The sequence below is a fragment of the Ictalurus furcatus genome, chromosome 7 (genome assembly GCF_023375685.1).
Source record: "Ictalurus furcatus strain D&B chromosome 7, Billie_1.0, whole genome shotgun sequence".
NCBI lineage: Eukaryota > Metazoa > Chordata > Actinopteri > Siluriformes > Ictaluridae > Ictalurus > Ictalurus furcatus.
The window spans coordinates 18,197,743-18,269,831 of NC_071261.1; the positions used below are offsets into that span (position 1 = coordinate 18,197,743).

A 72,089-nucleotide genomic window follows, 5' to 3' on the forward strand; every position below is an offset into this window, starting at 1 on the left:
CGTGTTCTCTGGGCCAAAGAGGAAAAGGACCATCCAAGCTGTTATCAGCATCAGGTCCAAAAGCCGGCGTCTGTCATGGTATGGGGGTGTGTCAGTGCCCATGGCATGGGTAACTTGCACATCTGTGAGGGCACCATTAATGCAGAAAGATATGTACACATCTTGGAGCAACATATGCTGCCATCTAGAGCAGGACAACGCCAAACCACATTCTGCCCGGATTACAAGCGCATGGTTGCGTAAGCAGAGTGTGGGTGCTAGCATGACCAGCCTGCAGTCCTAACCTGTCTCCGATTGAGAATGTGTGGTGCATTATGAAGCACAAAATCAGGCAACGAAGGCCCCGTAAAGTTGCGCAGCTGAAGAAATGTATAATGGATGAATGGGGGAAAATTCTGCTTTCTAAACTTAACCAACTGATGTCTACAGTGCACAAACACTTAATAAGTGTTATTAAAAGAAAAGGTGATGCTACACAGCAGTAAACAGTTGACTGTCCCAACTTTTTTGGAGTGTGTTACAGTCATCAGATTTGAAATGAGTGTATATTTTCAAAAATAAATTCACAAAGTAAAACATCAAATAATGTGTTAATAATGTGTTTTCAATATAGTACAAAGTGAATTGTATTTTCAAACTCTTTTTGTTTGTTTTTTTCATTTTAAATACTGTCCGAACTTTTTCGAATATATGTATATATCCTCTAATCAGGTGATCCTAAGTCATGGTCAGAAGCCCCTGACTTGCCCCATGCCCCAAGGAGTGGAGCAGGCTCCTCCAGTAAGCAAAGTGTTGGAGGATGGCACTCTGGAATTTCAGGATGGGAAGCATGCAGAGGCAGAGGTGTTTATGCTCTGCACAGGCTACAACTTCGTCTTCTCTTTTCTTAATGAGCAAATCGGGGTGCGGGTGAAAGAGCACTTGGTCTATCCTCTCTACAAGTTTCTGATACCTCCTGCCTATCCATCACTGTTCATTGTAGGCATCTGCAGAGCCATATGCCCCTTCCCACACTTCCACATGCAGGTGAGTCACATATACTCTCATTGCCTTTTAACACCAGGAAACAGTCGTAATTTAGGTAGCAACACTTGTTTCACCTTTGAGTGTTCTGCTTGAAGGGTTTGTCAAAATAATAAAAATGGGTTTTAAATACTCTAGTCTCCAATGTCTATGTCATTACTAAGGCAGAGCAAAACCCACGTAGTTTTTGTCACATGAACCACAGATCAATGACCAAATGTGACTCTTCTACATCTTAAAGTCTAAATTAAGTGCTGTATGAGACATGGCTTAGAAGGTTAATAATTGTGTAAAGATGACTTATGATTTCAGTTTTAAATTTTGTATGCCCTAGACCCTGTCATTCTGACCCTTGCATAATTTGATCACATTTTACTTTCCGTTCTCTTCCTACTCTTTCCCCCTCTTCTCCTTTCCCTGCTCTTACTCTATCAGTCTCAGTTTGCCATCTCTGTGCTGGATGGCTCATTCTCCCTCCCCTCACGTGAAGAAATGGAAAAGGACATTGAGTTGGACATGGCTGCTCGTCGAGCTCGCGGTGTCGCCACCCGTCATATTCTGAAACTGGACTCTGAACAGTGGGCCTATAATGACCATTTAGCCCACCTGGGTGGCTTCCAGCCCCTTCCTCGCTACTGGAGCAATCTGTATGAGTCCAACAAAGTTTTCCGTGCACAGGATATGCTCAACTACAAAACCTACAACTACAATGTCCTCAGTGAGACAGAATGGATGGTGAAGAATCTGCAAGGACAACAGATGCAGAGACCACAACTTAAACATATATGATTAGATCAATGAATTTTGCCAGGCACCCTTCAATGAAAAAATTAATGTAGTAGCTTATTGCTATATTTGAGTTACTGTGTCAAACTAGTACACTAGTTACACAAACATATTGTTGTAACTTGCTGTGATAAACAATAAAGGCAGTATAGTGTTTCTTGCAGTCTTGTAGGAAAAAAATTAAAAACAATGTTCTTTTTTTTTTTAGCCTATTAGGCCTGGGATGTGATGCCATGACCGAGTGTATTATTAGTGATCCACCATTTTGGTAGGGTTAGTCAGTCATCTAGTCAGATAGCCAGTGGATATTAAGAGCAGGTAGCATTGCCACCTCACAGCTCCAGAATCCCTGGTTCAATCTTTTGCTCTGATATAATTTGAGTTTTGTATTTACTTTGTCTGCATGTGTTTCATCTAGGTTCTCGGAGTTCCACCCAACTTCCATGCACATTAGTGATAAATTAATAAATGAATTAATTAATGTATAATATCAGGTACAGGTCAAGTGTACATACCAGAAAACCTTGGCTTGAACAACCGTAATCACACTTCGGCTTCTTTTATCTGTGGCATAATTATTCATTGTTAGCTTTGCAAAATACTGTCCGTCCTCTAGTGGCAGCCGGTGGTTATTTAAATGGGGGAAGCACAACTTTATTTTAACTTCTATTATGGACACTGTGCGTGCGCGTTTTAATGCTGTGAATCTCCCATTCTACCACATCCCAAAGGTGTTCTATTGGATTCAGATCTGGTGACTGGGAAGGCCACTGAAGAACAATGAACCCAGTTTCAGACAACTGTTGTTTTGTGACATAGTTCATTATCATACTGGAAGTTGCCATTAGAAGGTGGGTAAATTTTGGCCATGAAGGAATGCACATTGTTAACAGCAATACTCAAATACGTTGTGGCATTCAAGCAATGATTAATTGGTATTAACGGGCCCAAAGTGTACCTAGAAAACATTCCATTGAAACAAGGCAGATGGGTCCATGGATTTATGCTGTTGGCACCATCTGCGTGCCTCAGCAGCAGCCAAGATTAATCAGACCAGCCTACGTTTTTCCAGTCTTCAACTGTCCAGTTTTGGTGAGCCTGTGTCCCATGACAGCCTCAGATACTTGTTCTTGGCTGACAGGAGTGGAATCTGATGTGGTCTTCTGCTGTTGTAGCCCATCTGCCTCAAGGTTTGATGTGTTTCGTGGGTTCTGAGATGCTTTTCTGCTCACCACTGTTATAAAGAGTGCTTATTTGAGTTACTATAGACTTCCGGTCAGCTCAAACCAGTCTGGTCATTCTCCTCTGATCCCTCTCATTTACAATGTGTTTCGGCCTGCAGACCCTCCGCACACAAGATATTTATTGTTTTTTGCAACATTCTCTGTAAACTCGTGAGACTGTTGTGTGTGAAAATCCCAGGAGATCAGCAGTTTCTGAAATACTCAAACCAGCCCATCTGGTACCAACATCCATGCCATGATCAAAGCCACAGAGATCACACTTTTTCTTCATTCTGATATTTGATGTGTACATTAACTGGAGCTTTTGACCTGTATCTGTATGATTTTTTTTGCATTGCACTGCTGCTTCATGATTGGTTGAATATAGAACTACATGAATGTGCAGGGGTCCTAATTAGGTGGTCCTAATGAAGTGGACAGAGAGCGCATATATGTTACATATGTAACATGAACGATAGGTTTATATTATTGCACTCGTTCTAATGCAATATCACTCTTTCACAGAGATTTGGACTAATAATGAACACAGCTAATCAATTTTACTGTACCAAGACAGCTAAAAGGGCCTTGTCTTTCTCTCTGACTTTGGAATTAAAATCTTAGGCGTTGATCTGCCCTCTTGTTTAATTTTCAGTTTCTGCTCATAGGTGTGAGTATCAAAACACTTTTCTAAAAATCAGGTCAACATTAGCAGTCTGTGCCATTTTGTACCAAAAAGCAGCTAAGCTGCTAGCTGAAGAAGGAAGGGACAGACTTGAACAACAAATTTAATAAATTAATGCAAATAATTTAACAGAAATGTATACTTACAGTTTATTTATGATATTTACAAATTGCACTTACAGCAAGCTCCAAGCGATTCGGACTGGCGTGGATATGTTTAGTGAGTTTGAGATGTCAGTCATGTCCATTCCCGATTTAATGACTGGCAGCTGGTTACGAGGTTCTGCCCCTTTGAGAGGTCTACCAATCATGATAAGGAGAACTCGTTTGTGGAGGCGTGACTCAAAATGATGTGTTAAAATCCTGTTGTCAAATGTTGTCCATCTTTCATTCCATTAAATCAGTGAGTACAAGAACATCTAACACAACCTATCTGCTCTTCACAAAAAAGGAGTTCTAGTTAAACGAATGAACATCATGATACTGAAGTGAATTTGATCAACTGATTCAATCATTTGATTTGATTAAATTCCATCAAGATTAATGAATAATATACACACTTTGGTAAACATTTCATTGCCACATTTTAATGAAATTTTAGCGGAAGCCGGACCTCCCACATAGTCTTAAAGAAATCACTTGAGCTATACACATAAGTTAGTTTGTAGGTGTGACGCTGTTGCTTTGGTTGTCTGCACAATGGAGAATGAATGGTGAGTATTGGGTATTGTGGTGCAGAAAATAAATGAGTTCCACAACATGTCCCATTAAATCTGCTGGCCATGTGATTGTATAAGGGGAAATTTTGAATGAATGGATTGGACAGAAAAGGCTTCCTGCATATTTGCTGTTATACAGTTGCTGGAATTAGACATCAGTTAGTGGGCTACTATAAAATATAACAGATCACTTGTGAAATAAAAGCTTACCTTACATTAAACATTGACAGTTCTTATCCTTTAAGATCAGTCGATACAGGCAAATTCAAATGTGGAAATATCCCCAACTAGTGGTGAAACTCGGTAATAGGCATCACATAGGCAATTAAACATGTAAATAGTAATTAAGCATAAAAACCACATGAAACACTACAAATTTACCTGCACCATAGAAAATGAATACTGAGTGTTGGGTATTGTGGTGCGAAAAATCAATCAATCCTTTACAAAACACAAAATAATACATGAAGACATCACAATTAATCCTCGTGAAAACACAGCTCAATTAATCCGATATGAAACAATGCATTCGACGCTAAACGCATGTCGACGAATTCTTTACATGTTCATTACAAAAATGCTTTACAATGGAACAATAACTTTTGTGTTTTAAACATTTTCTACGGATAAATCAAAGTGTGCAATTTACCCAGCATGTCTCATTAAATCTGCTGTTGGAAATTCCACATTTCCCTCCCCACATACCATCTTTCAACAGTTAGATGGCGCTGTACCCATTTGTGCAGTAGTTTAATATGAACTTATTTACACAGCCTTACACAGGCCTATAAATAATAATAATAATAATAAAAACCCCAACAACTTAAAGTTAGTTTGGCGTACTTAGAAAGCCTAAGAAAACTTTACAGAAACGTTCCCGAAATTAGTTCGTAGTTACAAAAAAAAAGGACCTGGAAGTTACCTTTGGCGAAAGTTCTTTGTCAGTTGTCATATAACAAGAGGAGAACTTTGTTTTAAAGTTCCCAGAACGTTTTAAGAATGGTTATGAAGTTGTTATCAAAACTTCAACGTTCCCAGAACGTTATGAAATGGTTCCAAAAAGAGCCAAAGTGGAACCAAAAGCTAACCTTAGGAAAGCATTCTGGGATGTGAGTAAACAACTAACGCTGTCTACTAATGTGACGGAAGAATCCAATAATGGTGTCGAAAGTGACTGCTAATTAATGTCATTTTCATTACAGGACATGGGACAAGTAAGTGACAAGAGCTGTGCTACTGAAAAGGTACCGCTGGGATTCGAACCCAGGATCTCCTGTTTACTAGACAGGCGCTTTAACCAACTAAGCCATGGCGCCACGTGGAGACGTTTAAAACGGAGTAATCATGAACACACGTCACGCGCCACGACTTTCTAGTAGATCAAAAGTTAATATAGAACTTTTAAACGATAAATATATATTGTAATGCACAGTCAGACTAAGTGTGCTACCAAGGGTGGGTCTATTATTCTGTTGTTCTCTTCTCAGCCACATGGTGACTGCAACATTGTAATTAAAAATGTTGTTCAGGCTTTGTCTGTTAGTGGATGCAGTCACTAGGTTGGAAAATATATTTTTAATGTTGCATTTAAAGCTGCAGTATGGAACTTTTTTTTTAATGAAAAATGAACAAAAATCAATTATTGTGCAAGTACATGAAAAAAATCAGTGTTCAAAACTATCTCCTTACCTTACCCTGATTCACAACGGCAAGCTTATAATAATGATTTATAAATTGAGCTGTTTTGCGGGAAATGTCAGTTTGTTGCCATTCGTCTCTGTGTGGTTACGTCACATCCGTAAACAGAAAGAAGAAGAGCCGGCTACTATATCGTGTGTGTGGGTGCTGAGGGTGATGGAGTGTTTGTAGCTTGTTCTTACAACAGTTTCTTGGAGTTTAAACTTGTCATCTAGATGGCTGCTTTTAATCTAGACAGTTCTAAACGGCAGTCATCGTCGACATCTGGGGAATCAGTTGTTGCCAAAACCAAGAAACCTCAAACTGCAGAGAGCCTGCAGTAAAAAAGGGAAAGTGACAGAGCTTGTGTTAAAATGAGAATAAATATCAGCATGGCTTTTGAGAGGTGGTGACAACTCTGAGATCTGGAGGGATTGAAGACTGATTCAGAGGTGGCTTTTTTTTTCTGCTGAACAGTGGCTCAATAGGTAGCTAGCTAACATTATCACACCTGTTCACTTGATTCAGCTAGGTATCCAGTTTCCTTTTTTTTTTTTGCTATGTTCAGTGTGGCACTTATTTTCTGCTAGCTATGAGAGAGAGCAACTCACCTCTACTCCAAGAAAACCGTGCCGCCACCTCCATTGACAAGTATTGGAGCTAATATAATAACCCATATGTATACCTCAGACCATCAGATTCATCCGTGCGGCGGAGCAGTGCTGAAACTCAACCCATGTAAAAAATAAAATAAAATAAATAAAATAACTCCGCAAGTAACTTTCAGTTTTATGTTTCAAACAGAGATGGTGATAGAGAGGCAAATGTTCAGTACTGTAGCTTTAATAAAATGTACTTTACATACACTTTTTTTTAACTGACACATACCTGGAGGACAGAGTCAGTATCTACTGTCTCTTCCAGCACATTCTCAAGCTCTGCAATAAATTAGTTTTATGTGTCTCAGAATTACAACTTCAGTAACAACTAATATTTTCTATCGTCCATTTAAAACCAATAGCCAAGTTTATTAGTTAGTAACATTAGGATCAATATTGCATTGTGTTGATCCCTTAAAATGTGTATAGCCATGTTTTCAAGTGCACCAGCATTCAGCTAACTATTAAATCGTATAATTTATGTCCAAGCATTAATAAGAAAGGAGAATATATTACCAGCTACTCATTTTAAGTTTAGCTCTGCTCAGTACAACATTTATCTAAATGTTAGCTACCAAGCTAAGTAGCCAGGTTTGTTAGCAGTGTAGTTATTGTTAGACCAGAGTTTCCCCAAACACAAATGATACTTTGGGGTTAGCAAGTAGAGTTTTTTTTCTAAATAAAAACAGGTACAGGTGTCATGATTAAACTCTCTAAAACCTCCTATCCCTATCACCCAAATCAATTATACTGTTATAGTTATTAAAGCCTTTAACAGCTGAAGCTGAAGCTCCTCCTACCGAGAGGAGGCTGAGTCCGGTCAGGAGGAGCGCTTCCTCACTGCAAGCAGCAGTAAACGCAGTAACTCACACTGGCAGAGAACACGACCAGCCCCGCAGCACAGGCAATCTCACCAAGAGTTCAGTTCTTCATATCTGGCAGAAATCTTTGGAAGTCCATCGTTTTCGTTGTCAGCAGTCCCTTTGTGTAAATCAAAGTGACTAAAATGAATAATTATGACACATTGTGTCCCACTTGACACTATTCAAAACAATGAAAAGTTGTGATAGTTTGATAGAAATCCTTGGATGTGTACACTTTACTGATGAACGCTAATCATGACTAGCTAACACAGTTAAGTCAGCCATTATCATTACAGCATGGTTTTTCACAATACTGTGTACTCCACATTTCTCTACCACTATCTAACTCTTAATGGTTACACCCTACAAAGTGTACACAAACACACACACACGCACACAGACACACAGACACACACCATTAAACTCTATATCTAAAGCCCACACAGATGTGCTAAAATAAAATCTGACTCATGGTTCCAAAGCTTTCCATATATGTAAGTAACTTTCAATTATAAGGAACCCACTGAAGTCCAGGCTTTTGGTAGGTTTGGGGGATTCATGATGATGTAAGCTTAAACTGCCTTGGGCCTTTTAGGAGTTTAATCATTTACAGCATGTCTGTACTGGATCAAAAGAAATCATATTTCAAGGATTCTGAAAGGTGTGGAGTGGTGAAGAGGTGACAATGGTATCTTGACATCATTAAATATTAGAGACCTACATTTTACAGTATAACTGCTCTGTATATTTATATTCTGAGTATTTTTCTTAGATTTCTGGCATTTTGATGAACAAGACCAACAAAGGAATGTAACATTATGAGATTCATTGCATCATTACAACTTTAAAGTAGCCGATTCAGATGTGTGGAATGATCCAGCACTAAATTAATGTGGCATGTGCCTGTATATTAGTATCTTACTATGGTGTTGGGCCACTACAAGCTGCCAGCTTCAGTGCGCCTTCGCATAAATTCTACAAGTATCTGAAACTAAACTGGAGGGATGAACTCCATTCTTCTAAAATATATTCCCTTTATGGGTGTTTTGATGATAGTGGTGGAGAGTGATGACTAACACTTCATCTTCTAAAACCTTCCACTGGTGTTCAATTGGGTTGAGATCTGGTGACTGTGAAGACCATGGCATATGATTTACATAATTTTCATCTTCATCAGACCATTCAGTCAGCCCTAATGTCCTGTGAATGGGGCATTGTCATCCTGAAAGAGACTACTCCTATCAGGACAGAAATGCTTCATGATGAGTCAGAATAACTTGTATGTAGGTATGTATGTATGTATGTATGTATGTATGTATTATTAAGTTCTTCCAAATACGTGAATCTTTGTATTTAAAGATTGCCTTCTACTCATATGTTGTGCACCTAATCAGAATGATTCAGATAACCCTTTTCCATTAATATCCAGGCTGTTTTTCTAGTCAAATAAAGGGAAATGTTTTCCAGTAAACATTTCTCAGTTCACTTATACTGTACATATTTCTTACTTATATTTTCTAATTCCATAGTCTTTAATTGCAACATATTTATTGAAGTTTAACTACAATGTTAATAGATGGTGATTGTTATTGATGTAGCCTCTATCAAGAGGGAGAGAAGCAGTCAAGAATGTGTGTGTGTGTGTGTTTGTGTGTGTAACTATATTTTTCCTCTTGAAAGCATTTTAATCTCGCAAATCTCCTTAATCTCAGACTGGAACAGGTCAAATCATCTCAAATCATATGTAGGAGAAGTAATAGCAAACCTTGAAATAAAATGTTGGCCCCATTATGTCAGCCACTATTCTTTGTCTAATGACGCATAATAAAATATATGTATGCCATAAACAACATTGGAGATGTAAATGTTCAAGATGTGATGGAGTCTGAAATTCAAGCATTACTAATCACATGGGAGCTTCCTGTAAAACCACTTTCAAACCACACCAATGATTGTGGTCTTAAATCAAAAAGAAATATGTTACTGTTTTTACTTTCTTTATTTCTTTCTGTCTTGCTTTTCTTCCTGGAATGGATGCAGTTGAGCAATAGATATTTCCACACCTCTAAATGATCTCATTGAGATTTACTGGAATAAGTTTCCTTGAATAAATTCTCTAATCATGTCAACACAGGAAATTAGGCTCATGGCACAGGAAATTAAAATTGTCTTTAGCCGTGGAGCTGTGGAAAATAGCATCATCACCTGTTTTTAAGCAGATATTATTTTGCTGAATGAATTAAAAGGGAAATAAACATCTGTCAGAGTTTCAACTCTTAATTGTCCTACTTAAATCTAATACAAGAGCTTGATTAGGCAAATTTAGAGTAATAAAGAATAATAACATTTCAAGGAAATGCGTTTTGTGTTGAAAACTTGAATGAGATTGTCTTCTATGCATGACTGCTCATATATATGACATAGTTTTCACAAATGGTGTCTTGTGAAACATGGTTTATTTTGAAATTGGATTGAAATTGGTGTTACTGTAGCTTTGTTTCTCTATTGCAATCACAGTATAATTTAGATCAAAACATTTGTAGGTAAATTTGACACACATAATGACTGACACAGTCATTGAAGGAATCCATCTTCAGACCCCAAAATGAGATAAGAAAATATGCAGGACTTTCAAATTTAAATAGTAGTTGACTCATACTGGTGAACGTGGTTTCCTTAAGTAAGACATTCTACTGGTCTGGTTCAACTTCCATTTGTTGTTCCTGGAACAATCCTGGAACATTCCTTTTATCTAACCACTACCACTAATGTCATCAGCCTGTGCCTCAGTTCCCTCCTACTTCTGAGCTGCTTAAATTTTCCCCACACACCAGTCAGATTCTAGACAGAAAAATTATTGTGTAGCTCTGCATTCAGTTAATAAAATTAAAAATAAAATGACATTACACTTACAATGAAATTATGTTAAATGCAGATAACAATTTACACCCAAACAAGTATTTATTTAGTATGTGTAATTACCTAAAGTTAGCTGCTGGACCCTTCAAAAAGTTCGCTCCAGAACATGCTGTTTTCCAGAGAGATAAAGCATAATGTAGTTGCACATTTTGTTTAAAATTACCCCCAAAACACAGAAGTATATAGAAAATGAACAAAGAAAGAATGGAATGCAAAGCTGAATAGGAATTTGATACATTCTGGAAGATGATACATTTTAAGAGAATTTAACCAGCTCAGGAATGTGAGCAATAGGAGACACACACAGATGACGTCATATACTAGTGGCTGGTTAAAAGGAATGCTGTTCCAGAAACATGCACTATTTGACAATAAATCACAAATTAATAAGTATTGGATTGATGCTACCATAAGTTAACATGAGCTCTGTTTCTTGAAAGCTTTTCTGTGCAATACTGTATCTGTCTTGTGGAACTGCTGCTATATAAGCTGGAATATATGGACTAATGACTCACAGGATAGAGAAAACACATGGAAAAGTATGAGAGAAAACTGTGTCATAAATGAAAATGAATAAGAGTAAATGTGTTCAGGTTTACAATGATGAAAATGGGCACCACAGTGACTTTACAACGAACAGGACTTCCATCCAAAATTGCCAAACGCACTAGACGAAAACATATCATTGAGGCTGCTGAATGATTAAAGGTGCTCCAGAAATATCCTGTAACTACTGGTCACTCCCTGCATTATATTCTTCATGTCTGGGCTATGGGGTAGGATGGATGGACAGAAGGGCTTTCTCATAAAAAATTTATAAATAAATAAAATAAATTCAAGCCTGCCTACATCACCCAAAACCATGTAGCAAAATGTGTTATGGTTTGATGAGAGCAAAGAAGAACTTTTTGGGCATAACTATAAAAGACATTATATGGTGTGATGGTCACCACACCCCCTTATATGATGTCACATGAATTAGTTATATCATGTTATTTCTATCAAGTAGTTCCACTGCAAAAGCTTAGTGATGTGAGTTTTGACTTTAACTTATCTGGCCAGAAAATAAATGCAACATTAAATCTATATTAAACATTAAATAAATGCTATATTAAAATGTCCGAATTGACCTGATGTCCCAATATACCCGAATTCATGCTATGTTTACATTTATTAGACATGATCTAATATGTTCTATAAATGGCCCTGGGACGCTTTGTTGTGTTGTATGAGGATATTCAAATTTTCCTTAACTCAGGAAGCCCTTAAGTTTGGAGCCGTTACATGGTGTCCTCTTTGTTTATAGTTTGTTTCACAGCAGGGCATGAAGCATCTGAAGGAATACCATTCGCATTAGACAGTCATAACACAGTGTGTTTGTAGAAGCATCACCCTTGGAAACTGGCAAATCTGAGCACGCATTTGAGTAGTGCACACATTTAGAATGCTTACAAATCACAGATTGGCTGATTATGAGTCAATAGTCATTGTTTACTGGGCAACATGCAAGGAAAAATACAACATGTTTTTTGGTACAAAGGTTCTGGATAAGCATGTCTGCTTATCCAGTAATACAATAAATGTAAGTGGCGATGAAGCGTTTAAATGAAATACTATTAAGGACAGTTCTCCCACTGTGTCTCCCACTCAATTCATGGCACATATTGATCTGAAGAGTACTTTCAGCTATAGGTTGATCCAAACATGGTGTAGAAGGGCTGATATCAGAAGTTCTTCCTGCAGACTGCTTTCACATTGGACATTGTCTTATGTGAATTAGTTGTTGGACAGTGTCAATGATTGCAATGTAAAAACAATTGCGCTTTTTTTTGGAGCTAAAGAGCAACAGTTTTTATCATGGTCCAGAATTTATTCATTACTCATATTTAATTTGTTATATGATATGTTCTACTTTGTACTTTGGACACTTAAACCTATTTTATTGCTACTTTACTTAATGGCTCTATTTTTCTCTGTCTACTTCATGCCACAACAGTTCATTTGGAATGAAGCATTTAGGTGATTTATTTTAGCAAACTTTAATTGTGTCTTATTTACTCATTGTGGTGGAAATTTTTTTTGTTGCTGTGGTAAAAGCTTATGAATATCTCTCTTAATCAGTTTTTATTCTGAGAAACATAACAAATATGTGAGATACTTGGCTGTGTGTGTGCTAGAAACAGATCAATTCCAAACCTTTTATCCCCACTTAAGTCTGAGGAAAGAAACTAAATTTATTTTTTCTCAGCCCGAGAGAAAATCAAAAGATTGAATATTTAGTTAAGCACCTCAAACCATGACAGGGTGATATTTATTATGCAAGGACATGGAGGTGGCATGGATGTGCTTTTGGCAATGCTAGCCCGTTGTCAGGAAACACACACACACACACACACACACACACACATACACACAAACCCCTCTGACCACGTTTACATGGACAGCAATAATCTAATTATTGACCTTATTCTGAATAAGACAATATTCTGATTAAGGTGTTTACATGAGTTGCTTTTAGAATATTCCTTTCATGTTATAGAACATAGATCGATAAACAGCACACGTCATTACATCCCCACGCCACGCTGCCCAACGTTCTCTCCAGAATTTCACGCATCAGCATACAGTTTGTCTTCGTTATGGTACCGTATACAGTTTTGGGTGTTTTATTTTTAATTTTACGAAAGCTTCAAGTGCAGTTAATTATTTGTCATGCTATACGTGCAAATAGATGACTGCGTACTTACCTACTATATAGTAGTATACTACTATTTAGTAGCTGTAATACGTGTATTTCACCTACATATATAGTAGGTAAATACGCAGTTTCGGACGCAGCCATGCCCTCTTGTTTGCCGTCAAACCGTAGAGCACTGCCGTGAGTGTATGTATCCTGTTGCAAAATGCGGTGAAAACTCCCACATGATGTTAATAGTGTGATTAAGGTGTGTACATGTCTGTAATGCAATTCGATAATGCGACTAAAATAGGAATACTCCACATGTCTTAATTCGATTTGTGTTTACTTCGAGTATGACTTTAGCTGGATTAAGATAATCCATAATCGCTGTTTACATGGTAGTTTCTTAATCAGAGTATTGTCTTAATCGGGTTAATATCGGATTATTGTTGTCCATGTAAATGTACTGACTGATCACCTAGCACTTCATTAAAAACTGTGTTAAAATTAATTATGAAACAATGCTCTAATGCTGTTAGATCTGGTTCATACAGGAAATGTCTCCACAGGTATTTTGTATTTGTGGACAGGGTGTGTATCTTGGCTCAGATGTGTCTTCAAGGTGCATGTCTAGACAACACAGAGCAAAGGATGTTATGTAACTGTCTGGAAGTTGTTCGGCCTGTGCACAGAGACCAACACATGTGCAAAAGGAAAGTACCACAAGGTTTTGTTAGTTTCTCAAGCCTTTAGGGCCTTTAGGGCTATGAGAGTTAAGTGAAGGAATTCAGCTTTCGTTTGAAGCTATTCTCTTTTAAACTATTGCCTCATTAACTAATTCTTTTCCATTTCATTCAATCTGCTGGAGTACTCTTCCAAAACAGTTCCATCAACAAAAACCTATTACTGACCAGGTATGTTTGTGTATATTGTCTATTGCATTTAACTGCTATGTAGTGGAAAGTAATGACACATGTGTGCAACTGACTTTGCTTTGATTAGAGGGAATGGTAGCAAGGTTGTTTTTTTTTTTTGTTGTTTTTTTTTTTTAAACCTAATCATTATGTTTAATGCTAGCCAATACTGGATGCTTATGTAGTCATATGTGTTGGAAAAATACTCAAAAGTGTTGCAATACCTTATAAAGAGGTGTCCAAACATATCCACAAAGGGCTGGTGTGGCTGCAGTTTTTCATTCCAGTCAAATAGGAGCCTAGATTTTGATTGAAGACAAAGACGGATAGATTATATTAGCGGAACTAGGTGTGGCTCCTGCTTGGTTCAACTCAAACAACAAAGTGTCCAATTCACATAAACATGCGAATCACAAGTAAAAGTAGGCATAATCAGGTTAATCAGAAACAACTTAAATTATTATATCATTATAATCCAGATGCAAACCTACAATATTGAGTTTACATTCACTTAATTATTTTCCTGTAACCTCTTTTTCCTGGTCAGTGCTGCAGAGATCCGGTGCCTATCCTGGGAACACACCCTTATTGGGATTACAGGGCAACACACGCACGCACGCACGCACGCACACACACACACACACACACACACACACACACACACACACACACACACACACACACACACACACACACACACACACACACACACACACACACACACACTCTCTCTCTCTCTCATAATGAGTTTACACACTCCAGTTCATTTCAAACTTTTGAGGTCTGGGAACCACAGTGCAGACAAAACATGTAAATATTTATGTTGGCACAGAATATATCTCTAATCGTAGTATTCTCAGAGTAGAGAAATGTTTTTTTTTCCTTATGCAATGTAACTTCATGTGCTGAATAAGTTCCACTGATAATGAACTGAAAGTTACCTGAATATCTTACATGAAAAAGAACTGTATATATAAATAACAGGTTCTCTAAAACTGCATTCAACACAGAACAAAAAAGTAGATGTAATGTGTTACTCACACCAACTGACTGTCTAAGGTCTGGTGTGTTCATGTACTACGTGTAGCTGAGGGAGAGATATGGACTTCAGTTTACAGTATGTGCAACCTCTTGCTTTAGTCACTGCAACCACAAAACATGTGCATACAATCTGTACCCTTTAGGACATCCAGCCACCCATATAAAAACCTTTATTACACTTTCTTGGTTGCTGAACTAATCTTTTTACACCACATTAGGAGATGGGTGAACACCAGTCATGTGCCATTAGATGAAAGTCAATGAAACAACAAGTAAATGAAAGTATATTAAACAAATGTAGCCTTGTTATACTTCAGTGAGTTCAAAATTGGTGTTGATATCTTGAAGAAATTACTTCCTAAACCAGAATTTGACTTTTTGATTTGTACTGTTTAGTTTATCTGATTTAAAACAATAGTTTGTTAAAGATGCACCATGTACAATAGTACCATCTCTGAAACATCTTGCCAGAGTTAACATCCAACCCACAGCTTCCAAAAGTTATATTTATAAGACTGAGGATTATAAATATACGGATCAATATGGTAGGAGCATTATATTCATATGAGACAACAGAAATATTTCTTTTGCATATGTATATTGCATAAAACTGCCATGATATGTTTACCTTGCTAAAATCTGTGAAAGTGACATGGTCTGCACATTTCATTCTCATAGTAACAGACACTGTTTAGTCTTAACAACTACTTCACACCTTCCTCTCACTGTTGTTTGGTTGAACACCTTTCAAAGAAAATGTGAAACATGCACTAATGTGTTCTATACAATTCTGATTTGTCTGTTTTCCTGAACTCTGTATATTTTTAATCACTCTCACTATCTTCAAGCTAAGATAATCATTTCCAAGAACATTCTTTGTTCCTGAGTGGAAGACTCATGAGATGTTTTTCCTCTTTTTCCATTCTTTTGCTCCACTGGTCACATCCTGTGCTGAATGTTTTGACAATAACTGCCTGCTTTAAATCTGATTAAGCATTAAGAAACTTTGGAATTACTGAGAAATTACAGAGCAATTCGGTCTTACTAGGTGCTGACTGTATTGGCCCAAGGTCCCATGTGAATAATTGCTGATTTTACTGTAGGTACATGTCCTAGCATTAGTCTATCTCTTGACACTAATCACACATTAGAAGCTTCAATTTTATGTTTGGGGAATGGTTATGGGAGATTTTGAGTCCTTTTGTGAGATTGAATATGCAGTAGATTTAATGAATATTTTTCAAAGTTTAATCAAGGACCCATTTATGCATTTTATAAATCTACAGATTTTTGCGTAAAACACATTTGTATTGGGTTCCAGATTTAAAAAATTTTTTTTAACTTTGTGGTGTGTTTTCACTAAAAATGGAAGTGTAGAGTCATCATCAGTTGACACAGCTCTTTTCTTCTGTCACATTCACTGTTGCGGTCAGAGGTCTGATGGAGTGCACATTGTCCCTTGCACACAGAAGGGAGTTCCTGCTCTCTTTCATAAGCTTGGACACACACCCACACTACTTCTGCTTTCTTTCACTTTAGTTTTTGCTTATTATTTCTTACCCAATATCAATTACATAAATGACTATTGCATTGTTGTGTATTATCACCGTTTAATTTGGTAATTCAGTAGAACTTAACTGTTCGCTGATGTCACTATGTCACATAGGATCAAAAGTTTTAAAAAAAAAAAAATTAAAGCAAATAAAAAATGGTAACTGTCTGAACTCCTCATGTCACTGGACTAGTGTATTTAAGAACAACTGTGAATAGGCCTTTTGAGAACTGGAAAGTTACAGCTACATTTAAACTACATTTAAACTGTGTGTGTTGTAACACAAGAGAATACACACCTCTGAGATACTTGCGCTGAGTGTTCCTTGAGGTCTGATCAAGCAAGGCATGTTGGGCTAATATTTTTTTTATTTGTCAAAGAGAGTTGTTGGAGCAATAAACATTGTTTGGGCAGTATTTTCAGTCATATTGATTGACTGCTAAAGTAATATGTGAAATGTAACAATTTTCATGAGATCATGTAGTCTAATTATGATTTTAACAAAAATATTCTGACTCAACCTTGATCTTGTGATTATTTTCAATCAGTCTATTTAAGTGCCTATAAGTGGACCTTGTGTGTAGACAGTTGTGCTTGCAGTACACACATTTCCAGAAACATATATTTCAGTTTAATTTTATTCACATTTTTAAAGATCCTCACATCTTTAAACTCATTAACATTATTTATTTTCTTTGAGTAGATACTTTCTGAAATTGTGTTCAAATTATAAAAGAAGTTCATATTGTATAGCAGCCAGGTTCTGTTGTAACATTCATCTGAGTGATGTTCATAGTTTCAATTCCTTATGGCTGACAGCATTTTGTGAACTTAGTGTTACAAGCAGGGTCAGCGCCAGGGCATTCGGAATGAGACGGCCTCGATGTGTCACTGGGGGGACCTACCTCGCCCACCTCACTAAAATAATAATAATAATTTTAAAGAATTAAATGTTAATAAAGTACCATATATTTTCTTTATAATTGTGGATGCCGTGTGTTTGATCAGACTCCTTTCCTGGACCTCCCTGGGTAATTAAGGTGGTGGCAGCTGGTGACGTCAAGTATTTTTTTAGTCAACTTTTACTCTTTATTCATAATCAGTATCCATGGTAAAACTAAATTAATTTACAAAATTGTTCAAAAAAAATATTTAGTTAATTATTTATATTTCAAGAAGAGGGCACAGTGGTGTGGTGCTGAGTCCCAGCAGTTGAAATCGCATTGAGGGGCTGGGGTGGAGGGCTTACCAGAAGTGAGGGGGCACAGTGACCTAGGTGGCCAGACCGGGCCCCCTTCGGCCCCCTCATGGTGCCGACACTGGTTACAAGGTTCTATTTGGGTTAAAAATCAACAGGAGATAAATCGTTGTAATATTAAAATCATGATTTTGTCTCTTCAGATACATTATTTTGTTGTCTGATTGTTGTTTTCTGTACCGCTTATCTTACACGGTCGCGGTGAGCCTAGAGCCTATCGGGGCAGTGGACACCCTGGACAGGGTGCTAACCTATTGCAAGGCACAATCACACACACATTCACACACTACGGACAATTCAGAGATGATTTGCCGTAGTGTAATTCAGAGAGAATTCAGCCTAAAACACATGTCTTTGGACTCCAGGAGGAAACCAGAGAATCTGGAGGGAACCCCCGAAGCATGGAGTGAACATGCAAACTCCACGCACACAAGGCGGAGATGGGAATCAAACCCCCAACCCCAAAGCTGCAAGGCAAATGTACTAACCACTAACCACTGTGTCCCTCAGATGTACATCATACTACTTATTAATATTCCAGCTATTAACAGTTATGGACAAACATGTATAATGTACTGTAATTTAATGTGTGTACTGTATATTTGGGTAAGTACTGGAAACAAATATGAGTAGATTCAGAACTGCTTTTTTCCTAGACACAAATTGTTTTTACTGCTGACAAAAGTAATGTTAGACTTACAGTATGCTGTATATTATAGACCTTAAACACTGTAATGAGCTAGTAAAACTGAAGAGATGTCATAGTTGTAAACGGCATAAAAGGATTCTGTGTTTGCTCTAGAATGTGGCTTAAGTTGATGGATTTTCCAAAATCCCCTTGGTTTTTGGCTCATATGGTTACAATGAGTCATCAGCCAAAGTGAGTTCCCATGTTTGTCTGTAATGTGAAATAGGTGGGCGATCTCACTGGGGTCTGCATTTGTGGACTTTTCCATTTATGATATGGAATGGTGCTAATTTAGGAATTGCTGTGTACATAAACTAAAAATAGTTTAATAATTACATGGAAAGGAAATGAATGTGATAAAGTGATATGAAGCTCACGTAGACATATGAAATTTGTCATTGTGTGACATCACTCTTTTAGAGTGTTGCTAATTTTATTGTTTGTGTGCTTTGTCATAAGTGTCTTTTGTCTCAAAATCTTTCTCATCTAACAAACAGTTCTAATAAAAGTGTAACACTCAACCATTTAATTATTACCTTAGTGTTGTAATAATTTTGGGAAAAGCACTTTTTTTATTTTGAATTACTCTGTCATTATACACTTCAAATGGTTTTATCCTCTAGTGATAATTTTCACTTCCAGGTACAGACAAGTATATTGAATCACTGCCAAATTATTATGCCATACATTGTTGCTCAAAATGCGCCACACACCACAGTTCACTTCAATTCACCTCTCTCCTGTTTTTCTCATCATTGTGTCACCAGACACTCAGTCATCTAAGCAAGCTTAGGCCTCTTATGAGCCTCTCCATGAACATGTGCCCTGGAATGCTTATTCTCTAGTACAAACTATAATAGTACAGTGTGTCACCTTCACTGGAGGATACAGTCAGTGAGATGAGTTTGAGCCAGACACTTCCTTTCAGTATGATCTCTGACCTTAATGACATATAAGAATAGATAATGATGTCCAAGGCTGGTTTAATACTTTTAATACACATTTAAAGCATGTGTAAAACAAGTTTTTAATCTGTTTCCCATCTTATCTGTCTGCTTCCATGTAATATAGGACTATGAAAGTCTGCTTTCCCCAGTCTGGCATCAAGAAACTACATAATCATTCTGTCTGTGTGAGTGGATATCGTAAACTAATTAGTAATTAAATTAAATAGGACACGCAAAAAGACTTTGATATGTTGCCAAAAGCTTGCCAGATGTGAATGCTTAGTTTAATGCATAGCCTATGACTCAGGTTTTTTTTAGTCTACAGTCTCACTTTTTTCATGTCTGTGTGGTGAAGTAAGGTGAAAGCAGGGGAGGAGGGATGGGGCAGACTAGAAATACAGACAGTTATGACTTCACAGCTTCCGTTAGCTGGAGGGGCGGAGTTCTAAGTCCTTTAAATACCAGAGAAATTTGCTGAGACTCAGCTCATGCTTGACAGGCAGCTCCTGAAGTCTTTCTGCAAGGATAAATCATTGGAAGAGCCTACAAAACCTACTTTGAGGTAATGACTTTGGTATTTTCATATATAATGATTTGCTTTGAAGTATGCTTTGTTAGCTTTGTTTATATATATGGCAAAGTAAATATTGCCATATTTACTTTGCTAGCCGGTCAGTTAATGAATGATTGGAAAGGGAAACCTGCTTGCACTTAGTATGGTGAAGTTGACTTGTTTGGTAACACAAATGGATAATTACATTTTACCTACATATATTTTATCTTGGTTTATGTTGGTGGGTATGGTAATATTTAAAAGCACAAATGCTTACTTTTGAAATTTGAATCTGTAATAAAAAAAAATTCAACTGTTAGCTGAATAAGGTGGTTTGAATGAATAGTTGAGCTCATGTGACCAACCACTTCAATGAACCAAAACCACAATGTCATCTAGATTTAGAAACTGATTTTAATAATAAAGCAATATATAGAAAAGTGACTAATGTCCACTGTGGAAAGTTGTACTGCATAGGCTTGAGATGGAAAGTACTCTCTTGGCATTGTAACTGGCCCAGTGTATTTCAGAACAGCTATGAATAAACCTTTTGAGAAAAAGAAAGGTGAGTCAAGGCAGCCAAATGAAAACATGGCATTTAAACTGTGTGTGTGTATTTTAACCCAGTGGATTATGCATAACTCCAGTTTTCCTTGAGGTTTTGACAATTTCCATTTCTTTTAATACCTTGAAATTATCTGAATATAAATTTGTTTGAATTTATTATTAGTTCTGCAATTAACTAAAAGCTAAATCTGCTATCTCTCTCAATGTAGAATGCAGGAACTGTGTGTACTGATGATCCTCACCTTTTGTGGGTCAGCTCTGAGTAACCTCTTGAAGGAACAGCAGGTAGATTTTGGACTACGTGTGTTTTCAGAAGCTGCCCAATCTCATCCACATCAAAATCTCATTCTGTCACCCTATGGCATCTCCTCAGTGCTGGGGATGGCTCAGCTGGGAGCCAGTGGTGCCACTTTGCAGACTCTCAAACAACACCTGGGCTACTCTCTGCAAGGTAGGAATCAAGAAAACAGTCTAAAATATGATCAGTTTGTGAATGTAGTAGGGAAATAATTTTATGCATTTCTCTAACTTCCTACACTTTCTACATGTACAGCTCGTGGACTGCCACGTCAACAGAGGCTTCTTCAGAGAGACTTGGCCAGTGAAGAAGGACTGGAATTGGCGAGTGCCATAATGGTGGACAGGAAGGTACTCTTGGAGAAGGTCTTCCGGCGTAGCCTATTAAAGGCATTTCAGAGTGTGCCACACCAGGTGGACTTCAGTCATCCTGACACTGCCCTGGAGATCATCAACTCCTGGATGTCAGACAACACTGGAGGTGTGTTTGTGTGTGTGAGTGGTGAGAATTTGGGAGCAGGATTGGGTGTTTATTTTAACTACTTTCAAATAACTCTTAGAAAGTGATATTCTTAGAAGTCTGAGGTTCAGTGTAAAGCATTTTATAAGTGTGAAAGTATAGTTGGTATGTGTATGAATGTGTAATTATCATGAATCCCATAAAACAAGTCTGTACAAGTCTTGAATTTCTCCTTCCGCCTCTCCTTTTATTGTTCAGGCATGATCCCAAATTTCCTAGAATCTGGAGCGCTGAGTGACCAGACACGTTTGGTGCTGTTGAACGCCCTCCACTTCCATAGGCTTTGGAAGAACCCTTTTGACCCTAGGCTGACTGCAGAGGCGACCTTCCACACATCTAATGGCAGTGCAGTGTCAGTGTCAATGATGAGATCAACACAGAAGTTCAACTATGGTGAGTATGAAAGATGTAATCATAAATGTATAAATGAATGTATGAATTAATGTGGATGGATGGGTAAATAAGTGAATGAGCATATGAATGGACTGGTTAGTTCTTAGTATCCTGCCAACATTGTTTTAAATATTGCTTTCATATCTCTCTCCACCCAGGTGAGTTTGTTACAAAGGACGGCATTGAATATGATGTTATTGAGGTGCCATACGAAGGGGACTCACTGAGCATGCTCATCATATCCTCATTCGAGTGGGATGTACCAGTTTCTGCCCTAGCCAAAGAGCTGAGCAGAAACAAAATCCAGGAATGGAGAGGACAGTTTAGGAAGGTTAACCGAGAGCTGGTGATTCCCAGGTAAAACTAAATGCATTACACCAAACGTAACTCTTTCAAGTTTGTATTATGCAAGCCTAATACTGGTGTTTGTGTCAATGCTATGTCCAGGTTTTCCTTAGAAACAGAAGTCGATCTGAAATCAGCACTAAGCAAACTGGGTCTTGGCGACATCTTCAGTCAGACCAATGCTGATTTCTCCCGGATTACTAGTAAGTAAAGAAAAATATACTCTTCAGACATTTCATATAGTTATTATTTGCTATTAAAGATTTCTTTTCTCTTTCACCCTCAGCTGAAGAGCCACTGTATGTATCCAAGATTTTACAGAGAGTAAAGGTTGAGGTGAATGAAGAGGGAACCAAAGGATCTTCCGCTGGAGGTATAGATAACTTCCAGCTAAGATTAGTTGTGTTGCTTCTTTAAATATAAAAACTAATAAGGAAGGTTACACTTATAACTTATGTGTATCTCTATAGGTGTCATCATCTACTCTCGCATGGCCATAGCAGAGCATATTTTGAACCGTCCATTCCTCTTCCTCATACAGCACAAGCCAACAGGTCCGTTTTGTTGTCTAGTTTTTGTGAATTATATTTTGTTCACAAGATTATATTTTGTTTTGTGTTGCTTATTCTGATTACTCTGTTTAACTCCACAGGTGCGGTGCTATTCATGGGTCAAGTGAACCAACCTCAGAATCATTAGCAATCCCGGAAGCACAAAGACTAAGAAGATTACTGTCATTGTCTCCGAACAAATTACTACTGAGTCAGTGCAGGTTTTGGGAACAAGATAAAGAATCAATAATATTGAATTCACTAGAAAGTGTACTTTGGAACATAGGCCTCCAAACAAATGGGTCAATAAGTCTGAAGATTTCCTACATTTAAGTGCTTTATTTGACTGAAAAGTCTCTCATCACTAACTGGACATTTATCAGTTAGAACTGTATTTATTATTTGTGTGTGTGTGTGTGTGTGTGTGTGTGTGTGTGTGTGTGTGGTGGGAAAACATTGTAAAAACTACTTGTCAATGAAGGAAAACACCTGTGTAGATTAAAACACAGAAAATGTTACTATTGTAGGGTTTTATGAGCACTTTTTAAATACAGACAGATTTATAAGGTTTTTATAAAGCCATTATCCCTCTAATAAAAACAAACAAACAAACAAACAAACAAACAGAAACAGTATGCTAAAACAATATTTTTGTAACCTGTAAGGACAAGGTGTTGTATGAAATTTGCTAGAAAATATTTTGATATTGTGATGTTTACTTTACATATTATATTCAGTGCAAAGTTGTATTTTTTTTTTTTTAAAGATTATATTTATTTCTTTGTGAAGTCTCTTATTTGTGTGAAAATTGTACATTTGTACATGGAGCATAATAGACTGTAATAAACATACTTTGTAATGAAAAAATCAGCGTGCTTCTTTGCTCCTTTTGGTGTTTCATTTGCAACTGAGGACACCTGGTGTTCACACATTCATACTGAGAGAGAGATAGAGAGAGAGAGAGAGAGAGAGAGAGAGAGAGAGAGAGAGAGAGAGAGAGAGAGAGAGAGAGAGAGCGATTGCTAAATTTAGTCATCAAATCAACATTGCAGCATTGTACTACAAAACTACTTATGTGTGTCCAAACTGGTGTCCCAATACTTGGTCCATTAATCTGGACCTACTAGTTTACATTACTTGGATCTACTGCACTGCATTGTGGGATTTCAATAAGAAACTTCCTATTCGTTTTTTGTCATTAGCATGACTGTAAAATGAGAAACATTCAAAGTTGTGCACTATATAATCAATACGTAGTGGCCTTGGGCACCAGAGTTAAAAACATTAAAGCGGTTTTGAACTGAAATGAAATAGGGGTGTGGATAAACAGAGATTTATATATCAAGTTCTATATTCAGTGGTTGGACATTTTAGTATATTCTCCTAAAAAAAAATCTCACTTTGTAAATGAACTTGGTGTTAACCCTTTTTTTTCCCCCGCAAACGCATACGTAACATCGTCCGAGTCCCATCACCATGGAAACCAAAATCAGCCTACGAGTTTGTCATGGCAACAACACCTCATCCACGACAGACTTACTAACAGCTATCACAAATACAAAGCGATTCATTCATAACCAGAACAGTACACTGTAGCCTGCACACAGAATGGCAATTAAACCAATCGTAAAAACGCATAGATGACGGCAGGAAGGCGGATCTCCTAGTTACCCAGCCATGACATGTCATGAATTCCCTACACGAAAGGAGCCGCTTGAAGCAGTAATAAGCAATGCGCATGCGCATAGGAGCCGATGACGCTTCATTTCCAGTCTCAATGGGGCTTTCGAATCCACCGAACTATTAAGAGTGTAAAATAGACATGAATAACTAGTATTTTGCGTGTTTGGTTAAAACGTCTTTCTCGTATATTTTAGTTGCACTGGACACTCTTGAGAAGCTGAGAAAATGGTAAGTTAATACGCGTGCCGAAACCGAGAGAGACTTTGTCGGGTAACGTTACCGGATGAGCTAAAGCAAGCAGAAGAGCTTTTCGCTAGCTAGTTCAGATTTTGACGAAACCGTAAGGAATAATTGTATTAAAAACCTGTCGTCGATGATAACGTCGTGGATACGTGAATATAAAATATTTTAGTAATTTCTAGTGCTGCAAGTTATTTTGCTCGGTGTTTGTCTTATTTGACATGTCTAGTATCGACACCGAGAGGTCAGTATGTTTGATGTGTCGAATGTGTCAAAGTTGTTTGTGTCGATAGCTACCGCAAAACCTGTGCACTCCTTCCCCAGTGTAACCTTTTAGCACAGCTAGCAAAGTAACTGGTTAGATAAGAGCCAACTTTTAGCTCTCGTTTCCATTGTAGTTTGATAGCTTTAACATATCATACAGTTGTAATATTTTGTTGTTTTCAATATTTTGTTAGATTGATCAGACTCGAGACACTTTCCGAATGCTACAGGGCTGTTTATGAACTAAAGCGGAAACGGTGGATACATACCTGTATTCAATGACTACATCAACAGTACAAATACACCTGTCTTGAAAATATTTATTTTCTGTCCATTTGATCAAGGACACCTATATGTAGGATTGCCACTATTGCCTGTATCCCATCTGGTGCTCTGTACTATCTGTTAGCTCCCGTAGACCATGTCTACCAGTGGATAGGTATTATTTAGTGGTGGATCATTCTCAAGAGCAATGACACTAGTGATGGGAATTTCGGATCATTTTACTGACTCGGATCTTTGAACCTCATTCAGCAAAATAAATGGTTCTTTTTTGAGTCATTTCGTTCATTTCAACAGAATATAATTAAAATGTTACATGTTAAATACCCCCAAACATCTAGTACTTAATAAACTATCAAATATACTATAGGCTAATGCAGCCAAGGCTGAATTATGAGAAACCGAAATGATTCATTAATTGCTTAGCTGAGTCTTCAGGCTATGCAGTCTGTTAGTTCACCTCTTGATCCGAGTCGTTATTTCTTTTGTAACGTCACGTTTGTCACGTCTGTTCCCCGGAAACAGAAATGATTAGTTCATCTCTCGAGTCTTCGGGTTCAAGTCGTTCGTTCATCACGTGACCGCCCCATAGGCTGAATGCAGTGGGCCTGTGACGTGATTAACGAGCGACTCGAATCCGAAGACTCGAGACGTGAACTAATCATTTCTGTTTCCTGTACAGAACCTGTGGGGATGTTGCAGCGCATGCAAGGTCAAAAATGAAACTTGTTCTTCCCGAGTCATATTAAAGATCCGTTTAAAATGAACGGATCGTTCATGAACGACACATCACTAAATGACACTAACTTCAGTGACATTTTAGTGAATTCTGCAGTGGTTTGAGTGTATTGGTCACAGCTTTTGTGCAGGGATTTTTCACTGAACCTATGGATAGAGAACAGTTAACACAATGTACATGGAAACATGCATTCCTTACGTAAACAGTACACCTAGGTGCACTGTGTTTAAAGACAACAGCAATCCTGCTGCCCCTGGTACATTCATTACTAATATGTCAGGGTCACTGCTGTACTGAGAATGTTCCCAGACTCAAAATCATACCTGGTCAGTTGTGGTCCTGTGGCCGACATACAAGGTAGTTGTATCTAATAAAATGGCCACAGAGTAGTACTGACTTTTACAGTAGTACAGACATTTCTAACAGTTTTATAGAAATCCTTCTTTAACACGCACTCTGACCCCAAGGCATAAAGTTAATCATGTTCCTATAGAAGACTGTAGAAGCTGGTTAAAAAGTCATCTGTTGATGTTAAACCAGCTATCAAAAAGCATTTTTATCATAAGTGACCGCTGTAATTTGTTTTTTGTCAGGATGTTCATGGAGAATTTGATAGAAATGCCTGAGTACATGTACAACAAACAAGAAGATCCCACATACTATTCTTGGTTAGAAGATATGCTTAATCTTGATGAGGGGTATACAACCAGAAACATTAATATGGAACTGTATGTCCCCGTTTTAGTCATTTGTGGTCACTGACCCCTCAGGAGCACACCTGCACTTTGCCATGAATGATAATCTGTTTTCAAAAAGGACAAAGCCCTTTAGTGCCAAAGATTACTCGTTAGTTAGCAAGTCACCGATTTCAGTATCTCCTTTAGGTACATCATTAAATTATTGAAAATGAATAGTATTTATTTTGTAATAAATAAAAATTCATAGTCATTTGAAAGGAAGCATATACTTTACAGAACCAAAAAGTGTTTCAGATGTGCTGCAGTTTGCTCCAGATGCGGAGTTAAGATTATGAGAATGTAAGCTAGAGATGAAATTGCAACTTGTAAATCCTGTTATAAGCATAGCATTATGGCCTTGTGGAGTGAACTTTACAGAGAAATTTATCAGTAGACTTCCTGTATTTCAACAACTACTATGGCAAGGAAGTTATGCCCCTTATGTTCAAGTTGATAAGGCTTCAAGTTTGGCTCTTAAAGTTAGTAGTTTGTATGCCCTGATGAACTGAATTTCATCCAGCAGTTCTGAAAGCATTCAGCATTAATGCATGTATGCATTCAGAATGATTTTTAAATCATGTCCTTCATGCCTAAACAACCTAAATAATAATCATCATCATTGGTGGGAAAATGTAGCACTCATTATTCAGCCAGCTTAGAATATTGTAGACTTTTCATTTTGCTACAATATAAGTTCTTTCTCCTTTTCTTTGTGAAACTAGACATACACAAACAACAGAGAACACTCACCACAGTAAGTAACAGCATTAGATTAGCTGTAAACTGTGGTCTGCTATGTTTGTAAAAATGTTTGTATATTAACAGTAGCTGTAAAACACACTTTAAGCTGATGTTTTGCTTTTTGCATGTAATTTGAAACTAACTGCTGTGTTTTTTGTGATAGTAATTCATTTTCAACCAGATTATACACTGTGTTGCCTATCGCTTTGACTGATAGGCCTTGATTTGTTTCTTAGTTGTGATTTATCCCTGTCTTTTGTGTTTTTTCTTATAGCCAAAGTACTACTTAATGAAATCTGGTAAATCTAGATTTTAAATGAAAACACGCACAACCGATGTTACACATGAGCAGACAGATGTAGGCTTTCTCTCTTTGGAGAATGCTATTTTTGCCCATGTCCTCGATTTAATCTTTTTTTACACTCCTTATTACACCAGGCTAGAGGAAGAATGAACAAGATTTGGGGGGGAAAAAACCCCCAGAAAACTGGATTTGTATCAGTGTGATGCCTGGGATGGTAATGGCAATACATTAATAAATTAATTAGCTAGAGTGAGTGGACCTGCATCTGTGTTTTGGACACACATTAGTCTAATTGGCATTGATAATATGTGTATGCATATTATACGTTGTATATGAAGTGTTGTGGCATTGAAGACCATAACATAATTTATTTAACATGGTGTATCTGAAGGTCTGTTTCATATGTAAATCAAGTACTATTGAATTCCTTTTTGTGTATATTTCCCTGGTCCATAAAACCAGAAGCCTCTGCATCTTGTTTGTGAGTTTTAATCACAGTGCATCACAGGCAAATATTTTTATGTGCCACTAGCACATGTGTAAAGGTGTAGTGTGTGTGTGTGTGTGTGTAATATTTTGCTGCATACATGTTGATATTGTATTCTAATATAAATGTCATGTATCAGTGTCAGGCCTTGCTGTGCCGGCCCAGATTGTCCATTCTGATGCCTTCTAACATTGATTAAGCTTTATCATAATTTCACAGTACATACATTTTGTTCTGTCAGGGTAACTTCCAGTTATTGCCTGTTTCAACAGTGGACAAGTGCACTGGTCCTATACAGCCACTCAGCCAGTCTGTACATTTACTCTGGTCCAGTTAATCAGCGGGTCTTTCCTGGTGCAGTTATAATTACTGGTTTGTAGAGATCAACCCGGTTCTTTGTCACCCCATGAGGACTGAATTGAGATTCTCTGACCTGGCTTACTACATGTGGATGGAGTGAGCTCAATGGAGGATGGTGTATGTAGGCCAGAACCACAGGGACTAATGCAGCACTCTCCAACTCGCTCAAATATTTAACAGATGTGAAATATATCGACCCAGCTAATGGTGTAAGATTGAAATAACGAATGATGTTGAAATTGTGCTGCATAGGAGCCAAACGATTTAACATTTGTATTAGCCATAGCTGGCCATTTTTATCAGCCGTTATCTTTTTCAGGCCACGTTCATGTGATGTTTTAGAGTACTCTGTTCTATTTACATTGCAAGAATTATCTTTGATCTAAATCTGTGCCACACCTATTAAAATGTTGAGTTAAAGCCCCTGCAGAGTAAAAAAAAAAAAGGGACTGATTAAACATTTGTTAATTACTTTGCTCCCCCTTGTGTGTCTTTGGATGACGTCATACAAAGATACACAAAGCAAAGCTGTCAGTAAGCATTGCCCAATGTTTTATAGAACCCAAAGCTTGTTCTTTATGTGCTGTAGTCTGTTTTTAGCCTGCTTTATTTACTTTCACAGAGAATTTGCATTTTTGTTTATTTAAAAGGGTGATGGTGAACAATCCCCTATTTGTTTACTCTGTATGTCTCTTCCTCTTTCTGTCTGTCTGTGTAGATGCGTTTTATGCTGTTGTTTAGCCGGCAGGGGAAGCTGCGGCTGCAGAAATGGTATACAGCCACAGCTGAGCGTGACAAGAAAAAAATGGTGCGAGAGCTCATGCAGGTGGTGCTGGCTCGGAAGCCCAAAATGTGCAGCTTCCTGGAGTGGAGAGACCTAAAGATAGTCTACAAGAGGTGAGGTTACACAATAAATATATACATGGTGTATATAGAAATAACATTTTTTTTATATATATTTATTGCGAAGACATTGTACAAGAGCAAATTTAAGTGAGGTATATTACATTTGTGCATGTTTACTATATTTTATATTCTGTACACATGTTGCTAATAATTATTCTCTTTGGTTGACACATCTGGACTTCATGCTTCTGGACACCTTGTTAGTTGACCAGCCAATAATTATTTGGTTATGTCCAACATTTTATTTTTATTTATTTTATTTTTTTTAAGGATGCATTTACACATAAATAAAAAATAAACTAAAAAAATCAACTCTAAAGTGTACTGCTTATAGATCATAATGATCTATTTTTGTTTTTCTGATAAGACACAAATGATTCATATCATATTGCTGTATCTACAGAGTGGTTTTAATGTTAAAACCTATTATTCCTTCCACCCACCTTTTGACAGAAATAGATAACTGCCTTAAATAGTAAAGTGTAAATGTCAGGCTTCAGTATGATACAATTTTGATTCACTAGGTAATGATTCAATATTTAACAATACCAGTGAATATGCTACGATACAATGTGAATTGATTTAATGACCTCAGAATTAGATGTCGACCGATTGAGCTGTTTTGCCGATTAATCGGCACCGATAACTGATTGCTGGAACTATCGCTTATTCACACTGATAGTTTTTCCCAGGTGCGGCTGAGAACAGTCCACTGTCATTATACAATACGAGAGCAGCCTCTAGAGGTGAAATAAAAACTTATCACTGACAAATTTTGTTGTGTTATTTGAAGTGGGTTTTTTTAACTTCATTTGGGTATCTCTATATTTTATCTGTTATTTGGGGTGTTTGGAGTATTTTTTAGTTCAGTTTGAATGTATATCTTTTTATATACTTTAATATTTATTAATGGTTAATATATATTAATATTTATATATTTTATTTGAAAAGGACAATGATTTTCATGGTACAGTCAGTACTGTTTATTTTTGTAATAAAGTTCAGCAGCATTTTATTTTGAGTGTTATGTTTTCATATAGTATCAATTTTAAAAACTATTGGTTGATTAATGCAGTTTCTTCCCAGCTTAGTTATCTGTATCGGTAAAATCCACTATCGGTCGACATCTACTCTGAATGATATGTAACCAACTTTGTTCAGAATCTGGGGTAGGCCTCCTGTTAATTTGGTAGTGATGACTTAGATGAGGACTGTTTTAAGTATCAGTTACGGACAAATCACCTTTCTGGCCTATTTACACATTCGTTTTAAAAATATGAGTTATTGTTTGCGCACCAGTTGTCAGTCCTTTTTCCAGTAATAATCCATTTATAATCAATTAAAATGGATAATACTTGATTTTTTTGTTCCCTTAATTCATTTGAATTTTTGCCTTTTAAACTGATGAGTAATCCAAATCTTCCGATTGTTACACCTTTATTAACTAACATGCCATCTGTAACTTAAACTTATTGATTGATTGTGGATTTTAAAGATCTTTGTTCAAGAGGAAGAGTGTGTTTTTTTTTTTTTTTCTTATCAAAGATCATTTTTGTTCGATAGGAAGAGTGATACCCCCCCAATTGTTTATATATCAAGCATCTGTTGAATTGGCTATAGATCTATTGCACTGTCTACTGTTCGCATATATACACAAACAGGTGACCTGCTGGTATGAATGATTACAGATTACACAACTTCTCATGGCTGCATAATACACAGACACACATGCACACTTACTTTATATTCTGTTGAAGGTCAGCTACATGCTTGTGGTGATGTAGCTCATACATATGCAGGGAGACAAGAATCTCCTTGTGTGTTCTCTCCAGTTGTGTAATATGCTCACATGTAATGTTTCAGTGTGAAACCTGGCACTTCTGTGAGTTTCTGTGGACTGAGTTGACCTTAAATGTCAGAAGTTGCCACATCAGATGTTCGTGATGACTTACTCTGTGCGTCAGTGTGGAACCGCACATCACTTCAAAACCTGGCACCTATTACACTTTACCTGCTGTTCTGTGAGACATGAGCCAGTAGAAATCTCACTGCAGTCAGCCTCAGCATTTATTTAACCACTCTCAGAGCCACAGTATGGCTTTTTTCCCCACTGTCGCGGCACAATAAATGGTACCCGATATTAGACGTGACGGTACAGTTTTGGTGATGTGTACAGATGCGTTCTGTTGTGCATATTTATGTACTTCCCACTAGGGCATTCTTTCAGAAAAGGATTCTCGTTGTACGCAGCCAAAAGTCAGTTTACGCAGCCAAAGTGATTCGGCCTAATGTACGGTCCATCAGATAGTAAAATTTATCTTACAGATTTTTCTGACATAAACTGCTGAAGTAAAGCAAATTTTCTGTTTTGTTGTGCATCACAAAACTTTGCACATTCAAAAAGCGCAGAAAGTTGGTAGAGAGTTTCATAGTAAGACAAGTTATACCTATTGATTCAGTGTTTGTGTGTGTGTGTGTGTGTGTGGTAAAGACAGTAAAATTGTATTCTTGGAAATATGTTGGTTCGCTTCTATTCTCACCTGTGGTGTTTGTATATATGTGTGTGTAGGTATGCCAGTCTGTATTTCTGCTGTGCAGTTGAAGAGCAGGACAACGAGCTGATTACCCTAGAGGTCATCCATCGCTTTGTGGAGCTGCTGGATAAGTACTTTGGCAGTGTGAGTCATTCCTCAATTTTACCTGTTTTCTCCATCTATCTCTCTCTGTTGCCTTCACTGACCTGTTCTTTCTTTTTGCTATTAGCTTTTTCCCCCTTGTATCTCTCTACATTTCATAGCTTCGGCCTCAGCACACCTTTTCTTCTGTTCTTCATTCCCGATCCTATTTTCTCTGTAGCGTTTTTGCTTCAGGTCATAAGTAGATCCAGTTCATAGTGTCCATAAAAATCAGATTGCTTGAATTTTATTTTTTGTGTGTATTTTTGTAAATGTAAATTAGTGCTTTTTATTTTTTTAACCCACACAGTTTTTAAAATAAAAGATAAATTATATTCTGAATTAATATTCTCTAATTTGTAATTTTCTGCCACATTTGTGTCTGACCCCTCTAGGTGTGTGAGCTTGACATCATTTTTAATTTTGAGAAGGCTTACTTTATCTTGGATGAATTTCTGATGGGGGGAGAAATCCAGGACACTTCAAAAAAAAGTGTGCTCAAGGCTATTGAACAAGCTGACCTGCTACAAGAGGTGAGTATGTCTGTGTATATTGATGCCTTTTCACACAAAATGTAATTATGCTCAAGTTCTTAAAAATCTGATTAGGTTATATTCCTAGTCTGGAATCTGCTATAGATTCTGGTTAAGACTGATTTTGGATATACAGCTATTGCACTGAGATAAAAATGGTCTTAAACTGAAATTTAGTGTACACTTGGCTAAAAAAAAATCAAAATGATTTTATATTTATTAATTTGCTTTTTTGTACAATTATGTAGATTATATTACTTTATTTTCCTCTTTATTCATAGAACATAATTGAAAAACTACATGGTAATGCAAAGAATCACTAAGAATTATTTTGCTAACCCATCATTGTATTAAACACATGAAAACGGACATTTTGTCATTGGCCACTGCCACAAAACCTTTACGTGTACATGGTGCCAACTGGATAGTGTCAGAAATTATGGCTGCCAGCCCTAGGCCTTTTTCAGCTCAAGGTGATTAAAAATATCCTAATCTCAGCGGATGCTGCCTAATTTGGCAACACTGAAAATGTGGTGGTTTAGTGTGAACGTGTCAGCAGTGTGCAAGAAATAGCAGAGAAAATGCTCTTTAGAACCACTATTTCTAGCCTTTATTATGACTGAAATGATTTGTACATTTTATATAATGTTTATATGTGTATCTTTAGAAAATGAAAAGTGTCAAAAATAAAAAAAGTGCCTGATCTAGCACACCTTAAACTTTTTTCTGTGGTCTGTCTTAGGAGGACGAGTCTCCAAGGAGTGTACTGGAGGAGATGGGTCTTGCATAGAATCTACTGAGTTTTAGATGGGACAGTTTTAGGTACTACTACTGCATTTGCCGAGGGAATGGACTTTATTAGAGTGTATTTGGGGAGGGAGGGTAACGGATGGCATGAAAAAGGACACACAGGATAGAGGGATGGTTTGAAAGTGTGTATACAGTTTTTATACTACTGAGTTCCGCATGTGATTGTACTTTTTTCAGCCCCATTTGTATTCATAATGTTAAAATAGCTGCGTCTGTAACCAGGACTCTCTTTCTGAAGAAGCACTATACAGATTATAGTGTGGGATACAGATTAGACACTCGATACACAGCCATTTATTTGTAATGAACTGAAAGTGCATCAAGCCTTCTCATGTTAACAAAAGGAGACAATTGCACAATATGCTTTTAGACTATGAGGAGCACTTATTAATTTGAGATTGCAGAAATAAATATATTCAGAAATACTTAGATTGTATTTTTGCTGCTCAGGAAAGATTGGCTGTAACCATTCATGCATGTGTATTTTTAAATATGATGCAAGATTTAAAGTAGATGACCTATCAGGCCTGAACTGCTTGTTCTGCAGTATAGGGACCACACAGTAAATCTACGTACGTGTGTGAGTGTATGTGTAAAAAAAAAAAAAAAAAGTGTGTGTTTATAGTGAGTGGGAGGCGTATCTGTGCTATTCACTTGCACAGTCTACCATTAAAGCAGTTTTCCATGAGCCAGATTTAAAAATAAACTGTGATGTGTGACATAGGAAATAGAAGAGAAATATTGAATAGGCCTTTGAATCAGTAGAATTTTGAATAGACCGCTGCATATGGTCTATTCATTCAGTTCTAGTTCTATGAACCACATCTGCAAAGTCTCTGAATGTTTATTTTAATACAAGAGGGGAAAAAATACCCACAAAATGGTACCTAACCTCTTTCCTGTTTTGTCTGTTTCTACTTCCTGCTTTCCATAGAGACTGACTGTAAATGCGTAGTCTTGGAATAAAAAGGGAATAATATTTGAATAACTCCTTTAAAAAAAAATGAGGGCTTTGGCATCATGTGTGACGTAGTTAGGATACAAATTTAAAAAAAAGTTTTTTAATGTATTGTCTGAAATAAAAAGAATGTTTTGAGTAGAGTTGTGTATTTTTCTTCCTTAATACTGAGCTATTCTGTGTCAAATCGCTGGTGCTCTCACCACCTGTCTCATATTTTGGAGCTGATTCATAAGAAGGTACATAAAGATGCAGATTCTGTTTAAACTGATTGAAAGAATGCAGATGCAAATAGAAATGCAGACAAGGTAATTATATTTATAAGTCTGCCATTTCCGGGTAAAATTATGGGGGTAGTTATGATTTATTCATCCTGTTAATTAATAATAGGTTAGTCCATTTAAGGAAACGTCCAGAGCTTGATTTTATATGTTGTGCCTAATCTTTTATATTTGATTTTTCATTTGAAGAATAGCTATGGTTTTATGCTAAAATTTAAACATTTTCTTTGAATTCAGTAGTGATTATGGTTTAAAAGAAATAAAAAGTTTTAACCATCTTGTGATACAGATTCAAGATAGTGTAGAACTTGTATGTTTGTGGAATAACTAAATTAATTTACACAGCATGAGTACATGCCTCCCTGTCCATTAGCTATCAGATTGTGCGTGAATGTAATTTAAAAAATAAAATAAAAACCCAATTTCAACATCAATTTGGGTGTTTATGCAGCATTTCTTCTGCCTTTTTTAAAGTTGTTAAATTACCTGACCTGACACTTCTAATAAAATTAGTGTTTGACAAGAAAATGATGTCAGTTTCTTTATAGAAACCATTCCTTTTGTTTTTCAGTGTTTGTGTGGAGCGGAGATGTAATACTGTGTTAGAGTTAGCGACTGAGAAAATGGGATTGAGAGAGATGGAGGATGTAAGTGGATGAGTCACCAGTCTTTTGTCACAGTGGTGCAGTGAAACTGACTGCACCATCACGACAAGAAAGGCATAGGATGAGTGTGTGAGGGAGTGTGGAAAAAAATCTATTTTCACATTAACTGGAACACACTGAATTCGCTTCTGTTCTACTCTTTGGAGAAGGATGGTGTGTGCATTTTTATTGTCTTATTGTCAGTCCATCTCTCATATTCTTTTGCAATTTTCCCTATTAGTTTCTTTCTTTCTCCCTTTCAAAAAAGTCAATGTCTGACTTAAGTCATTTTCAACACAGTTAAACAAAAGTCTAGCTGGATGTTAACACGAACCTACACATTTACTATTTTAACTATGTAGAAGAGTCCTTCTAACATCTATCTGACAAAGCTTTGGATGCAAATAAAAATTTAAGTAAGCTGATGGAGAATATTTTGAAGCTCTAATTTCTTTTACTATAATATTAACCCTATGTTTTATAGAACTAGAAAGTAATGTATTCAATTAAGGCAACACAAGTTTCTCACAAGTACATGGTGCTTCTAAATATAATGTAGAGTTAAATATTAGAAACTGTAAAGATATTCCTAAAAGAATAGGGACAAAATTTTCATGTACAGTGGTTTAAAGTTTCCATACTGTTTTAAACATTCCATTAGATTACCATTTGGGCAGGAGAGTTGGGGAAGAATGGGGTACCAGTTTAAAAAAAAAAAAAAAAAAAAAAAAAGGCAAGATGGCAAATTTTTACACATGAAAAAATTATCTTAGTATTTTCATCTGTAAGAAAGAAACATTTAAACATAGCCACCTCAGTTTGGTAATGTAAGTACTCAACTCCTGTCACTTTCTCATAAAGTAGTAGATGTATTACCTCAGTGGTAATGCACTTGCACAGGATTCTCATTAATAATCTATGGACATATACACAGACACCATCTTATTTGGCACAGTTGAGTCATATATTTTTTGTACTTTCCTCTACCAAGCACATCAAATAGAGCAAGTACTCACTTTGAAAATTGCATGATCTAACTTGAGAACAATGATGGAGCCAATGTGTGCTTAGTAGATTACTGGAATATGCAACTGAGATATTTGCTTTTCCTCATATGCCATTTCAAAATTTCTTTAATATGAACATTGCATATAACTGAACTCAAATAAATTGTTTCATGATGGATTGCAAACTATAAAAGATACTTATCTTAAATGAGTGTTAGTGGTTAGACCTGTAGTTTTAACTGTAGTGCACCATTCAAATAGCTAAATATTATACCAAATATGAACTTTGTTACTAACAAAAAATTTAATGTGTAATAAATACTGTTATTTACACTCCTAGCACTTTATTAGGAACACTATACTAATACTTGGTAGGGCCTCCCGTTTCTCTCGAAACAACTTCAGTTCTTCATGCCATGGATTCCACAAGATGTAAACATTTCTTTGAGATTCTGGTCCATGTTGAGATGATTGCATAACACAATTCCTGCAGATTTTTCAGGAGCACTTTCATGCCATGAATTTCCCATTCTACCACATCCTAAAGGTGGTCTACTGGATTCAGATCCAGTGACTGGGAAGGCCACTGAAGAACATTGAACACGTTATCATGTTCATGAAGCCAGTTTGAGACGACTTTTGCTTTGTGACATGATGCATTATCATACTGGAAGTAGCCATTAGAAGATGGGTCAATTGTGGCCATGAAGGGATGCATATTATTAACAACTCAAATAGGTTGTGGCATTCAAGCGATGATTGATTGGTATTAATGGGCCCAAGGTGTGCCTATAAAACATTCCCCACACCATTACACCACCTCCACAAGCCTGGACCACTGACACAATGCAGGTTGGGTCCACACTGTTGGCACCAAATTCTGACCCTACCATCTGTATGCCTCAGCAGAAGCAAAGATTAATCAGACCAGTCTTCAACTGTCCAATTCTGGTGAGCCTGTGACCACTGCAGCCTCAGCTTTCTATTCTTGGCTGAGAGAAGTGGAACCTGATGTGGTCTTCTGCTGTTGTAGCTCATCCGCCTCAAATTCAATGTGTTGTGCATTCTGAGATACTTTTCTGCTCACCTCAGTTGTACAGAGTGATTATCCGAGTTACTGTAACCTTTCTGTCAGCTCAAACCTGTCTGTCAGCTGTGTGGCCATTCTCCATTGACCTCTCTCATCAACAAGAACTGATGAGGTTCTTATTTCACCATTTTCTTTATTTCAAAATTCTAAGTAAACTCTAGAGACTGTTGTGCATAAAAATCCCAGAAGATCAGCAGTTATAGAAATACTCAAACCAGCACCAATCATGCCAGAATCAGAATTACTGAGATCACATTTTTTCCCATTCTGATGGTTGACGTAAACATTGCATAAAGCTGCTGGGCCGTACCTGCATGATTTTATGCATTCTGCTGGTACCACATGATTGGCTGATTAAATAATTGCATGATTGCATAGGTGTAAAGGTGTTCCTAATAAAGTGCTCTGTGAGTGTATATGATGCACTTTATTTACTTAATACCTTAAACCTAACATGTAGTAGACTTTATTTACTTAAAGGAGTACAGTGTAAAACATGTCTGATACAAAGAAAAATAATCTACACACGAGTTGTAGTTCACATTTATACAATAACGTGCAACTAATTATATATGAAGCATTTCAAAAGCAACACAAGGCTTTTTAAGGCAAAGAAGTGGAATGTTCTGCAATGGCCAAGTCTATCACCTAACCTGATTTCAATTAAACATGCATTTTACTTGCTGAAGGCAAAACGCCCGAAGAACAAGCAGGAACTAAAGACTACTGCAGTAAAGGCCTGGCAGAGGGAAGAAACCCAGCACCTGGTAATGTCTATGGGTTTCAGACTTCAGACAATTATTGACTGCAAAGGATTTGCAACCAAGTGTTAAAATGATAATTTATATAATGATTTGTATTTATTTGTTGCATAATTTGTTACATTTTCAATAAGGTTCAGTTGGAAAACACCGATTTGGTATCCCTTAATTCTTTGTATGTTTGCAGAAAGATCTATCTCCAGCCAAATGATAACCTTTTTGGAGAGGATCACTGATTATGAAGGCTCCTGGACCACAGTCTGAAAAACAGCCCAAAGTAGGTAGCACAGTAGTTATTGGTTGTATTGTTTTCACCAAATATGCCAATGGACTTATATTTTTTAATATTCACTGTACATTATTTCTGTAGCCAGTAAAATGTTGTTCTCAAGCCATATAATGCTTCTAATGAGTCTTATAGTTTGATACAGCAACTCACCTGGTTTTCTGGGAAAATATTTATTATATATACATAATATATATATAATATATATACATAATACAGTAATGGCAGATTATACTGTGTCAATGGTCTTTACTGTACAGCTACTGTAACACACTGACTTTTTTGTGATAATAATAAAACATACAGTATCATAAACATTGCTGTAAAACTAGATGCTAAAAACATTTACCAGCAGAAAAGGAACATCAAATGGCTATTTATTTATTTATTATTTTTAATTTCTTCCATTATTCAGTCATAATAAATTTATATTAAAAAGTGTAGCTTTAAATTATTTTAGTGAAGCATGGGTGCGACAAATTTAAAATGGATGTAAAGATAGGCAAGACGAGGTAATGTTCGCCTAGGTAAGTAGCTAAAATTTGCTAGCCTGTTATTTTAAATACACTATATGGCCAATAGTCAGGTGTCCAAAAACTTTTGGACATATAGTGTAGATAAACCAAGCTTGCTTTCTTGGTTTTCCTATAGATTACCGGACTGTGATCCATGGATTCTGTCACTGCTGTTCTCGTTGTTCATTCTAGCAACGGCCCCTTATTGTGCAACTTCATTGTTTAAACTGCAAGTTCTTGTTGTGTAATTTGAATCTTATGTTTGTTCTTATGTGAACAGAAATGAGTGCTTTAATAAACACGTTTTTATTTGATTCATTTGTTAGTATCAGTATTTTGACCTTCAATATTTTAAGATGTGTATTTAGCAATGGAAGAGTTGAACAGTATAATTGCAAAATTGCAGTAATATTTTACAGTAATATGCTATTATAGATTATACATTAGTCCTGTGAAAATATAATTTGGAACTTACAGTAAATAAACTTTACAGTGCGAATGTGTGAAATATTAATTAGATGGCTATTCTGTTTGTGTATAAAATAGGTCTTAACCTTAAAATAATAACAGTAATTATTAAAAAACAAAGATGATTACTAAATAAAAATCAATTAACCAAACCAACATCTCAAACCATCATTAAAATATCTGATAGCAGCCAGCAGGAGGGAATGTCTACAATGCTCCACAGAGTGTGTTGTCATAATAAGCCTTTGGCTAAACGTACTTTGAAAGTGGGTAAAAATGTTGTGTAGAAGATGGGAGCTATTGCTCAAAAAAGTGGAGTTTTTTTTCCTTTCCTTTTTGTCTGAATCGCTTCCTCCAGAGTATTGACTGAGCCAGCATTTTAGCATAAAAATACACTGGTCATAACACTGTGGTTAAACATCAAAAGCCCTCAGCTTCCTTAAAATATAATCTGCATTGGCCTTTCAGTGCCTCCACTGAGCTACTAAGTGCTGCCAGTAAGTTAATGTAAATTTGTAAGGTACCTTTTTTTTTATAGCGCTCATTACAAAACTTATCAACATCCATCTGTCTCTTGTGCTGAAAGATCTTTTTTTTTCCACTTGGTAAAAGAAGCTTGCAATAATATTTTTGAAGAACAGAGTGTTTTCCCCCCAAGGATAACAATTTGTTTGCATTTAAAGTAATTTGTTCAGTAGGCCTATGTATTTATCTACCTTTTCTTTTTTTTTTTTTTAAGGATATAAAAGCGTCCTTATGTTAGTCAATTTGGGATGGTATTTTATGCTGTTTTCTCTCATCACCAAAAATAAATATAGAGTTCTGTTTAGCTTACTTTATGGAGATAATGTGCATCTTACAATATAGTCATTCTCTGAATTACTACTAGTGTTACTCATCAGGCGGCTGTGGCTCAGGTGGTAGAGTGGGTTGTCAACTAATTATAGGGTTGGCGGTTCGATTCTCCATATGCCGAAGTTTCCTTGGGTAAAACACTGAATCCGAAGTTCCTCCTGATGGCAGGCTAGCGCCTTGCATGGTAGCTCTGCTGCCAATTCTCAAGTCCATATAAAAGGTGTAGTTAACTTACTAATACAATTCAGAGGTGTTCTTCACTGATCTTTGGTTTATTGGGATTAAGACTTACATTTGGTGCCTTATTAGTTTTCTGGAGAGCCAACATAACATACAAATGTTCATGAAACTCCGATTGGCTGTAACAAATGTTACATGGGGTGAAACTATGCCATGTGACAGATCTCATGCCGAACTGAATAGCTTTGTATTATGTAGCTGTGCAGTGTTTGTCTCAGCAGCTTTCTATTTTTATTATGCTGGTTAAACAAATGCAAAATCAGCTTTGCCATTTGTCACCATGGTAAAGGACAAAGAACTGTAAAGAGACAGGTGTAAAACTTCAAGAATCTCTGCTTGTAAGAAATTACAGTATACAGTATATTTCAGTGAGTGATTTTCAAGAATTCCAGTAATTCTGGACATGATTATATTATGTAAACAGACATATACAATATACATACTGTATATTCATGTATAGATTATGAAATATCTTGTTTCTAAAGTAACCTACATTTTTTAGACAACAGATCACTTTGAAATTCCAGAAACAGAGATCTGTATCTGCTTTCCTTTGCATTTCTCCTCCAAGATGCAAATTTGAACTAATCTGGCATGAGCTCAGTTCCAGTGGTGATGGAGACTCTGACAAATTTCACTGCCCTCTGCTGCTTCCACACATCTTGCGTGACTGGCTCCTCCACACTTATCAGCATTAATTTTTAATGCCAAGGTTTTACAGCCTGTCCATATTATGCGTATGGACTGTAAGTGGCTACAGTATCTCCTGCTGAACAACATTATAACACCTGCACATGTACACTATGTTGCTGTTCCCGCTCAGGATGCCAGATATAGCTTTTCTTTTTTTTTTTTGGCAGCTGTTTCTGCTTGCATTCCAAAATGTGAAGAATTTGCCACAGGCCTGATGCTGATGAACTCGTGGTTTATTGGAGACTGGACAATCTGGCATTCTGTGGGTTTTTTCCATTATGTTTTTTCCCTCTCTCTCTGGTGTTGACTCAGAGAAAAATCAATATTTGAAGAGAACAACAAAGTGTCTTTTGTTGCATGATTCAGACACTGTTTAATAAGATAACCATCATATAAAGGAAAATGTTTGTGCCCAGATGTGTGTGTGTGCATATAAGAGGTCATCCAAACAGGGAAGCCTTCAAGCATTGCTTTGAGTATGACACCATAAAGTAATACACGTGTGAATTGAATAGCCATTTTGAGATGTCTCACCTTGTAAATACTTAACAAAATAGAATGTTACCTATTCTGCTGAATTTTATCAAACGGGACCCAGTGCCCGCGCATCAGTAAATATGACAAAACTGCAAGCTTTATGTGTGTTGGTGGATGGGGGTACTGCAGTAGAAGGAGTATGACTCACACCTCAACCATGTGACTCATGAATCACTGCACCTCTGTGGGCTGTGCTGTTCTCATCAACCTCGCCACCCCCACACTCTCGCCCTCTCGTTTTCTCCCTGTGTGTTTATTACTTGCTTTACTTGCGTTTTCGCTTTCTCATTCTCATTCTGTTTATTATTATTATTATTATTATTATTATTATTATTATTATTGTTGTTGTTGTTGTTATTGTTATTGTTATTGTTATTATTATTATTATTAGTAGTAGTAATAGTAGTAATAATAATAATAATAATAATAATAATAATATCACCCTGATCTATGGGCCAGGCAGCAGGCATGAATTAATTGTTTTTAATAATATCACACTATTTACAACAATTACTGAATTAACACATCTTACATCAGTAAAACAAATGCAATTGTTTACTGTTGTTTATTTATTATTTCTTTACCAAACCCTATTCATCATTCAGCCATATCAGCCATAACATTAAACCACCTGCCTAATATTGTGTAGGTCCTTCTTGTGCCACCAAAACAGCACTGACCCGTCGAGGCACGGACTCCACAAATTGTGCTGTGGTATCTGGCACCAAGACATTAGCAGCAGATCCTTTAAGTCCTGTAGGTTGTGAGGTGGGGCCTCGATGGATCTGACTTGTTTGTCCAGCACGTCCCACAGAAAATCACTCGGATTGAGATCTTGTCTGTGTGTATATATATATATATATATATATATATATATATATATATATATATATATACTGTGTGTGTGTGTGTTGTTACATATACAAAGTGCAAGCCACGATGGTATTAAGAGTTTAAGTAATATCACTGTTCCTTTCTGAGTTTCCCTTCAAAGAGAAGCTACTAATGGGCTCTGGTGTGATCATACTATAGTGCTGCAGAGATTCTCGTTTAATAAAGTAATTATCCAAGCAAACTGTCTGAGCCACAGGACTGCTGAGCAGAATCAAAGATCTTAGCATGGGGAAATGCACTCGGTAAAAGTGGCAGACTCCCTACAAAGTAGTAAAGGACCATGCTCCACATGGACAGCCTCATAGACACAACTTGTATCTCTCGGAAATCTAACTTTCAGGTAATATTTCGACTTCTTTGTAATATTTCCCTTACAATTCTTAGGGAATAACTGTTAATTGGACTTTGTCTTTTGCTCTTTAAACATATTGGTTTCAGTGGTGCATGTTTGAAACACTGTCTAAACATGCTCTGACGCACATTAAGCTAACTAGAAATTATCTCACGATCTTTCCTGTGGTCAACAAAATTGTGACTGGAAAAAATAAAATGTGTGGATGGTGTCAAATCTGCTACAAATGAGAGCTCAGATTCACATGTTCCTCAAAACACAATTAAAAACCCAATCTTAATAAAAAATAGCAAATTTTATTGAATGATCTCTGTGTAGCAAAACTAGTCATCAACATGCGATTATTTACATCCAGCAAACGCATGTTTATTAAGGTACATACAAGATACATCTAGAACTGACAAACAGCCAATTTTTTTTATACAAGACTTGACAGGTTTTTTTTAAACTCTGATATACTAAACATTTGTCTTTTGTATTTTTTTTTATACTTTTTTTAATGCTCATAATATCTTCAGAGAAGAAACACATTTTAGATGCAAGTTCACATAAACGTGCAGACACTTGTCTTCTCTATGTCCATCACTCAATCCACAGCTTGCTTAAATTAATTAGAATGTCAAGCACCTCCCCGTTTTCTTATCTTTTCTAATCATTATGTATCTCCCTCACTGTCCTTATGGGTAAGGTATCACACTATTTGGGTACTTAAATTGTTGTTCATATTTCAGCACTGAATCTTTTCAACATTTCTTTGTTTGACTTCTCTGTGAAGTTATGAGTGGTGAAGAAATGTTGTTGTTTGTAGTGCCCCTTATCTCTAAAGGATAGTTTTAAGTGCCTCTGTATGTTTTCATGCACTTCCTGTGCACTATCCACTTTGTTCTGCAGTATTAAGTCTGACCTTACCTAGAATTGTGGTTCTGGTACCAAATACTAAACTTTGTGTAAAGTTAACTGTTGATTAAGGGACATTAGGGATTGATTTCAATTAAAAGATTGTCAATGCCTTTTTTCAACTTAGATACACAAAGTTATAAACACAAGTAGGTAATTAAGTGCATATTAAGATGTTTTTTTGTGTTGCATTGACAACTCATACTCTGTCCATTTTTACCATTAAATCCATAGATTTCTAGTATAATTTAACATGAAACAAACCTTTATAATCATACCTTTATGATTAATAAGGACATTTGGAAACAAATTCACGTTAAATTATTAATTAATAATTAATTATAGTAATTAATATAGTCCTGCCAACCCATCTATGACAAAAATGCTGCTAGTCTTAAAGGGGAAATAAGGCAATAAATAACTGCTCTCAAAACAGCGTATATGAAAAAGCTTATCTTAGAAATATTTGGAATGTATGAGCATTCTTTGCACCAACTGTGTTCAGCAATGTTCTGTGTAGAAAAACAATGTTAAAAACACCCCAAAAAGAAAAGAAAATGTCAGCCTATAGGCAATTCATTCTATGTACAGGACCAAGTGTGTCACAATACTACTAGGTACACTTAAGACATTTGATGGGTAGGATGAGCCAAACCTGAACATTTCTAAAGCATATGGCACTTAATATTTCAGATATTAAGATTCAGATTTTAAATATTTTTGCTGTTTTTCATAATTAGAGAAAATGACTACATGGTTTAAAAGACTTCTGAACATTATAAATGATAAAAAATAATAAAATATAAGGCTTACAAAAGATGTCGTATTGTATTTTTGTCTTCCTCTGTTTTTGAAAGGCCTTCTGGAAGTGTGGAAAATTTTAGGACTGTAGTTGGGTATTTGAGTCATGTGTGTACCCCACATAATTGACAAAAACACCTTTCTTCACTTCATTTCCACTGTCTATCAGTATATGTAGGGGAGGAGGGGAATAGATGAGGAAGGGAGAAAATGGCAACAGTCACCAGTCTTCAGGCTTTTTTTTTTCAATTTAACTGAAGAGGGAAGGACAGGTAAATTAGACTGGATAAACTTATTTCTGAAAATGAAACCAAAATATGTGGCAAAAACAGTCTCACAGTTGTACTCTTCTTGCTCACCTACATTTCCTCCTTTATTTTTCTCGCTATCTGCACCTTCACTGAAACATGCGGGGACGTTTTAGGAAAACCTTCTCAATGAAGTTCCCTAGCTCCTCATTGCTGTCTGGTTGTGGCTGTTCCACCTGGCTATAATAGCCATCCTGTGGGGCAATTACAGAAGCTGTGGGTGAGTAATAGAAAGCAGGCCGATGACGCAGGGGTGACCGGGGTTTGGGCATGGGTATGGCTTTGAAAGTCCGGGGTTGAGGGACAATGTAGTTAGGGATGTAGAGGTTCCGCTGGAAAGCCAGAGGAACCCTTGGACGACTTTGTGTCCAGGGATTATACCTTTGTTTCAGAGGGTAATCAAACTCATAGTCCAATGAATTCCCCAGAATGTCATTAAGGGAGTAGGAGGGTTTGGCATAATAGCGTGGTTTAGGTTTGGGAGGTGGGATGTAGATGGTGTAATAACTACTGTAGGGCTTTTGATAGCGCCGATAGGAGGGGTAGGTCCAAAAGGGCCACTGTTGCTTGATCCAAAAATTTTGTTGATTGGGCTTAATAGGAGCCCTGTCCTTGAACCACGATTTCAGCAGATTTGTGTTAGGCTTGGGTGGTTTTGAGGGTGGTGATGTTCTTAAGACCATAGATGAGACATCAGGTGCTGGAGGAGGTACAAGAGGTCGTTGCCATTGCAGAGTTTCAGGAGCGTCTTTTTTTTTCTTCTTTTCCACATCACTGATTATATCTACCACGTCGTCAGCAGGCAAGTGGAGCTTACTGGAGATCTCTATCAACTTGTCAATTGTTTGTGGGTCAATATCATCATCATCATTAGCACCATCTTCCTCTGAGCGTTTATCTTCTGCAGCATTATTTCCCTGGTACTTTTTACCATCTTGCTTGACCATGTATTGCAAGATCATATCTGATGCAATATCTGCAAGCTTCTCTTCTTCTGCCTTGGCTCTCTGGGCCTCGGCTGCTTGCCTGCGCACCTCTTCCTGTTCAGCTTTAGCCCTAGCTTCTTCTTCTTCTGGACTCAGCAGTTCATCTTCATCCTCTCCATTTTCCTGTTCTTGGTCTTCAATATTATCATTAAAATCATCCATAAAGTTTCCTCCCAATGGCCGATTACTGTTCTTTTCCTGCTCTTGTTGCCAATTAAGCTTCTTCTTAGACAAAGCCAAGTCATAACCCTTAGGTTTGGGCTTGATCTCATTGTTCATGAGGCCATTACGATCCAGATAGTCAAAGTAATCACCACGACTCTCTCTCTGGCCAGATGAGGAATCACGTTCTCTTTTCATGGCTGTAGTGTAGCTCTGAAACTCCTCTAACATGGTTTCCAGGTTCTTCAACTCTTCTGGACTCAGCTGCTCATCCTTGTTCCCATCAGTGGCTCCCTCTGTTTCTTGCTGTTCTTGCTTGCTTGCAACCTCTTTTGCAACTACTTCCTGTTCTTTTACAGGCACTGTTTGACTGGTGGTACGACTGGTCACCTTTTCCGTGAGGCGTTCTTCTTCTTCCTCCTCCCTCTTCCTCTCCTCATCCTGTTCCCTTTCTCTCTCTTCTCTGCCCTGTGCTTCAGCAGCTGCTCGCACCAGTTCCAGCTCCTGATATCCATTAGTCTCTCTGTCAAAACTCTGGGTCTCTCTGTCCTCTTCTGCCTTGTTTTTCTCTCCCCCTTTCTTCTCTTGTTCACTCATTACCTCCTGAGGTTTGTTGAGGGCTTCTAGGAGGACTGCTGCTAGGGTTTTTGGGTCAACATCTTTGAAAAGTTCATCCTCCTCTTCATTCAGTGTCTCTGGAACATCTCCGGTTTGGGTGAACTGAATCTGAGGCAGTGTACGTGCAGGAGAGGAGGGTTCATATCGATTGCCCACTTTGTGTCCAGTCACAGGGATGCTGCTTGTGGGCTCAAATTTAAGACTGAACAAGAAGAAGAAAAGCACAACTGGGGCTCTTGATACTTGTTGGCACCGAATCATGACCATGCAGGTTAGGAGTGTGGAAAATGGTGATGCACCTAACATAGACAGGGGAAAAAAATTAAGCATATGCTATAAAGTGCAGCATTCGTTTTTGTTTTTAAACATTCCAGGTCTATGATGCTAAGTAACAAGTTACAACCACTAATCACCATGATCACACAATGGAAAAATACACACTAATAACATGAACATTTGACTTCGATGTTTAACACTGTCCTCATATCATGATGATCATAATCCCTTTTCATGATTCACACACACACACACACACACACACACACACACACACACACACACACTGCAAACAAAAGCAATTCAGTTTTGTTCTTATTTATAAATCTACTTTAGTCAGAACGTACACTATTACAAAATATCATGTTTTGATGGCTTAGTTTTATTTATTGGATAGATTATTCATGCACAATTAATGTCTGTAAATCATAGCAACAAACTTTCACCATCACGCGCCATTATCATGCAGAAGGAACGCATTTCATATTTTTATTTCGGTTTAATTATAATAAACGTCTACTGATTGTCCTGATTTTGCAAATAAATTGGAATTAACAAGAAAACTTCCGTAGATGTGTAGGCACTTTGCACAATTGACCACCCCCACAAGAAAAAGAGCTTAAGAGCGTGGACCTTGGCGGCGAGTGGATAATGGAGGCAAACATGACGTATGAAGATGCGTGTTCGAATTTCTAAATGGGTTTTATAGAATGAACAAAATAAATATTGAGTAAAACACCGGTAATCTGAAAGGCTTAAAAGGCCAAACGTCGGGAGTAGAGAAAATCAGCATTTTACATATATTAATAACTAGGCACCGGTTGGAGTGTAATTAGTTACATTTCTTTCAAATCCTTAAAAGGAGCGGATTCTCGCTTCTTTTACTGCTGGGTTTTCTATCACAGCTCTCTGTCTGAGTTTGCAGATTAAAACATTCTTATGTTTACAATCAATATTGTGTTTGCAGCCCCGAATCATACTTTGAACTTGAGGAAACCATTGCTTGGAAGTATTATCTGCTTCTGCCATTCATCATTGCTTCAGTTCTGATACACTCAGGAGGTGCTAATACACACTAGTAAGCCGCCTTTAAGAAGCCGTCTCTTCACGTAATCATCTACCCTAAGCCAGTCTATTTTAAAGACTGGGGAAAGCCCTGGCGCAGTAGTCTATAAATATATACTGAACACAATATCAGTTCATATTAACATATAATATCACATATTAAACATAGTATATAGGTGGTTAAACCCGAATCTGATGCTCAAATATTTTAAAACATAGCTAATACTTTTTTTTTTTTTTTGCCAAACGCATCTAACTGGAATCCAGGACAGCTGAGAAAATGTGCTATGGCGATGGGGAAAATAATGTAATGGAGTGGGGGAGTGATAGTTGGTATTTCAGGAATGTTACTGATCAACATAATTCCCAAAAATGTCATCATGATATGCATCAGCATTCAGTAATGGCGTCATTTCCAGGCACATCTGTGCTTCATCAAATGAGCACGATGATGATGCATCAGTTCCGACTCCACCCAAGTTTCATATGAAATGTTTGGTTCTTTTAAGACAGTTGTTGGACGTTTTATCTTTTTTCCCCCGCTGTGGATTAGAAGTGATGCTTTTGTTTCTCATTTTTGCATGGAACAAAATTGCTTTTAGGTTTCGTTAATGGTACTGAAATTCCCATTGCTTTGACAATTTATTTAGCTGATCCGCATTAAACGTCATAAAAACACAAAAGTGCTTCCACCGCAGTGTAGTAAAATGTAGGCTAGCTTTCGCTACTTTGTTATACTGGTATTGTATGAAAATGAGGACTTACCGGGATCCCAGGCGTGACGTGGTGCGACGCACTTTTGCTCTTTGTTCTTCGAACTTTGCGATTGGACACTCTTTTTACTCTCGTTACTAGTGCATATGCTTTCTTTTTTAGAAAGTAAATGTATAGTTTGAACAAACTTGCTCAGTGAAAAGATATACGACTCGTTTGTTCACGCCTTAGCCTCGAGTCTTCGTGACAGCGCTGTAGATATTTTCAGGACCACGGCCAGCTCCTCATGTTTATATTTCGGCCCCCTTGAGCTCACGTGACCGCGCGTCACCGCTGCTCATTGACGTCAGCACTCCATTGATAAGAATTTCGGTGTGGCTCTAAGCCCGAGCTCTCGCTACGCTGCAGTGCCTTGATGAATGAACGGAAACGACATGAATGAAATAAAGCATTTTCCTGCCGAAGGGTGGCCCAGAGATAACAGTACGGCTGGAGGAGAGGGGCCCGGAAGAAGTCGTTGGAGTCCAATATATGATTTGTTACCCCTAAATTTGGTGCATTTCGCTCTTTCCCACGGTTAGTTGGCGAGCAATGAAGACTATTTAATATAGAGAGTAAGCAAACAGAGTTTAACAGAGTTTGAAAAGGAAGAAATCAGAAGCTCGACGATCAATAAATGTTATTTCTCTCTGGTAGATGGAAGAATACTGGTACTGCATGTGTCTGTGGAGGTTTACTGTTATTCATTTTAACCATCTCGTAAAAGTACATCTACTGTAGTCTATTGAGCATCTCTATAACCTTGAAAACGTTTCGCTTCTCATCAGCTTTGTAGTGGGTTAGCATTAGTGCACCGATTGCCACTTTTGCTATTAACGTTATTTAATTTGGCCTACAGGGTACTACCAGAGCACTTGAAAGTCGTCATCGCGTGCCCTACTACTTGTGACATATGATTATTGTCTGAAATGCGACAGGAATAAATCTATGTCTCATTTTAACTACAGCTGGGGGCCTTTGCTACAGCCACCAAAATGAATTAGATACAAAAATATTTCCAAGAACAATGTTTTGATAATAAAAATATTTCGATCTCTTCTTTTATTGAGTGTCACCAAATTTAATTGTCCATATAATATTTAGTAATGAATGTGCGTTAAGTTTGGTGCGCACCTGGAAAACTTTCACTCTTACACAGTGAAACGATATTGGTTGTGTGTTCCTGCAGGAGAAGGAGGTGAAGCCAAGCTAGTAGGTTCTAATATATTATAGACCACTCAGCATTAGAGAAGAATCTGTTTTCAGTTCCTATTCACACTCAGTGACTCATCTCTCTCTCTCTCTCTCTCTCTCTCTCTCTCTCTCTCTCTCTCTCTCTCTCTCACACACACACACACACACACACACACACACTCTCTCTCACCCCCTCCCTACATTTGCACTCACGCAATATTGTTCATTTGCTGAAGAGAAAAGGAACAGAAGATAAGTGCATAACTTCAAGACATGAATACAGGCCTGTCAGAATATAACCTGGTAATCAATTTTCTTTCTTTCTATTTCTTTCTAGCTTGTAGCCACTGAATGTTGTATGGATTGACATTTAAGTCAATATTTCGAGCGTTGATTTTTCACATTAAATTGTCTTATTGGGAAAGGGGACCCAAGCGTGACAAATGGCATTACACTGGTTGTGAAGCCATTGCCCAGTTTTGCTGGCGCACATAGCAGTATTGATTTAGTGTTTCTGACTGGAGGCGACAGGCTCAGCTCCAGTGCAGAAGTTTGGTCTTGCCTATGTCTGCTCTGCCATTTAGTGGTTTTACGTTTGAGAGCCTTTTGACAGACTTTTATTAGTCTCTCAACAATAAATGTAGGCCTGTGTTTTTTAGACTTGACGTGATTATATGGCATTGTGATCATGGTAAAAAAAAAAAAAAGTGATGGAGAGTTCCAAAAATGTTTCACTTCAACAATACTCTATATATAGGAGAAAATGGCATTTGATATATATATATATATATATATATATATATATATATATATATATATATATATATATATATATTGCAAATATATATATACAGTATCTCACAAAAGTGAGTACACCCCTCACATTTTTGTAAATATTTGATTATATCTTTTAATGTGACAACACTGAAGAAATGACACTTTGTTACAATGTAAATTAGTGAGTTACAGATTGTATAACAGTGTAAATTTGCTGTCCCCTCAAAATAACTCAACACACAGCCATTAATGTCTAGACGCTGTCTACAAAAGTGAGTACACCCCTAAGTGAAAATGTCCAAATTGGGCCAAAAGTGTCAATTTTTTGTGTGGCCACCATTATTTTCCAGCACTGCCTTAACCCTCTTGAGCGTGGAGTTCACCAGAGCTTCACAGGTTGCCACTGGAGTCCTCTTCCACTCCTCCATGATGACATCACGGAGCTGGTGGATGTTAGAGACCTTGTGCTCCTCCATCTTCCGTTTGAGGATGCCCCACAGATGCTCAATAGGGTTTAGGTCTGGAGACATGCTTAGCCAGTCCATCACCTTTACCCTCAGCTTCTTTAGCAAGGCAGTGGTTGTCTTGGAGGTGTGTTTGGGGTCATTATCATGCTGGAATACTGCATACTGATCATGCTCTGCTTCAGTATGTCACAGTACATGGTGGCATTCATGGTTCCCTTAATGAACTGCAGCTCCCCAGTCCTGGTAGCACTCATGCAGCCCCAGACCATGACACTCCAACCACCATGCTTGACTGTAGGCAAGACACACTTGTCTTTGTACTCCTCACCTGGTTGCCGCCACACACGCTTGACACCATCTGAACCAAATAAGTTTATCTTGGTCTCATCAGACCACAGCACATGGTTCTAGTAATCTGCTTGTCTTCAGCAAACTGTTTGCGGGCTTTCTTGTGCATCATCTTTAGAAGAGGCTTCCTTCTGGGATGACAGCCATGCAGACCAATTTGATGCAGTGTGCGACGTATGGTCTGAGCACTGACAGGCTGACCCCCCACCCCTTCAACCTCTGCAGCAATGCTGGCAGCACTCATACATCTATTTCCCAAACACAACCTCTGGATATGACGCTGAGCACGTGCACTCAACTTCTTTGGTCGACCATGGCAAGGCCTGTTCAGAGTGGAACCTGTCCTGTTAAACCGCTGTATGGTCTTGGCCACCATGCTGCAGCTCATTGTCAGGGTCTTGGCAATCTTCTTATAGCCTATGCCATCTTTATGTAGAGCAACAATTCTTTTTTCAGATCCTCAGAGAGTTCTTTGCCATGAGGTGCCATGTTGAACTTCCAGTGACCAGTACGAGGGAGTGTGAGAGCGATGACACCAAATTTAACACACCTGCTCCCCATTCACACCTGAGACCTTGTAACACTAACAAGTCATATGACACCGGGGAGGGAAAATGGCTAATTGGGCCAGTTTGGACATTTTCACGTAGGGGTGTACTCACTTTTGTGAGATACTGTGTATATATATATATATGTGTGTGTGTGTGTGTGTGTGTGTGTGTGTGTGTAGAATGTATTTGTATGATTTAGCATTACAAATTCCTTTTACTGGAACTAGTGGGTCCAAACTTGTTCCAGCATGACAATGCCTCTGTGCACAAAATGAGATCCACGAGGAGCCAAAGTTGGTGTGGAAGAACTTGAGTGGCCTGCACAGAGCGCTGACTTCAACCCCACTGAACACCTTTGGGATGAGCAGCTGGAATGTTGACTGCACCCAGGCCTCTTCGCATGACATCAGTGCCTGACCTCACTAATGATCTTGTGGCTGAATGAGCAAATCCACAGCTATGCTCCAAAGTACAGTGAAAAGCTTTCCCAGAAGAGTGGAGGTTATTATAAAAGCAAAGGGGGGCTAAATCTAAGATGGGATGTACAAAGACTTTATTTTTTTAATACAATAGTCTGTACCCATGATACCCTCAGATTCTTGTTCTTGGCTGAAAGGAGTGGAACCTGATGTGGTCTTCAGCTGTTGTAGCTCATCCGCCTCAAGGTTTGAGGTGTTGTGCATGCTGAGATGCTTTTCTGCTCACCACGGTTGTAAAGAGTGATTATTTGAGTTAGTATATCCTTCCTGGTAGCTCGAAACAATCTGGCCATTTCCACTGGCCTCTCTTATCAACAAGGTGTTTCCACCCATAGAACTGTTGCTCACTCAATGTTTTTTTTTGTACCATTCTGTGTAAACTCTAGAGATTGTTGTGGGTGAAATTCCCAGGAGTTCAGCAGTTTCTGAAATATTCAAACTGGCAAATCGGGTACCAACAACCATACCATGAGCAAAGTCACAGAGATCACAATTTTTCTTCATTCTGATGTTTGATGTGAACATTACCCGAAGCTTTTTTGCACTGCACTGCTGCCACATGACGGACTGATAACTGCATGATGATAACTGCATGAATGCGCAGGTGTACATATGTTCCTAATAAAGTGGACGGCGAGTGTATAGCCTATGCTACGAGTGAATCCTTGGGGAGCTGGAATTAATTGGATTTGGTCACACAGGAAATGGCAGACACTATTTGTCATATGTTTGTCAGGAACGATTTGTCATTGTGCTTGGATGCCTGGATATGTTGAACTTGCACAGAGGCTGTCATTTGTTCACATAAAGGTCGTAAAAACTTAAAAACAGATAATTAACAGCCATCTGTTTGTGGAACCTTATACTGCCATTACACCGCCCTCGACATTTCGCCGCGTTGGCGGGCTTGTGCGCGTGCTGACGCTTGAGACTGATCAGCGCTCGCGCCTCTGACTCGGAGGCAATGAGGCGGTATGCTCTTACAGCCAAGATCAATCTCTTTCTCTCAACAGCCATCTTTTCTCTTCCGAGGGCGCTCTTCTTTAAATTAACCAATTTATAATCGAGGCAAACCCGTGGGAGACTCGTCCATAGTCGTTTAATGCCACCCACCTACACGCGCGAGCAAACCACCAAACAAAAAAGAAGAGTTTCCAGGGCTTCCCCTAATTTCCTAATAGTGCGCGTGTGTATATTAAAATCCCTTTGTATACAGTATATCGAAAACAATTTCTGATATTATGATAAACCTGAGAGAGTGGACACGTTTGCAGTTTGATAGATTGACTGCTACATTGTTATTGGTTTTAAAATGCATCCCATTGCCGAGGAGGATTTGCCTATTTATCCCCTAATCATTGGCTGTGCTTTTCGTCAACCCTATAGTAAAATAATCTGTAGTAAAATAATCTATAGTAAAATAATCTATAGTAAAAATAGCCGCGATCACTGACAAAATAAAAGGCTGTAGCTAACGTCGAATCCCATCATAATGTAAGCATAACCTTAACTGCGTAAGACCAACTTCATACAAGCACACACACACACACACACACACACACACACACACACAAAATGTTCATTGCAGCTAATTAATGCTATGCCAATCTAACCCTAACCTCAGTAACTAAAAGTAAATAAAAGCTGCAGGTTTGTAAAGCTGTTTTCCTTGCTTTGACCAGTCAGATGTCTCCACAAGGTCAAAAGTGTCAGATATTCTTATACCTGTGTGGATATGTCACTGGTGTCTAAAAAACAACATCATATTAGCTACATAGTGAGATATCTGCAAATGTTTTGTTACCTTAAATAGTATGTGTAGTAAGTAAATCGGAGTTATACTATCCTTTTGTAATTCTATATTTATTTCTTCAGTCGCATAGTACTGCATACTATGAACTGTCTCTGCATATTGAAACATTGCAGTTGTGATATATGCTTGAGTGCTCATGTGTTTTTCCCACTTCCTCATACTGCAGTATGACTTGTATTACAAAATAGACTGTTCAGTAAGGCAACTGCTGATCATAGCTGCTGTTTGAGAGCTCGTGTGCTAGGTGATGTATCACATGGCTGTAGAAAGCATCAAATAGTGCTTATTATCATTTATATTTTAAGAGGCCCAATGTAATATTATCTAATATGGCTACTGTGTTTAAATATGTCAATGTATTTTAAAAACGTCTATTGAATTAGCACACTGCACCATTGTTAATCTGTTGAAGGAAATTTCTCATCCTTTTTAAAGCTTATTTTAGTTCATGGCACTCTTTCTGCATTATGGGCATTCCCAGCCTCTTAAGCTCTTCTTGGAGTAAGGATTTTATCTTTAATCAGTGTATAAATAAATGAATGATTCAGTGTTTGGCTGGGCTCATATAGCCTTTCTCAGAGCTGGGCAGTGTGCCACACACAGGCAGCCAGAGCAAGAAAAATGATGACATTCATCATAAAATAAATTTGGTTGTGTTCAGTATTTTGTCTTCTCAACATTATAAAGTCTGCACTCTTCACTAAAAGTATGTGAAAGTAAGACGAACATTTAAACATCATGTCACTGTTATTAGTAGATCTACAATCTGCAATCTGAAATGTTGGAAATGTAGACGCTGCACTTGGTTATTACAATATTAGACATTATTACGAGACCATTCAGGAACATTAGAAGAAGAAGGCAATTGGATAATCAGATATTCACATGATATTAATGTGTCAGGTTGTGTGGCTCAGTTTGTATATGTGACTTTTGTTAAAGGTTTCATACATATGAATCATCCAGGTTTGGGTTAGTTGTCATTGACCATACCAAGAACTTTTAATGTAGGACATTTGGCAGAAAAAAACATGCTTTCATGTTGTCTTATTCTCTGTTGTGTTTTGTGTGTTTGTTGTTTATTTTTACTTGGCCACCTATAATTCATTATTTTTGCTCTCTTAAACTTAGGTAATATCATAGACTTAGTGCAGTTAAAGCAAGCAGCCTCCATCCATAATGTTCTCCATTCCTTATAGTTCCTTACACTTATGCAGATATGCTCAACTCTGGTCCTGGAAGCTGAGTATAGCACAACTTGGGGATTTCCCTGTTTTAACACACACACACACACACACACACACACACACACACAAACACACACACACACACACGCACACGCACACACACACAAATTTAGCCCATAAATGAACTGATGAGTTGTATCAAGTGCCTTTAGGGAGGGAAATCACCAAACTGTGCTGCATCCTGTTCTACTGCAGTGCAAATGAATTTACAACAAGCCAATAAAAAGACTTCTGGTTATATAGATGTCCTTACATCACAGCATCCTGAGGCACAGCGTCCCAATCACACTGATTGTGAGATTATTCATTAGGAATTTCCTTTATATTCCTTTATTTTCATTATTTTGACATCAATGAATATTGGCATGACACTACAGCAAGGAATGCCAGAAACCTGCTCTCTTTATTTCTTACATTTCAACTCTCAACTGTGATTGGAAGGATTTCTACCATTCTACCAAATGTTAACATGAGTGCTTTTTGAGCTTGGTGGGTGATTTTGACCCATAGCAGTCCTGATCGATTACTCACATTTAATCACATCCTTCTCATTTCTCATTTTCACTGACACTTTCCCTCTCTTTCCATTACTTTGATTGTCTCCAACATCTTATCTCCACTCCTCTATTTTCTGATTCTATTTCTAATTATTAGCTTCACAGAACTTCTCAATCATGTTTTCATTCAACAACATCAAAAATGGATTTATTTTCCAGGCAGAGAAAAGACCCCACTGCTATATCAGTCTCTGTATTTTATCACTTGTGGAAGAGATAACGAGAGATTTCTCTTGACATTTATCCTAAACTTTACACTTATAAGGTCTCTGACTTTTACCCAAGCCTGAAGCACTCTCTTTTGAGTTGATTGAAAAATGGTTTATTGAGAATGTAAATAGCAGAAAAATGGAATGGGTTGAAATTGAAAGTTGTCTGGAAGCAAGAAGTGATGGGAGGGTGGGAGATGGGAGCTCTGTGGGGTGTGACAAAGTCAGTGAAAAGAGGAAGGAGAGAAGAGAGAGGAGTGGAAATGACAAACGGAAAATTATGTGCAATTCAGAGAGTTTAATTTGATCTACACAGGAATATTTGTGCATGAGACATGTAAATTTTCTATGTAGATATTAGTTTGTTGATTAGAGCTTAGTACACAGTTGCATTCTGTAATTCACATTCATTTCAGTTGTCATGTCTAAATTGATTTAATCTCTCTCTCTCTCTCTCTCTCTCTCTCTCTCTCTCTCTCTCTCTCTCTACTTCTAATCACACACCCCCACTCCACCCCACTGTCTTATTCATTGAAACGGTGCTGCAGAATTGATGTTATTAAAACTGAAAATTTACTATTGGACTCTCTCCCACACATTTTCACTCCTCACTGCACATGTGTGGGTGAAGAAAGAGAGGGATAGCCACTGTGGTTCCTGAGTTCTACAGTTTTTCAGTGTCAGCACTGTTTTCCACACAGATAATCACACACACACACATACACACACACACACACACACTCACACACACACAAAACTTGCTGTTTTGACACTCTTGACTCAGTCTCAAACTTATGGAAGTTTTTTTTCAACACATACATAAAATTTAAAGCATATCCAATGGTAATTATAATGCTTATAATTCACACTGGTATTTTACAGGAATATTTCTGATATGCACAGCATTATAATGGTTGGCATCCAAGTGGTGCTATCCAGCTACCTCTGGTCCCCGGCTGGTTCAAGTCACACCAAGATACATTGAAGCAGTTTTATGTGAATGCTCGCTCTCTCTCTCTCTCTCTCTCTCTCTCTCTCTCTCTCTCTCTCTCTCTCTCCTGATGTGCACAGAAATAGCTTATGAATTCACAGTCTTGTGCAACATAACACAGCATCTAACATTTTAAGATATCACTGGCTCTCTGTGGTTAGGCATGGTGTGAAACACAGAACCAGGTTTGAATAATCCCCTCTGGTTATTCAATTTGAAAAAGGCTGTTTGGCCCAGCAAGAGAACCATAGTCAATAGTGCAGCTTGTCCGCAGTATGACAAGCTCACAGGTTGCAGTAATGCCAAGGAGCATATCCAAGGGCTAGTATGGAGTCTAAAGCGAGGTAAATGTTTGTATCTGTGTATGGGGGGAAAAAAAACCTTTGAAGGATATCAGAATAGTTACAGATGGAAATACATACAGAAGGAGGAAATGCAGAGTGGAGGGTAGTGCTGACTGAGGACAACATAAATGATCAACAAGAATCCTGGTGAAATGGCAAAAAGATAAAAGGATATTCTTAAGGGGTTTGCAATGTTAAAGTGAGCAAAAAGAGCATGGAGAGAAAGGAAGAAAGAAAGAGCAGAAGCAGTAAATGAGACAGGGAGGAAGGGAGGGAGGGAGAGAGAGATAGGGAGAACGAAGAGGGGTGCGGATCCCCGGGGGCTGTATGACTCATTCTCCTGCTGCTGGCTTGTGCGTCACTGGCGCGGGGCTGGAGGAGGAGATAGTGTGCTCTGTGCATTTAATTACCGCCTGCCAATTTATACACACTGTTGTGATACACACACACACACACACACACACACACACACACACACACACACTCACTCACACACACACACACAATCAAGGAACTGAAAAAGGTCAGCTGTGCTTGTGCACATGCATGCAGCAATAGCATAATGCTGTAACTGTTACAACGGCAACACAGTGGTCCTGCCATCAGTAACTGGGGAAAAAGGGCTAACCCAATTACAAAAGCAAAGGAGACATGCAAGGAGCACTGCTCCCAAAACCACATCCTTTTTTGTCAGTGTTGCAAAATGTACTGTGAGTGTGTGTTTATATATGAAGAAGACAGACATAATGCCCCAGTCTCTCAAATGAGTAAACTACTGTTGAAGCAGATGAGGGAACAGCTTGTCGCAGTGACAGTGACGGGCCCTGTTTGTTTCTCTGGGAATGTATCCCATTGCTTCTACCAAACACATCCAGTATGTTCAAGATTAAAAATGACATCTTATACTGTTGCAATACTAAGTACTGTTGCAAAGCAACTGGTTTGCTATGTCAACAGTAGAGATTATTGTTATTGTACATGCATTGAGACCAATTACACTGCCTCTACACTGGACAGTGTACAAGAATATTTAAATGCTGTATTTTTAAGTGAACATCAATCAAATAATATAAGTTCTTACAATTTTGTCATCTCTAGTAACATTGACAAAAAATAATGCCCCTGCTGCTGGGAAAGTATAGAAAAGGACACTTTTTAGAAAATGCTTGAACAGATAAGTTGAACAATCAAGCCTTCGGGAAGAAATAACTGGTAATTGAGGTGCAGGCCAAGCAGATTGTTTGGCCAAATTGACATTATATTTCCTCAGATGTCTATGGCTAAAGAAATCCTATCTCTCATGTGTTTCTGGTTTTGATATTAATTTGCAGCACAGGGTTGCATGCATTATAAATACAGTACGGTACAAAAGTCTTAGGCACCCTATTCTTTTTAGAACAAACTTTGTTATAGATTTTTATTTTATGACTTTATCGACTCAGTACAAAAACATTTTAGATTGCCAAACATTAGTTTTCCAGCGCAAAATGAAATGTTACAGAACAATGTGTGGTATGCTAGTAAAGAAAGCAGCATATTATGTAAGAGACCACTTTTCAGACAAAAAACATAATGAAGGCTGCTGGGTAAGAAAAGTCTCCAGAAGAACTGTGGCTGGTTCTGCAAGATGCTCAGTAAAACTTCCCAGCTAATTTCCTTATAAAACTGCACAAATTGTACCTAAGACTACTATTTTGTTTATAGCAAAAGTACTTCACGCCAAATATTGACTTTGTTTAATCAATTACTGTTTACTGCTCTTTATAGTATTTTTTAAAATGTAGAAACATTTAATTTAATTATATTTGTAGGCATCTTTGCTCTACATAATTTTTCCACAATACTGTATATACTATATACTATTATTATATACTACTGCATACTATATATGCAGTGCCCTCCACTAATATTGGCACCCTTGGCAAATATGAGTAAAGAAGGCTGTGAAAAACTGTCTTTATTGTTTAACCTTTTGATCTTTTGTTAATTTTTTTTTTTTACAAAAATACTCTGCTCTCATGGATATCAAACAATTGCAAACAAAATACAGGTTAATAAAAAATATCTTTGTTAAATATAGGTGTGCAATGATTATTGGCACACTTTTAGTCAATACTTTGTGCTACCTCCCTTTGCCAAGATAACAGTTCTGAGCCAGACTATAATGCCTGATGAGGTTGGAGAATACATGGCAAGGGATCTGAGACCATTCCTCCATACACAATCTCTCCAGATCCTTCAAATTTCAAGGTCCATGCTGGTGGACTCTCCTCTTCAGTTCACCTCACAGGTTTTCTATGGGTTTCAAGTCAGGGGACTGGGATGGCCATGGCAGGACCTTGATTTTGTGGCCAGTAAAACATTTTTGTGATTTTGATTTTGATGTATGTTTTGGATCATTGTCCTGCTGGAAGATCCAAGCATGGCCCATTTTAAGCTTTCTAGCAGAGGCAGTCAGGTTTTCATTTAATAATCATGTTGATATTTGATAGAGTCCATGATGCCATGTATCCTAACAAAATGTCCAGGTCCTCTGGCAGAAAAACAGCACCAAAACATTAAAGAGCCACCACCATATTTAACCGTGGGAATTAGGTACTTTTCCATATGGCTACCTCTCTGTGTGCGCCTAAACCACCTCTGGTGTTTATTGCCAAAAAGCTCTATTTTGGTTTCATCTGACCATAGAACCCTATCCCATTTGAAGTTCCAGTAGTGTCTGGCAAACTGAAGATGCTTGAATTTGTTTTTGGATGAGAGTAGAGGCTTTTTCTTGAAACCCTTCCAAACAACTTGTGGTGCTGTAGGTGACTTCGGATTGTAGTTTTGGAGACTTTCTGACCCCAAGATGCAACTAACTTCTGCAATTCTCCAGCTGTGATCCTTGGAGATTTTTTGGCCACTCGAACCATCCTCTTCACAGTGCGGTGAGACAATATAGACACATGTCCAGTTCCAGGTTGATTCATAACATTTCCTGTTGATTGGACATTCTTAATTATTGCTGTGATGGTGGAAATGCGCATTTTCAAATCTTGTGCTATTTTATTATAGCCACTTCCCATTTTGTGAAGCTCAACAACCTTTTGCCACACATCACAGCTACATTCCTTGATCTTACCCCAGGTCTAACTCCTTGGTCTTACTTGATCTTAATAAAGAAGAAGAAGAGTGTGTCTTGTCTGTTTATATATATTTCTCAATTATCTGTATTCATTTTCTTAGCTGAATGTTATAATGTCCTTGTGGAGGTCTAAAATCTCTCTCTTTCTTTCTTTCTCTCTCTCTCTCTCTCTCTCTCTCTCTCTCTCTCTCTCTCTCACACACACACACACACACACACACACACACAGACAGACAGACAGACTTAATCTCACTGTGTCCCTTGCCATCTTGTTGTCCCTTAATCTTTGTCTGTGTCCCCTTCCTACACACACATAGCCTGTTTTTCTTTTTCTCCCACCCTCTCTTATCTTGCTCTTTCCTTCTCTCTCTCTCCTTTGTGTAATGAGGTTTCGTGCCTGCAGTCCATTTGCTATACCATGAACAGACACAGAGAGGGCAAAGAGAAATAGAGGGCTGTACAAAGGAAACATGACAGGATGAATGTGGTTGGAGTATATACACCAAATGAACATACACATAACATGAACAGGTTTTAGGTGACTATATGAATTATGAATATATATGAATATAAGCAAATGTATTATATTGACCATGTTAATTCCTTTGTACAAATGGTCAGATTTTCCTTGAGATTTTAATAAAGTCTTATCCAGTCTATTGTAGTACATGTTCAGTCAATACGCCGAAGGTTTTGATACAACCAAGTGTGATTCTAGGGACTGAGGGACTGTGGGGGTCTCAAATAGGAAATACAAGGGACACTCCTTGCATTTGTCCTCTTTCTGACCATTATTCAGATGCATTTGTTATAATTATTATAAGAATTATCTATTTTAATTTATGTCTAGTCAGTGAGTATATGAGGGGCACTATCTGCTTTTTCAGTTCATTTTTTTTCTAATCCCAACTGTAGCATATAAGTTTATGCTATAATATAATAACTGTCTGAAATTGTAATTCTAGATCAAGTTTCCCAATTAGATAAACTATCAACACATCATGTAGAATACAGCAGAACACCTTTGTTAAAGTGTTGGTTTTTATACTCTGTATATACTTTAAAGAACTGAGCATCAAGGCAATTATAACAAAATGACAAACTCTACCAAGAACTAACTAAATAATTAATATTACATGCTCCAAACCAAGTGCCAACTCCTAGCTAGCTGCTTGCTTGCCAAAATGATGTTGGGCTAGCATTACAATACTTCATAGCTTAACTTGTCGTCTTAAATTATTTCATTAGATTATCTCTACCTCTTACAAGAGTTCTGCTTCCTCTTCTCTTGTTTTTTTGTCTTTCTTTTTTGGCTTCCAGCTAAGTAAATTCTCTTTATTTTGGAGTCCCACATGCTAGTGAGATGGGGTTTGCTTTAAGGGGAGTTCTGGTATAACACTGTAACATGCACCATCGGGTTTTGTAAAGTCCAGGTCACCTCAAGTGCATGCTGTAGTTAAAGCAAAAGTGGGATATCCCAAATGCTAAGAAATTATTGAAATTCATGTAAATATTTTTACATTTTACTCATGTTGTTGTGCTGATAATATAATTTGTAATGAACAAATGTATTAATTCAGAAGTAAATAGAAGTATTTTCACTTAGACTAGTGATCTAAGACTTTGGACTCCACTGTATATGTGGGTCAGCACTAATCAGGAATTGTCCACAGTTTGGACTGAATAGTGAGTGTCACGCTAAGAATGTCACATTGTTTTGTGGATCTGCCTGAAGCAGACACGGTGGTCCTACCATGCTTTTGTCATTGCGTCACTCTGAATTACAGCTTGTCATGCTGCTGCTAGTGACACATTAAGGTAATTTAAATGTGAATGAGAAAGGGGAAGGAAGAGAGAGACTGGAATTATGGACATCTGCACACAACACAATGATGAGTCATTGGTTTTATTTGAGAGAGTAGTGCAAAAGCTAATGATAAACTGGGAGAAAACAAAACTGCTCATCTGGCAGGCATTGTCATTTGCAAATGTGTAGTTCTTCCTTCTGTCTGTCCCCTAGTCCTGGCCAATTTTTGAGCAAATGTCATGACAGAATAAATATTTTAATCAAATAGGAAAAATAATATCCCAATAATGGCCCAGAAATGTAAATATGAGGTTACATTAACTATGTAACTATTAAAAAAAAAACCTTGAGGGAAGCATCTACTGTAAATGAAGGAAAAGAGATACAAAAAAAAAAGAGCTGAATGTTAGATATAGAGGTAAAAAATGATTCTATAAACAAAATAGTTGTTTATACACAATCACAGAATTGTGTATGTATTTTTTTGTTTATCTATTTACATCCTAGGTTATGTTGATCCTTTGTTGATACCTCCTTATTCACAGTTGTCTAGGGACACTGAGACTTTAATCACCTTCACACACTCTGTCACGACCTCACACAGGATCAATTTCCAGACTTAGTGGGTGTCAAAGCTGTATTCTGTAATAATACTTGCATATCTGCTTTACTCCCTAGCCTTCAGGTCTCATGCATATTCTTGCACTGTGCTTCTGTTTAAACAGACACAATTATTGCACTGTTCCAAAACTTATTCTTCTAGCTCTTCCACTTGACTCACTCATGTTTGCTTGCTAAAATCTCTTGCTACCTTTATTTCCATCACACTAGTCTTTTCCTCCCTGAGTGAGAATTAGCTTAATTTAATGTTTCTCTAATGACTGCCTCTTTACCCAGCATGCTCTGGGCTTAATAACCCTTCCTGGTCTTATTTCCTGTGATTAAGCTGTCATGGCACAGCATTTGCTTCTGTACACTCATTTACCCACGTTTATCAATTAAAGTACTTCCTCTCTTTCCAAGCAGCAAGCTAATTAGTGTTGTGCTAAACTGAAGAAGAAGTGAGGCTAGATTGAGGACCACTTCATTTGAGAAATTATGTTGGCCTGGCATGTTTTGTTTTGTACTGAATTGTGTAATTAGAAAAATAAACCCATACTGCTTGAAGAATAAAAGTCCTGTCTCATGCTAACTAGGTTAAGATGGAAAATATACACAGATACTGTATGTCTATATTCATATATATTCATACTGAATATATCTATTTTGAAAACACTTATAATAAACAGCAGTGTACTATGCCATATGCAGACTTTATGTGCAATCATCTTCAGTTTCATAAATACAACAGAAACATTAACAACTGCAACAACAACAACAACAACAACAACAACAATAATAATAATAATAATAATAATAATAATAATAATAATCTACCAGTGGAAATAAAACTTTTGTTGTGGAGTGAATTTATGATCTGAGGTCATTTGTTGCTATGACACTATGACTGTGCATCAGAAAATAAACTTTTATTAAAACTGAAGTTTGTAGGCTTGGTAGTCTTGTTAAGCCAATAAATAAATGGCCTTTCTCTTGCAGAAATACTTAAAAATACCAAAATCATTTACCTGTTTACCTATACTCAGCAAAAAAAGAAACATCCCTTTTTCAGGAGATGGTATTTTAAAGATAATTTTGTAAAATCCCAATAAGCTTTACAGATTTTTATCGGAAATGGTTTAAACGATGTTTTTCATGCTTGTTCAATAACCTATAACAATTATTGCACATGCACCTTTGGAACAGTCCTTAAGACACTAACAGTTTACAGGCAGTTAAGGTCACAGTTACAATAAGTTAGGACACTAAAGAGACCTTTCTACTGACTCTGAAAAACACCAGAAGAAAGATGCCTAGGGTTCCGGCTCACCTGTGTGAACATGCCACAGGCCTGCTGCAGGGAGGCATGAGGACTGCAGATGTGGCCAGAGCAATAAACTGCAATGTCTGTAATGTATGATACCTAAGACAGTGCTACAGGGAGACAGGAAGGACAGCTGATCATCCTTGCAGTGGAAAATTTCTGAGACATGATCGAGAACTTGCAAATAACTTGGTGGAAGAGTGGAGTAACATCTCACAGCAAGAACTGACAAGTCTGGTGCAGTCCATGAGGATGAGATGCACTGTAGTACTTAAAGCAGCTGGAGGCCACCAGATACTGACTGTTACTTTTGATATTGACCCCTCCCCCCCTTTTTTCAGGGACTCATTATTCCATTTCTGTTCGTCAAATGTCTGTGAAGCCTGTTCAGTTTATGTCTCCGTTGTTGAATGTTTTTATGTTAATACAAATATTTACACATGTTACAAAATTTGCTGATAATTAAAGGAGTTGAATGTGAATGCATGTTTCTCTTTTTGCTGAGTATATTCTTAATTACTTTGAATATAAAAGTAAAGCTGTTTTAGAGCTCCATGAGATGCTAGCACCTAATGGTGAGTGCAATGAATGGTAAAATGGGTTGTAATTTATAGCGAAAGTGATGTAAAGACCATCATCATCATCACATCATCATCATAAGTATAATGATTATCTGTGCCAGCAGCTATGACACCTCCTCATTCTACCTTCTTCCTTATTTATTCCATCTTTGAGATGCATCATATGACTAGATCAAAGTCTATCAGGGCCAGGAAGCAAATAAGAGAGAGATAGACTGAACAGTAGTCTGGCTTTCTCTCATCTACTACAGTTTTTTTATGGCTAAATTTTCCCTAGGGCCTTTTAAATGTGAACAGTGTGACTATATCCTTTTACTGTTTGTTTCCTTCTGTATCTTTTCTCCAACAAGTCATTGACAAGCAATTGTAATATGCATCACTGTCCTCCTTCCTCTTGCCCTGATGATCACTCTCAAATCTGTTATTATCTGAATGAGAGACAAAGCACAGAAACATTCAGTAAAAAATCAGGCAGAAGCCACAAATGTATTAGCAGAGCAAGCGCATGGTCATGCGAATAAGCAAGAATCACCTGTAAGATTGAATAAAATTTAAAACATAACATATACTGCTAAACTCACTACAGCACAGAAGACATTCCAACTACTGGTGTAAAAGTGGAACTGCAGTTGTTTGTACTAAGATTTCTACACATTTTTTTTTCACAGCCATTCAGACCAAAGAATAATGTAAAGCTGGAGAAAAAGCTGCAGATGTGTCTATTCCTTTGCTAAGAATGGAGGGTGTGTGTGCCATTGTTTGACTGCATTATTTTAAAAGGCAAATTTCATTTATAAAAGCCAAAAGTGAAGGTGTATTATGAATGAATTTTCATGAAGACATCATCATGCAGTATCAATTTCTGAATGAAACACCTGCTACATTTTGTATAGACACTTTTTCAGATGAATGTCATCTGCTAGATTTCTTTCTTTGGCATAGCCATTAATCATTCATAAAGACTGCGTTCATCATTGTAACACAGTGAATGCAATAATGTGGTATCTTAATTGTATAGATTCATCCCAGCTATGGTATTTCTGCATTTAAAGTAGTTACACATGGTCCTTTCACATTAACAAAAAAAAAAAAAACAGAAGAAGAAAAAAAGAAACAACAACAAATACTGAAGACAGCTGTTCTCATTTTCAAGAAGCATATACAATCAAACATGATTAAAAAAAAGTATTTCACAGTTACAGTATAAATAATATTTCTCTTTTGTTGGCAAGTGAAACAGAATGAGAGAAAGAGAGATGGAAAACTGAACCCTTTTTTTTTTGCAAACATTGGTAGAATTCTCTGACTGTAGAAGGAATGGTGACTGGCACATTACAAGCAAAACATTTGGAATATCAAAATTCTTGTGATACATTTTGTCCAGGTAGGTCTGAAGATGATGTATGGCAAATTTCGTGTTCAGTGGACATAATTTGTAGGAGGAGTAACCAAAAAAAATAAATTAAAAATCTAAGATGGTTGACAGAAAGTACACTTGAATTTCAGGTGTTCATGTGCATTCACCTCAACATACTCCAGGGAATCAGAGGAAAAAAAGAACTGTGAATTTAACACAAATGTATCAAATGATATAAGGAAAATAATTAAAGTTTTTACAGATATTGACCACAAGGTGGCACAGAGACAAAACTTTTTGGGTGCATTCAGGGTATGGTCTTGAAGATACCAAGTTTCGTGATGCATTGCTGAGATACACTGTCACATCCTGTTTTTTGCATTCACCAGAGCGTTATATATCAAAAGTCCTTTGATAAATTTTGTTCATACAGGTCTTAAGATGATGTGAGCCAAATGTGGTGAAGACTGGACAAAGTTTGGGGGAGGAGTAGCAAAAATGGCAATTAGGTGTATTTTAGCACATTATTGTGTCTGACCATGTATGTGTGACCATAGTGATGCCCATCAAATAAACTGTTCCAAGTGTAAGTTACTTTGTAATTCCTTCCAAGTTGCACATACTTCTTTACCACCAGATCCAGATATCACAGCAGGAACAGTGATTTCCATGGAGGGTAGAGGAGATGCTCCATGCCGCTGAGAAAAGGTTTGACCAGATTATAATCCACCAATGACAGGTGTACATTAAAATGGCAAGTGATATACGAGGCCTTTCATTCAGCCATCTATGCATAACAATCCTTTGTCATGTGGATTAGCCAAAACAAGCTTGTCCCCTGCTGATGTTGTATCAGGCCTGTGCATGGAAATTATGATGAATAAACCAATCAATCGAGCTGAAACATGATTATCAAATAACAAATGACTTTAACCTTCATCCTTCACTAGTTGTTCATAAATTGGTCAGTATCAGTTCCCTCCAGTTGACATTATATTTCCATATACTAGCTGCTGTTGAATATTTTGAGATACTGGATTTTTGATTTCCATAAACTGTAATCTCTTTCTCCAGAAACAGTTGCACCCAGTAATCCATACATTGTTTTACTCCTTCATCTCCCTCACAAAACTGTCTCATGACTTCCCAAAAAGTTTTAGGCATGTAAACATAAACCACAACAGTGCCACGAATCTCTTCAATTACCTGCTCTAAATGTGCTATCAGTGCCTTCCACGCTAAAGATACATCAGTCCCAAATATGTCTATGTTCAGCATCAAAGAACCTGCATTAAATGGAACAGGATAGGGTAGTGTGTTAAACATGGGGTTACAGTTGTTTCATATTTCCAAATAAATAGATTACGACCCACAAATACATGTAGCGAGATTCACAAAAATTAAACAAAGTCACAAATAAATAGAATGAGATCCACAAATATATGTTAAGAGTTTCACAAAATGAATTAAATTCACAAAAAAATAAAATGAGATTTGCAAATAAATTGTTTTTTTTTACAAATATGTTTTTTTTTATATCACAAACACAACTCTACCTTGCATTCATTTGTGGATTGCATCCTGTGCATTTGTGAATTCTGAAACATTTCAAGCTTCAAGAGAGCACACAAATCCACAAATAGTTGGACTCCGCCCACAGTCTACTCAATTCAATCGGATATCGGCCACACTGCACTGACCAATCGTAGCACAGTCTACCTCCAACCAATCACGTTTTGTTTTACAATCAGGACGGGAACACAGTCATATTAAACCGAACTCACATAACAACTAACAGCATCATTGTAACAATATCTAAAAGAAAACCAGCAATATTATTGGTTATAATTGCACTGTTATTATAGATGAGTGGTCTGATGGACTAGTAATGATTGATTCACTGATTCAGTAAGGATTCGTTATACTGATTCAAACCGGTAACTCCTAAGGTTCCTGAGTCTTTTAACACAGTTTGTTTAGAGAATGTAATGATTCGCCCGTGAATTGGATGACACTGGTCATGCTGTGTTTTGGCAGGCTGCCTGTGAGGACAGCATTTTCTTGCCAATGCCATATTTTCCTGATACACAGTATTTAAATCTCACCATACTCAATTTACTGTAAAATCACAACTTGGGTTGCGCCGTGGATTCGGTAATGATGCAGGAAACACTGGTGAAAACACATATATTCCCTTAAAGTATATTCCCTTAAAATAAAGAATTATTTCCCATAATGTTGCTTGTTTTCTTTTAGATGTTGTTACAGTGATGCTGTTAGATGGTTAGAACAACTCTCCTGTCGTCATTTCTCCATTCTCGACCATGTTGGAAAGCCTTCATAATATGTGTGTTCCGTGTAATATGACTGTGTTCCCGTCCTGATTGTGAATTGGTTGATTGGTTGGAGCGAGACTGAGCTACAATTGGTCAGTGCAATGTGGCGTTTATCCGATTGGCTTGAGGAGACGGTGGGTGGAGTCCAACTGTTTGTGGATTTGTGTGCTCTCTTGCCACTAGATGCAAGGCGGAGTTGTGTTTATGACATAAAAACATTTATAAAAAATAAAAATTATTTGCAAATCTCTTTTTAAAAAAAAAAAAAAAAAAAAACTCCTTACATATATTTCTGGATCTCATTGAATGCATTAGTGAATGTTTCATTTTTGTAAATCTCACTATATTTATTTTGATTATGAACCAATTCTAACCACATAAGCCTCCGTGTGTTTCCAGTGTTTTCTCTCCCTTTTGTTTCTGTTTGCCAGTGTGCGTGTCCTTGGGTGTGGTGCTCCACTTTTCGCTTTCTGATCGCATCATTGGACTCACCTGCTTCTCGTCAGCACCCTCATCGGCTTCAGTGCAACTCTCGCCTCACCTTCCCCATGGCGCATCGGTTATGCACTTGATTCCCACGCGAGGAACCCGAATTCAAACGCCGACCCGATTGCACATTATCACACTCTTTTCCACACACCCCAGCTTCTACTAGCCCTTCAATAAATTCTGTTTAACCTTTGGTCCTTGTGTCTGTGTTCTGCGTTTGGCGCTTCTTGTCTGTGCCTCTCATAACAGGTTTCTAGAGTCAACCCAAAGATAAAAAGACATTAAACTGGTGCATCACGCCACTGTGGTGACAGCAGAGGAACCACGTGTTACACACCAATTGCAATGTGGAAATATGCATCTTTCAGGTGTATTGTTACACAGCAATTGGTCACATTACACTGCATCTGCTCTGTGGCATATTGAGTGGCAGTTGTTTAAAAAAACAAACAAAAAAATATTTAGAATTCTTGGATTCAGAGTGGGGCAGATTCAGTAGTAATATAGAAAATAACCCGGTCAGACTTCCCCCTGAAACTTATTTAACATGCCCATCATTGTCTGGATATTTTCAGATGCATAGTCCTTGGCACTTTTGACAAATCATGTTGTGGTCACATAATCACACCCTGATCTGGCACAAAACCGTTTTAATACTCTATAGTTTAATGTGGTAACACCAATGTGGCCCTGCAATAAATTCCCCTGTCTACTGTTGCAGTTTCTGAATGCCAGCTTGCAGGAATGATGTGATGGTAGACAAGAGTTCATGCTGCCTGCTGCTGTAAAGTAAAGATTATGCATTAACCCACAATGTCAAGGTTATGGTGACGATTTTATTTATACTGGACAAAGAAATGAGCACATAGAAAAACTCCACAAAGTCCAAAGGAAACCACCCATAGCTGACTGGATGGTAAGGAAGTAGAACCAAATTACTTATACTAAACTGTCAGTTGATTGAGTACATTATGATAGGCCATAGGTAATGTGCGCCATGCTTTCGAACATCACTTAATGCTCAATTGAGCATAGGAATGAGCAAACTAAGTAATCTTAATAGCTCTAAATGGCTGGAATGGTGCAAAAAAAGAGATCAGTCCTAGGGACAAAAACTGCATCAGAGTGGTCAAAGGAAAATCCTACAAAAGCCTAGAAATAGCAATCCTGAGTTGTTGTTGTCAAAGGAAGAAAACAAAGCTTAAGTGTCTCATATTACCTGATTTCATTCCAAATACCGACTGTTTTAAATACTTTAATGGATTAATTAAAAAGTATTTTGAGCTTGGCAGACCCTCACACACCTGCACCATGGAGACGGGTGTCGGATTGTTTCGAAGCCTCGACACAATACGGCTTCAACAAAACCTCGCTCTGCCCACCATTACTGAACCAAGGACGAGCATGATGTGATACATACCAAACAACGCAAGACAACCCGTGCAGTGCCGAAAGTGACTATATATACACCAGAGCTAATGAGCTAAACGTGAAATAGGTGAATCAAAACCTGTGACTAGGTGTCCTGGCTGATTTGAAACGTAGTCTCTAGTCTTTCTCCGCTATTTACATGACAAAAGTACATAACTGGCAGCGGGTTATCACTCTTTACTGATTAAAAAGAATTTCTTTGCACTGATAAGTTAAAGAAATTCGATTGTAATTGTCACCATTTATTTTTGATTAGTAGTTTCATATTGCCACCAAGTGTGGCCAGTGCAAACTACAAGAAAACATTAAACATTTTTAAAGGATTCCCAACAATAAAAAGTACCCCATGTCATTTTTTATCTTTGAGGTCTAGGATTTGAAATTATCATAAAAAAACAAAAAAACAAGAAACAATGCACAGAACCATTGTGTGCATAACTGAGAAACAGCATTAGTGTGGCTGGTCTCACAGCTAGGCTGTACAAGCCCAACATTATATATATATATATATATATATATATATATATATATATATATATATATATATATATAAAAGCAAATCTTTTGATTTGTATCTTGCAATTATTATGCAACTGTGCCAGTGGGGTTTGCTATATCTTTTTGGTTGCAGTAGGCATGTTGGCAAGGCTCAAGTATGAGTGGGGTAATCCTATGGGCACCAGAGGAGGTGCAACAGGCAGTAATGCCATAGCAGGTCAACATCTACCTGAACAATTAATATTTCAAAGCAAATCTTTTGGCTTGAATTTTGTAATTATTGTGCAAAAGAATTATGGTAGCAGAAATTGTTCAAGAAAATCAACAAACTTTAAAATTTACTAAAAACTTTGATACTCAGTGCCCTCTCTTCAGAGCTCTAGCACCTTTGGTACCACTAATACATCTCTTTGTCTTATCATCTCTACTATTTATGACATCTCTTTCTCCAGTAACAGTTGCTCCTGGAAAATCTCCCATTGTTTTACTCCTTCATCT

General features: G+C 37.5%; 5 protein-coding genes, 1 long non-coding RNA gene and 1 other non-coding gene across 12 annotated transcripts in view; 3 read left to right on the top strand and 4 right to left on the bottom strand.

Annotated features, from left to right (window-relative positions):
* zgc:77439 (uncharacterized protein LOC378987 homolog) overlaps positions 1-1,973 on the top strand; it is a 5,708-nt gene extending 3,735 nt beyond the window's left edge. For all 3 annotated transcript variants that reach the window (XM_053629058.1, XM_053629057.1, XM_053629056.1), the window contains 2 exons: positions 712-1,026; positions 1,459-1,973. In XM_053629058.1, coding sequence (XP_053485033.1) covers positions 712-1,026; positions 1,459-1,812 — 669 coding nt within the window. In that variant the 3' untranslated portion in view covers positions 1,813-1,973. The remainder of the gene's footprint in view (positions 1-711; positions 1,027-1,458) is intronic.
* A 3,704-nt stretch (positions 1,974-5,677) lies between these two features.
* On the bottom strand, positions 5,678-5,751 carry trnat-agu (transfer RNA threonine (anticodon AGU)). Its single transcript has one exon. It is a non-coding gene; the product is annotated as a tRNA-Thr (tRNA).
* Positions 5,752-20,094: 14,343 nt separating this feature from the next.
* Positions 20,095-23,617, top strand: serpine1 (serpin peptidase inhibitor, clade E (nexin, plasminogen activator inhibitor type 1), member 1). The gene is made up of 9 exons (XM_053629061.1): positions 20,095-20,195; positions 20,963-21,204; positions 21,307-21,531; positions 21,769-21,963; positions 22,122-22,320; positions 22,411-22,511; positions 22,595-22,681; positions 22,779-22,862; positions 22,961-23,617. The coding sequence occupies exons 1-9, from the start codon at positions 20,122-20,124 to the stop codon at positions 23,005-23,007; spliced, it is 1,254 nt and encodes a 417-aa protein (XP_053485036.1). The 5' UTR covers positions 20,095-20,121; the 3' UTR covers positions 23,008-23,617.
* On the bottom strand, positions 23,271-24,325 carry LOC128610056 (uncharacterized). The gene is made up of 2 exons (XR_008386311.1): positions 24,260-24,325; positions 23,271-23,796 (listed from the first exon to the last, which is right to left on the bottom strand). It is a non-coding gene; the product is annotated as an uncharacterized LOC128610056 (long non-coding RNA).
* On the top strand, positions 23,888-34,719 carry ap1s1 (adaptor related protein complex 1 subunit sigma 1). Of its 4 annotated transcripts, XM_053629080.1 has the most exons (6): positions 24,239-24,770; positions 27,527-28,063; positions 29,415-29,593; positions 32,172-32,280; positions 32,673-32,810; positions 33,553-34,719. In XM_053629080.1, exons 2-6 carry the CDS (start codon positions 28,052-28,054, stop codon positions 33,598-33,600), a joined length of 486 nt encoding a protein of 161 aa, XP_053485055.1. In that variant the 5' UTR covers positions 24,239-24,770; positions 27,527-28,051; the 3' UTR covers positions 33,601-34,719. The 4 variants fall into 4 exon arrangements, with proteins under 4 accessions (XP_053485053.1, XP_053485054.1, XP_053485055.1 ...); XM_053629081.1 differs by lacking the exon at positions 27,527-28,063 and having other exon boundaries at positions 24,248-24,770; XM_053629078.1 differs by lacking the exons at positions 32,673-32,810; positions 33,553-34,719 and having other exon boundaries at positions 23,888-24,770; positions 32,172-32,664.
* A 10,487-nt stretch (positions 34,720-45,206) lies between these two features.
* vgf (VGF nerve growth factor inducible) lies at positions 45,207-47,502 on the bottom strand. The gene has a single exon (XM_053629044.1). The coding sequence runs from the start codon at positions 47,301-47,303 to the stop codon at positions 45,297-45,299; it is 2,007 nt and encodes a 668-aa protein (XP_053485019.1). The 5' UTR covers positions 47,304-47,502; the 3' UTR covers positions 45,207-45,296.
* A 19,150-nt stretch (positions 47,503-66,652) lies between these two features.
* The window catches only part of nat16l (N-acetyltransferase 16, like), a 7,183-nt gene continuing 1,746 nt past the window's right edge, over positions 66,653-72,089 (bottom strand). The window contains exon 4 of the mRNA XM_053629087.1: positions 66,653-68,067. Within this exon, the coding sequence (XP_053485062.1) occupies positions 67,792-68,067 (276 nt within the window). The 3' untranslated portion in view covers positions 66,653-67,791. The remainder of the gene's footprint in view (positions 68,068-72,089) is intronic.

Coding starts and splice junctions, on each gene's coding strand:
- serpine1 (XM_053629061.1), top strand. CDS start 20,122: ATGCTTGACAGGCAGCTCCTGAAGTCTTTCTGCAAGGATAAATCATTG. Junction 21,964..22,121: donor AACACAGAAGTTCAACTATG/GTGAGTATGAAA, acceptor CTCTCCACCCAG/GTGAGTTTGTTACAAAGGAC. Junction 22,512..22,594: donor TGATTTCTCCCGGATTACTA/GTAAGTAAAGAA, acceptor TTTCACCCTCAG/CTGAAGAGCCACTGTATGTA.
- ap1s1 (XM_053629078.1), top strand. Junction 29,594..32,171: donor CTAAAGATAGTCTACAAGAG/GTGAGGTTACAC, acceptor ATGTGTGTGTAG/GTATGCCAGTCTGTATTTCT.
- vgf (XM_053629044.1), bottom strand. CDS start 47,303: ATGCTTAATTTTTTTCCCCTGTCTATGTTAGGTGCATCACCATTTTCC.